We start from the raw sequence: 72,089 nt of genomic DNA, 5'->3' as shown, positions 1-72,089 counted from the left end.
TAAATCGAAATTACGTCTTTAAGATTTTGTTTTTCGCCATATTCACTGTGGTATTCTTGAAGATATTTTAACTCGAATAGGAAGAGTAATTTGAAATTACTTAAATGCTCTGTTTCATTTTTAGCCCACTCAAAGGCCAGCATTTTACAAAACGTTGATTTACCATACCCTGGATCACCTTCAATTAATATGCGAGTAGAATACTCGTCGTCATCCCTGCATGAAAATATGTCTTCTCGCTGAACGATGATTTCCGTTGTACTATCTTGCACGTCTAGTTCAGTATAGATATCTTCGAGCTTTAGTCTGCTGTCAGCTCCGTCTAACCATGGAAACGGCAGTATGTTGGATAACCTTTTGTAGGATCTTCTCAGTTTTCCTGATACTCCGTAATATCATCTGAAATATCATATAGTAAGATGGGAATGTTAGAAAAAGATGTGCATTTAGACGGTGAAAAATGACAATTTTATATAAACTCGACTTCATTTCATAACTTATTAATTTAAGAAGGGACGGAGGGTTCCTACATCGACTATTGAAGATCTACCGTTTACTTCTAAGATAACAAGCGATTACTTAAAAAAGACAACTGGCGATTACTTAGAAAATATATGCACGCTGTAAAAGGTGTTGTGTTGTTTTTTAGTAACCTATTCTCTCGAGATTAAAATCATATGATCTAGATGTTTGGTAAATAAATGAATAGACAGTTACTGTGATACAAAATATATTCCTCAAACAAATTTGAATTTTTTCGTGGATTAAACATATAAGTGTACACTGATTAAAAGTTGACTCGGTAATTTATGTCAAAAGCTGTTATTGGTATGGTTTATCGTGCCGACAGTTAGCACACGATGATGTGGTGAAACAGTATGTGAAACTTTGATGAATAGTGACTTCGGACGAAAAGCAAAAAGCTCTGAAAAACCAATATGTATTTCAAGTGTGGTCAATAATGCTTTCGATTTGTAGGATTAAGAACTTAGCCCTGATCTACAAAAGGTTACGTTTCAAATAATTTGTTAGTGTAACGCTTTAGGAAACTTTATCTGTCTAAAGTTGGTTCATACACGCATGAAAAACAACATACCTTCAACGCCATGTCTTGTTTTTGCTGAGGTCGTAGAGGTGTTGGATTTCGATTGGTCGCATTGCCCAACATGTGCTAAATCTATTGTAGGATATATTTAAAGGAAAATAGGCAAAAATATTAGGAAATTGCATTTATGAGATATCAATAAAATTTTGATTGCATTAGCAATGCAGTGACTCAAGTAGAAAAAGAAACAGACATGGTGTCATTTATAAATGAATAAACAAATTAACTTATAATTTCTTTGTATTCATTGATATTCGGTGGATAGTGGAAAAGTGAAATTCTCAAGGACAGAAAGAACTTTACATACATACATAGATACATACATACATAGATACATACATACATAGATACATACATACATAGATACATACATACATACATACATACATACATACATACATACATACATCATACATACATACATACATACATACATACATACATACATACATACATACATACATACATACATACATACATACATACATACATACATACATACATACATACATACATACATACATACATACAGCTATGTAGGCCATGTCCCCCTCATTTTTCCCTCATGACCTGAGTTCAATTAATCTAGAAAGTGCTCAAGGTTGCTATCCTTCACGACCGCATTACCTTGAATTTAATTAATATTATTCAGAACCTTCTAGAAATTCAATTTGTAGTATTTTTAGAGCCGTAATTAGCATATTAAAAGAATTTCTAGATTGTTCTTATATTTTCTTACATAACCATTTGAGTATGATAGGGGACTGCACAGCTTTGAGTCAGGCAGTTTGGATCGTGACTCTCGCGTTATACTTCAAGACTTTTGAAACTCCTGTAGTGTTAATTTCAAGATTTTCAAGAACGTCACAGTAATGCTTGATTTAATCTGTGGACTTTGTGCAACCTCAAGCCTGCAAGCCATGGACTCCATCGGTCTGTCTTACTGTCTGACACTGGAGCTTCGCCGTCCCAACTGAGATAAGTAGCCTGTAAACTTTACAGTTAGTAAACACCTATTATGCTGGTCATGAGGGCTTTAGCTCCCGTCTATTACCCCGAGGGGCCGTGTGTTACCAGAAACATATCGCTATTCCCTGAGGCCGTAGGCAGAAGTGTATAGTGATGTTGTTCTAGTAACACACGACCACGAGTAGTAATAGACGGGCGCTATAGCCCGAATAAAGACCAGGCTTTAGGTGTTTTATAACACATCACATGCTCGTGTTGTATTGTTATATAGTTTTCAATGTGTTTTGATATTTTGCACCGCAACAATCAATTGTAACAAGTTTAGTGGGCGATGTTTCCACAGCGGTTTCAGTTGTACGTGGTACCACGTTCATACAAAAAGTATTCTAAGCATACCTAGCGACATCCTTAGTTGCACTTTAATCTATCCCGGACGCACATCACGTTCTAGTCACCCGCCATTGTTGCATAGCTGCAGACGACACTACGGTCACATGACCGAGCATTGTTCCTAATTTGGTCAGAACTATTTCCCTAGGGAAATGGTATTTCAAAAAATACCCTCTGACGTCACTTTTGTCAATTCAGTGGGGACTAGACGTATCTATTTCCTCGTCACCTGACGTATTCTGGCCAATCGCGATCGTGACAAGGAATGAGCATGTGGCATGTTATAATTTTATTTAAATTTCGTAATAAATTTCGTTTAAAAGGAAACTGCTGAGTTCACCGTTTTGTTTGTTTTCTCTCACGTTACAATACATACATACATGAAAACTGATGCTTCACGGCTACGACATCCTTGCGCTTACCAGACGAAACCTTTACTATAATTATCCCGAGTCCTTGTCTGTGACAATGACTTCAAGAGCTCTCCTATGATATTATTCGATTCGAGTTTAAATGAATTCGTAAAGCTTATCTGGTATATTTCTCGTACTGGTACACGTCTTTTCAAACTGTAATTTATTTAATCAAGGTGTTATATACTCAGCTGCTTGCGTTCTCGAACGACTGTCATACATTGACGATGCAAAAATTCGGAATGGGTTTAATGATATTAAGCAATATACACTTTGTTTGTATTTTGACATTTCGTACTTTAGTGCCTATAGCATGTTAAGTTCGTCACATACAGCAATCTAAGAGTTGAGTAGAACAAAAAATTCAGAGATAAGCATAGTGAAGTAAACTGATTTGGATATGCATTGAAGGCTTTCTGCAATTTTGGATTAAGCCTTCCTAGCAACCCACGTATATTTTGTGCAAACGAGAATAAGTATGACGTCAGTCAAAAGGTAGATTACCCCATATTGATATAGGCAGTTAATAAGTTATATAGGCAGCATGAAAGAAACACGTACATTGCTGATAGAGCTGAAATGTTCGATATGAACGCTATGCAATATACAAATATGTAATCCAGAATACATCAGCAAATGTTTTACATACATTATTAAACTATGTTTTTTAGCGAGGAAATAGTGTTTATATTTGTGAAGTAGTAACTAAGTTACTCTTAAGCGCTAACTTTGCAAAGAAGAAATCAGGCTTCTAATGTCATAAGGCAATGTTAGGTCAAATATTTGGTAAATTACCTTGTCTTTTCCTCTACGATACGACAAGAGACTAACATGTTGGTCAACTTATTACCTGTGCTATTGACTTCCAAGCCATTTCTTACACGTTCCAGTTGGCAGCCATGTAACTCTTTCTCCACTCTCTCAACTTCATCGACTAATGGATGTCTTTTGATCGCTTTCAATAACTCTTTAAGGAGCACCAAGTCTGTTTTCGATATATGACCAGAATCCCTTAGCTTGATGAAAATCTCAGCTGGGCTTTTAAGATGTCCCAGTTCAAGAGTCGTCTGCTGATCACCGAGCAAAGGTTTCGTAAAGATCTTTCGTCATCTTCGGATAACTGTTCAGACAAGGAGTTGTACAACCTACGCAAAGGATTGATTCGCGACATCTTGATTGATTTTCTCAAACAAATTCATTTTACAGCCAGAAAAATCATGCTTCTGAACAGCAACACAGACGGGTTGAATTTAAAGTGCGTCACAATAATTCTGACAAAGTAAAGCCTGGACGATACCAGGTACCTGGTTTTCAGATCCTACTTGATCCTTGCACATTATTGCTGCGCAGGCTTTGAGGTGAGATAACCCAGGGTTGGATTAGATGGAACTCAAGGTTTACTTATGCCATATTGGCTTATAAAACTTCCTTATTTTGAATAGCCAAAATCACAGCTCACACAGCTAACTCTAATTTGAATAATTTATCAAATTTGCATATGGAAGCATGCTTTGAGATTACATGACTTGAGTTGACCTTTCAATACCGCAGTGTTCCGTGTCTTTCCTTCCTTTTGTGACTTTGTGGGGTAATTTTCCCCTGAAAATAGTGGTATTTCTCGTCCAAAGGAGAAATAACGTTAAAATTGCTATTCTGTGGATTTAAATAAACATGTTATAGATGCTACTCGACTGTAATTCAATACCGTAGTATGATTGAACAATAAGAGTGTCTTAAAAGATCCATAGGGACTTGTAGCTTTGTACGTAAATGATTTATTTGTTTATTTCGATTTTAAAAAATCTTTATATGCATCATTGGTGTGTAGGTTATTTTGCAACACCTTTTAAAACATAGGAACTATTTGGGCCAGATCTCTTAATCTTCCATTATAATTATCAAAATAGCGTTGTATTTGCACATATCAATTATTGCAAATAGAATCTTATAGCAACATCGTTTATGTTTTGGGGCGAAACTTATGTTATTCTGCAAAATCCTAGCCACCTAGACATGAAGTATAAAATTAATGTATAAAGCAAAATGTTTTGTGTAATGGCCTTGGCCTATACTGTCAGAACTGGATCAACTCCGAATTGTGTTTGTCAGTGATATACCAGACAAAGATGCAGATTCTATCGATGCAAATTATGTTTTACGCAAATTCAAAGATAAAAGTAATTGTATTTCTGAGATGATTATTATCACAAAGACAATACTTTTCAGCTTGAAAGGAACACTTGTAGAAACACGGATTGTTTCATTCGACGTTTTATAATAGTCTGAATATTGATTGGGGTTATTGGATGGGGTGTATTCCACAAATCCTTACAAAGTAACTTCAAATCATGTATTAAACCCTCATATCAAAGCAGTTTCTATATTCCTAAAGAGGAAACTCTTGCGATCAATATATGAAGTTTTATACCCCTTCTCAATAAAATAAATAAATAAAATAAAATATGGATTAATCAACTACAGTGCTGACGAACAACAGAAAGCTTGCAGAGTTGAATTTAAAACATTATACACAATATCCTTCTGAATGGCCTATTTCTTCTTGGAAGGAAAATTGAAACTAGCAAAAAATGTACAATATCTAATATGACTGATTCGTAGATTCATGCAAACGCATATTTCTGAATTAAAAAAAGAAAATGAAGAATGCAAAAAATGGATGCTATCGCACGATATATTTTTGATCGACATGAACTTCATTTTATGTATGACTCCAAAATTTAACAAATATCGATATTTTTGTCTGTCGGGAAAAATACTCAAGTATTCCTAGATAAGATTATACAGAACTAACAGAATGCAATTCCAATAACTATAAATAATATGACACTATTTTTTCCTTCAACAATTAATAATATATTTAAACAGCAATGTACAATCTATATGGTAGGCAGTGTTGCAGCCAGGAATTTCAAATGAGCGAACACTTGCGTCATGACAGTTGTCAATCAATTTTGTACTATTTTGTAACAATAAGTTTTATAAAACAAAATTCAAGCTTACGGGTTCGTATCGCTATGCCTGATTTTCAGGCAAGTATATGTAATTGTACCAGTATTCTTTATATGCCGCCAATCAGAGCTCAGTCAGACTAAACGCAAATAATAATGTCAAGTGAAGTGTTTTAATTTCTTAAATCATAGCTCCAAAATTACGTAAATATAAGCCTTAAAATAATCATGCAAAACAAAGGTCATCGTCAATAACAAATATTTCTTGCAGACTACACCAATTGAACACAGTCGACTCACGAGTGCGCCCGAGGTGACCCGCAGTGCGCAAAATTCCGGGACAACGGGTTCCGTTTTGGCGACATTGTCACAAGGGCGCGTCCTGGCTGCAACACTGTGATAGGAAAATATATATTTATTAAAAAAGAAAACGAAAGAGAAAAAGACAAGTGATCAGATATAGCATACACACATTTATTCGAGTCTTTGTTTGAATTTCGCCAATGAACAAAGATTTGTCTTCCGATTAACGAATTTATTTACAAAACACGTCAAAACTATGAAAGATACAACTGTAAGTACTAACACATTGAAGATGACTAATCTCACACGATGGTTTTTAAAATGAAATAGACATTTATTCATAGAAAATCTGTGGCACCACCTGTTTTTATGAAACATATTGGTACGCCGAAGATGGCGCTGTATGTTCTACACGAAAACTATGGAAACAGAAAGCTTTCAATGATATTGTAGAGTGTGAAGAAATGTGCTGTAATCGTCACATTTAGTAGTTGAGCCCTTGTTATTTAAACTTCTCATTTGAAGTGATGTCAAAAAAAGGACATTGCTGTTTCATTATAGTATATAAAAATGTAAAGGAAGTGAAATGGAAGTAAAGTGTAAACCCGATATCATTTCTGGAATACCCCTCGTTTCTGATTAATTTCAGGTGAAACATTTTCCGAAGGTTCCCTCTTTGCCATGTCCTTAATTAGGTTTTTGGTTTGTTCTCCCTGCCAAGACAGGCAACGATAGAAGACGTGATGGGCAAAAATGACTACAAGGCTAAGAATCAAGTGTTTTATTATAATATAATTTGAATACTAAAGCATTAGTATCAATTATGGTTTTGAAGAACAAAAAACAACGCAAAGCAAATAAACTAACAAACAAACGATCTCGCCAAAATAACAGAGAATGTTCGGTGAAAAGGCAAACTCTCATCACTATTTTGAAAGCAATGACAATGTTCTAAAATTTAACAAATGATAGGTGTCTTTTTAAGCAAAATCTAACTAAGACGACTTACAACAAATATACAATAGCACAACAATGATGCCTAAATTCCACGAGTAACTTATAACTGCATTACAATATTAATACTTGTGTGACTACTTTAATTTTCGTCGTTTCGACTGGAGCATATCTTTCAAGTTGTCAGTACTCGTTATTATATCTTTGATAAACTTGTTCTTGGCAGATTCAATGTCTTCTTCGTGGTTTAGAAGAACGTCATCGACTGTTTAAAATAAGTTAGAATCAAAGTAAATATTTAAACAACACAAGCGGAAGGTCAAAAGAGGTGAATGGGGTACCGGGCATACAAGTTTATATGATAAATTATGGTTAATATGCTGAATTAATTTATTTTAGTGGAAGCGAAACCCTGCATATTACTCGTACAGTCGATTAAGCATGCTTGAATTTGAAATACTTCAAAGGATGCCTGATAGTAACAAGGAATATCTAACTCTGGATCAGTCTTCTCTGTCAATATAAACACACGCTAATTTCATTGTGTTCCCGCAGCACAGCTGGTTATTCATAGTATGCCCTGAGACCATACCGACTAGTCAGATTTTAAAAAAGCTTTTACGGTAGCTATCACTGCAGTGAAGGTCTATGTCTATTGCCTTATCTTGTAGGAGACAAAATCTTACATTGACTTCTACTTACTGGTAATTAGATCGGACTTCTGGTCAACTTCAAACGTTTTTACTTTTTCGACGAGGTCATTTCGTTCCGCTACCAAAAGAAGATCCTTTAAAAGTTGTAGGTTTTCATTTGAAATTTTACAAGATTCATTTAAATAGATGAAAAGGTCACCAATATGTACTTCATCTTCCAGTACATGTTGTTGTACACTGCCCCGTAAAGCCCGTTTCATCGTTTTTACTTGGTCCCTCGATAGCATACCGCTGATTTCAATAAACAAAATGTTAAGATCGCCCAGTGAGTTTTTCTCCGCCATATCCGACATTGAAGCTTGTAAAAGAGATAATTGTAGTTCTCAAAATAGCATCATTCATGATTAACTGTTCTCGAATAACATCCTCGGTCATTATACCGCTTCATTTTTCGCGTTAGACTTGTTAATGGGTGTTAGGTAGAAAATCACCCCAGCTCACAGAAGATCGTCGAATGTGGAACGTATTTGAGTGCCTTAAAACCAGTTGATACCAGTTACATGACACGAAGGATAACAAATAATGAAGTATGTAATACAGCATAGTAAAGAGTGGGCGGAGAGTTCTTTCAGCTTGTTTCGGTCCATAATTGGAGTTACGGAAAAGCCCTACCATTCGTTGAAATAACTTCCTGGTACCAAAAAGCGAGCGGCAGGTATAATCAAGGCAGATAAAACCTCAGGTCACCTGCCCTAAGTTTTTTTTGAATCTAGCACCAGGTAGGTTACTGTCCCGAGTAAACACCCAACACGATTAATGTTATTTCCTTTTTGCACAATTACTGTAGCAGAATATGATGCTGTGGTATTACACTATGTGGTATTTTTGAGGTTAAATGTAGTCATTCTGTCATACTGTATGTAGCTATTACACTGTATGTAGTTGTCATACTGTGTGTAGGTGGAAACATTTGATATATATATTTTTCGTTCTCTTGAATCTTCTCCTAAGGGATTCCATTTACTCATTTGGCCTTATGGTATACTTGTCTGCGTTGCCAGACAATTACAAAAGGTTGTGAATTTTCGAAGCGGCTGCGTTCAGACTTCGTTATTCTTCTGATGTCGTCGTACAGTTTGAGAAGCAGGTCTCCGGCCAAAGAGGCTGATTTACACGAAGAGAAGGACTCCAACGCTGTGGCCAAGTCAAGTCGTATTCCTTGTTCTTGTAAGTGTAAAACGTTTTCTCCATACATACAAAACATATGTACGTTAATAAGACATCACATAAACTCCGCGGATGACTTAAACGAATGAAAATTATTTTCCCTTGAACTTCAGATTCAAATTACATAGGTCCATTTCTTAAACATTAGCTCATTAGCTAGCACAAAATAAGCTTACGGTAGTACGCTACCATTCTATATATGGGGAGCACCCTCTTTTTGTCCAGAAGATGAACATGTTCCTTTTAGACTACCTTACCAGGTGATGAGCGTGAATAACAGGATAAAATGGCAAAAAATCATGCTAGTGACCTTATAATATTTCTTTCGGGAGTTTTATGAATCAAAACAACCGAAATATGTTTTTGCACAGAAAAATTGACAGTTATTTTATTTTGAAAGATCAGAAGAGAATAATTAACAATTGTAGCTCTGGCATAATATCAGTAAGCTAGAGGGTCAAATCCCAGGTCTAACAAAATTCACCTTTTTTCGTCACTTTTTGCTGTTTAGTAAGAAAATTTGCGTGTTGACCCCAACTTTTTTTGCTTCTAAATCAAAGAACACTGTCTGTTTGATAGATATTGATGTACTTTTTAACATTTTGAAAATTATTTTGTGCATTTGTATGAAGTTTATATTTTTAAAAAAGACTAATTTTACAGTTAAATGATAATTTAGGGTCTAATATTTAATTTTTAAGACAAGACATCACAAATTTTAGTTGATTGTCCTAATTCAGCTGTCCTAGCGATGCAAAAATGTAGTATGCACACTCGGATCTGTTAATCGTTTGCGATAAAATAAAGATTCTGCTGGTAAGTACAAATTTCGCAAATAACAGATTTAGTGGTTTTCTGTCAATTTTTGGCATGTGTTTTTTCAAACATTTTGTATGGGTACCCCATATTTTTTTCATATCTTTGCAATGTACTCATAAAGGTTATTTCAGAAAAGTCAACTTCAAGAATGTCCCAACATTTTTTGGAATGGTAGCGTACCTCCTTAATATACAAATTACTTGCAGTACAGAAGAAATACATGCCTTACCAGCCAAGGATATGTCGAAATATATAGTATTGAACAAAAATATCATGGAAATAAAAATGATTCACTGCATGATCCCATTCTCAGAGGTCATTTAACTGTTAATCTGAATAAAAGTACAATTATCTGTCACGCGAACATCTTGCCTTGGCATATACACTTGTAACCACGCTAGTTTAATCAAGTACTTTAAAATGAATTATCAATCGCCTATAAATACCAGCTTTAGCACGTTTTGTAATGAAAAAAGTATTCATAGTTTCCTACAATGTATAGTGAATGTACACTTCGGTGAAATCCAAAACCAAGTTTCTTGCAAATGAATCTACGTGCAACCACCCTAGTCTTATAAAGTACATTAAACTGAATTATTAAATGTCTACTCTTAACATGTGCAATAATGACCATTATCCAACGTCTATATATGCACAAGTATAGCAAGTTTGATATTGTAAAATTATTCAGAGTTTTGCCATAGACTATAATGTATGGTGGATCAACATTTTCAGTGAAATTCCAAAATCAGATTTCTTATACATATAATATTCACGTGTAACCATCATATTCTAATCAAGTACAACTATGTTAATTACCCCATGTCTATATATGAACAAGTATAGCAAGGCTTTCAATTCACAGTTTTATCATAGACTCCAATGTATAGTGAACCAACATTATCAATAAATTCAAATATCAAAGTTTTGTACCCACTTGCTCTTTTACTTGCCACTGCAAGCAAAGTACATTTACATGAATCATGAATGATTTGTAAATGTACAGGTATAGATTGATTTTTATGGAAAATGTAAATAGTTTGCCCAATACATTCCCATGTATTATGATTTGATATTTTAAGACCTGCACTACATCAGCCAAATTTTTCCTTCTAATTGGTGCGCAAATATAGTGACCATCTCAAAAAAGGCAAGCAAGAAATTTCATGACCCTTCAAAAATGCTGGAGCAAAAGAAAAATTGCGACCCATCTGTAATTTCTGTCCATTCCCTTTAAGGGGGATTTCAAAATCATAGCTAGTCTGAAGGGGAGATTTGAGCGTTAACACATTTTGAGTTTGATAGGGGGGTGTTTAAAAAATCTGAAATCCAATTTTGGATTCTATCGCCCCCTCCCCTCCGAGGTGTTTGGGGGTAGAGTTTTTGAGATTTTTTGTCATCTTAAAAGGGTGCGGTCATCAATATTGGTGTAATAGGTAGGGGTTTTTCTCTGTGTCTGTGTATAAAACTTCCAGCGTGCTGTGTCTTCAGAACGAGTTTGTATGTAAAATTTTCCCATCGAGTCTTTGTATAAAACTTCTCAGCTATAGCTCTCTTCAGAACGAGTTTGTATGTAAAACTTTTCAACCACGTCTGTGTATAAAACTTCCCAGCTGTAGCTGTGCCCTCAGAACGAGACTGTATGTAAAATTTTGCTGTGTGTAGTTGTATCATCAGATCGAGGCTGATATATATAAACTTTTTGCAGCTGTGCTGTGCTGAGTAAGTTTCTTACATATAGAACCTCGTTCTGATACAGCGATATTTCATCAGAACGAGGCTATATATATACGATTTTGCATATATAAGATTTTGCAGCGCTGTCAGATACTGTAAACATCAGCAGCTGCCTCGAAAACGAGGTTTTATGTAAAATCTTCGAGCTGTATGTATGTATGTATGTATGTATGTATGTATGTATGTATGTATGTATGTATGTATGTATGTATGTATGTATTCTACATGTATGAATGAATACGCTATATGCGTGCGCGTATTTTTACTATAGGTATGATATGTATGCTTACGCAAACGTGTGGAGCAATGTATCTGTAGGCCTATGTGTGTGTATACACACGCACACACATATGTATATATATATATATATATATATATATATATATATATATATATATATATATATATATATATATATATATATATATATATATATATATATATATATAATTCCTCTCTATATATACATTTTCCATCTTTTCTATCTCTAAAAAAAGCTTGATTGTGTAAATTAATTTTTTTACATTTGGCGCCTGGTAGCCTGACAAGGAAAAACCATAAAGAGTTTTAATTTTTGATGTAACAACAATATGTGTTGGTCACCATCTCGACCAACTGAACCATATGCGTAACGGTTTACATCTAAAAACTACACGGGCGACTGAGGTTCACTTATTGGTCAATCGCTGCATAATGCCACACTGAGACACACACTGACTGTTTCCGGTTATTGTGTTCCATAACGCGAAGGCCGTGCATATAGTAGCAAAACATGAAACACTAGTAATTTGTATTCTCAATAACTGCTCACCAGGTATCAAGGTTAAAAAACTTAAAAAAAAAGAATTTATGGCCTGTCACAGGTTGGTCCCCGGACTGTTACTTCTCGCGTAAATACATCAGAATTTTTCAAATCTTCCTGTTCTGCTTTTTGTCATATTTATTGGAATTTTCACTTCCTCATTTGTTTTCACAAAATCTAAATAGATTGATGTCGGCAGTAAGTTGGGCTGTGGTCAAATTTCTAACAATTGCCCTAATTATAGCAAATGACAGGCGTAGATAAAGCCGACATTGCTTTGAATAAGTACTACATTAGTTTACTTCTAAATTAAGGAATCAAATTGTGACATTAACTTATTTTCCTTCGTCTCGTTAGTTGAACAGAATTTTCCTAAGTCTATCAGAGGCCCAATTAATTATCTACTTAGCTTTGATTTAAGTTGGGTAAGTGGAATGAGTGTGTGTACTCAAAATTCCAACGACTTGACTCGGTAATTGAATCAACTTGTTTATAGCTTAGATTTCAAACGCCAATGTTCACCTTATTTAATGGATAGCTTTGGTTGTGATTTCGAAATCGATTGCAAAATTACTAAATTTAAACAAGATGCTCATTCTTACTAAGTTAACAATATGAATGACAAATCCTGCCATCCTTCCAACAGAAAAGTTAGACTAGAATTAGTAGTTTTAATTCCGCTGACATTGTCGCCCTCATATCCACAATTCATTTTTTCGGAAAGAATGTTGACAACCAGGGTAAACACCAGTCTACTAGTAGATGTTTAAGGTTAGAACATTGTACAGCACAAACCTTACCGTTATGTTGACTTTTCGGACAGGCCAAACATTTTCCCACACCTCTTACCTCAGTAGACAATATTCACCTCTTATATCCATATATATACTTCATCTTGACAGTCTTGTGTAAAATTACTTTCCATCCCGAGTTTAACTTGTATAAATGATCCATTTAAAAACGCAAAGAAAAATTGAAATAATCATTTAATCAAGGCTTGCTTAAGTATTAATAATTCATTTTTGAGTGATATTTAAGTCATCATGTCATTCAAGGCCATACATTTTATCGGTTCTCAAGGACCGGAGTGAATTACACGGCGTATCTAGCATGGCACGATAGATGGCTTAAAACTGTAAATTATCTTTAATAGTGAAGATACAGGGCCATAGGTGCACAATAGGGAGGGGGTACTGATGACGTTATCAATTTAAATACTGATTGGAAGTTTTTAAAAAATTATAATGTAAACGTTGGTTTATTGTAAGTAAACATATTTATTAAACACTCTGGGGATTTCGAGCATTATATTGTCACCTTCTGTTGGAATATTAAAATCGTTGTCTCGGCTGAACACGATCATATTCCATGTCGGAAAAACCGTAGTACACGTAACATTTTTTTCAAGTTATTTTCGACTCAAGTTCTCTATAATCTGTTCTATTTTCACATACAACACTATATTAACATACAACATAAGCGAAATTCAATGACAATGAGCGCCTGAAACATGACAAAATAATGGGATTCTTGGACAAATGTTTGTACACCCAATCAGCAGCGTGACTTGTTACATTTGCATACACTTTGAATAATCCGGTTTTTATAGGGGAGCTTTCTTTTTTATCAAAGATTTTATTAAACTTTTAACCCTTCATATTGCAAACCACACAATCTTTACAAATTCACATCAGTTAGTTGGTTTCTGGCTTCAAAAAGGACATTTTCTAATGTCTCTAAATTCATTTACTGCAAGTAATCTCCATATTCTCCCGTAGGAGTGTTCAGGAGTATTGTTCGGTTGTGTAGTTTCCACACCAAAAATCTAGAAAATGAAGAAAATCTATATATCCAGGAAGGGCTTGAGTACAACGTTGATAATTATTTTCTCTGATACAGTTGTAATTTTTATCTGATGCCTTTATGCATTCAGTGCCAAAGTTTAAGATCTTATTTGTGTTACAGATGTGTCAATTTAATGGCTGTTTTAGATTGGGCGATGACAATTCTTAACAGTGATTGTCTTTCTTTATTGACCCCCCTTGAAAAATCTTATCTAGTGAATGCATTTTAGGTACTTATTGTTGTGAGTAAATTTTATATGTTTCTTATATTTATTATGTTGTCATGTAACCGTTCTCTGTGATTTTAACAAGATACATGCATACATGCATACATGAATGTAAATTAATAAACAAACAAATGGATAAATACATAGACAGACAAATAACTAACTAAATAAACTGTTAGATAGACAAACTAACAAAAGTATAACAATTAATAAATAGACAAACAAACAAACAAATTAATAAATAAATACAATTAAATAATCAATTATACATGCGTACATGCCAATATGAATGTAAGCGTAAACAGATAATCCAAAAATAAACAAATACATAGATAAATAAAGAAAATATAACAAATAAACAAATAGACAAACAAACAGACAAACAAATAAATAAGCGGTAATGGATAAATTAATTAGTTAATGTAATTGTAGTTAATTAATTATACATGCGTACATAAATGTAAACGTGAATAAATAAATAAACAGATACATAGATAAATAAAAAGATAGACAGACAAATCAATAATCAATAGATAAACTCAAGTAAAATTGATTACTTAATTAATTATTGTCTTACGTCAATTTTCAGGCTCTCACAGCAGTAGAAGTGCAGATTCACAAACAGCCTTGTTAGAAACATCAGAAATATGTGAAGATTGGAGAAAAATACATATCCTCCCTCATATCACAAGGCGAGGTTAGAAGACGTTAGCCATAATATTATTTACTAGGTCATTAATAGATAACGGTTTGAAATCTAGCTTGTGCGTATTTGTTTGCCTAACATAATTACTATTTTATGTGCGTGTATGTCACAGCATAGCGACACAAAAGATGCCAATATTTCTCACACACTTGGTGAAGAGAAGTACCGTGTAAAACCTGTGGAATGTAATCTAACTTCTTCGTATTTTGTCACATTTGTGAAAGCGTTCGGAGAGATATTTGCTAATTTAAATGATTAAGATCGCGGAATCAAGAGAAGTCTAGCCAGTGGTATTCAACTATAAAAATTTCAAGTAATATATCAACTATAAATAGGTTGTCATCGCGTATGTGATTGGATCCCAAACGATGTTTCTTCTACATTACACAAAACTTACAGTTCTTTTTGTATTAATGATGATACTTCCCCTTTTATATTCCCCAAGATTTGACCATTAAACAGTTTAATGAGCCAGGTTGGCAAAAATCTTCATTTGAAAACTCAGGAACGAACGACACTTCACCCTGATCTATCATCTCTCCAAAATATTACCCTGCTGGCAATATCTTTAAAACTTTTATAATTCGCGCTCAGTGACAGCGAATATGTTTTGATGATGCTGTAGCAAATCGTTTCACTTTTGAAAAAATTTTTTGTGCCTTTGAATGCATAAATGGCGTTAAGGCACCTTTAATTTGACAGACTTTGAGATGTAAAAATCTATTCTGATAGTGGCAAACTTGCGCAGCCTTGGTCCCATCCTTTGAAAAGTTTGTAATGACATTATTGACAATTATTGACATTTATTTGGTGACATATTTGTTTGTTTATTAATCATGAGCCTCAAAATCACACTGACAGGTTTCTACATTGAAATAAGGTATATCGCTGGCCGTGCGGGAAACACACGGTTTTGGCAACTGTCTTTGTATAAAATTGCACCTTTCTTTATATATTAAGTTTTTTTATTACAAATTTTCAGGAAATACGAGTTTATCAAAGTCAGATAAAAGATCGAAAGAAACGTGCGTGTGGAACGTTATTAGGGCGTCAAAATTTGGATGGCAAGAAAGTGGAAAACCAAAGAGTAGAATCGAAGAATCTATTGTTGCCGAACTTAGAAATGTTGGCGAGACACTCCTGGAACAAATGACATCAGAAAGCACTGCAATTGATGCTGATGATTCTACGCCCACACAGTGCGTAAGTAAACGGCACACACCGCTAAATTCAATAGAAAATGTCATTGTGGGAGAATTTCTTGCGGCTCATTTTTTGGCAAATCTATACAAGACCGACAAAGAAAAATTTTCAAAAAAAATCAAAGAACTATGTAAAAACTCAAAGTTTTTCTCCATCCTGATATTTAGTTGCAGTAAGCTTGGTAAAGAATTTGTTGATGATTGTTTTCATGAAGTTTTGTTACAGATAATGGCACAGGCTGATTCTGTAGAGAACATCATTTCAGCCTGTGCGAGTGCGATGCCTTATGAACTGCAAGTAGGAATTCCATTCCTGACAGAACATCATCGCGATTTATTTGGAAAGGTGCTTGCAGATTCCAATTTAAGAACAAAAATAATTAAAATCTGTTTTAATAAAGTGAGCATTGATGACGCAAAAAGTCATGATGCAGTATTTCAGTCGTTCGCTCACTTTAAGGGGGAGATCGTTGCAAATTATACTCAACATTTCTACCGCTCTGTAAGTCAAAATCAAGTGTATAGATTTATCGATCCTCTGGTTCAAATGGCTGAGTCTCGAACGAATGTGAATGTCGACCTAATTGACTTATCCATTTATGACATCAGAATGAAAAGCTCTTATGAAATCACAGATATCATGGCGACTTACGTGACAAGCTCATAGCATCTCTGGGAGTGTTATCGACCGTCGATTCTCTGAGATCAGTTTCAATCAAATACGTCGATATAGGCATGGTTTCATTTATAATTGAAAGTTTTGCTGACCACGAAAACTTAGAGAAATTGTTTATAAATGTGCACGGCAAAAACGACTTCACAGAGCGCTTTGGATAAAAACACGAGAAAAATATTACAGATCATTGCAAATTCATTATTCAAAAAGGGATGGGATTTTCAAAGCCTTGTCTTGGACGGAGAATACCTCATGAGTAGATTTTCTGCGATGAAACACAATCACTTGTCATTCAAAGAAGTAAAGCCGACTCTTGTCCGTAGAATAAAAGCCATTGATCTTCGACGAATTAATAACCTTGATGTCGATGAACTGTTAGACTTGATATATATGTTCCAAACTGAAGACTTGACTGTAGATTGCTGTAAAATTGCAGTTGAGGACTTCCTGAACTTATTAGATGGATTAAAGGATAATCATGTCAAAAGATTGTATTTGACAGATAAATCACTCAGTAAAACTATGACCATTGATCAGTTCAAACGGTTTTTTGATGCTTGTTCAGCAATGTATGCTCTATCTCACATCTACATGAGAAACTGGAGTTTTCCAGACACCAAGGTATTAACTGATAAATGGTTAAAATTGTTGACCAGACAGGGTTAAAAGAAGTGCATATTGACTCGTGCATTTCGGCGTCCAATAGTTCAATGAGAGAAAAAGTACACTCCTTATCGCAGCAATTGGCGAGGTTTCGCGAACGAAGAGTGTCGAAATAAAGTTATGGAATAATACATTAAGTTTCGGTGACGTTAAACACTTGAAAAGGCAAAACTTATTAAGGAGGAAAAAGTTCGCCCATTTGGATCTTTCTACGGCTGCACTGTCTGTGAAAGAAGCAAAGAAATATTTTGATAAATATGGATGCAAACCTGTCGGACTTCAGGTTCGAAATACCTAAAATATCGAAGATATATCATTTGACGCAATTTGGTGAAAGAATCATTATGATGGTCTATCAGGCTCGAATTCAAATGAGAAAGCTTTAAAATAAACCAGAGATGAGGTATTTACAATACAGCAGACGTATATGAGTAACATGTTGAGGTAGAACCATGATTTCAGACCGATCCAAGAGTTAGGATGTTGGTGAAGTAACCTAGGTGTCGCTCACCTGTCTCACCCCCCCCCAAAACAAATGTACTTGTGTCACGTTCTGACTTAAGGACAACTAAGCAGCAAATCGTTCTAGTCAGGAGTGGATGAGAAATACCTTATTCGATATCAAACAATAGGATTTTATTATTTTTCCTTCTTCCTTGAGCAATTTTAAGGTCAAGTATTGACCGTTTCAGTCGCTATCTGCTATATCTGCTATATCTTATAAATCCAAAACATGTTTATCTGCCCTGAACATTTCTTTTTTTGCCAATACCTTTGTTTTAGCGATATCACATCTTGTTTCTTTTTGGATTTAAAAGTATTCTTCATTCTAATTTTATTTTCTACCAAACCATTGCAAATGTTTTCACCATAAACAGTAGAGTCTGCCCCTCTGCTGTCTATACTTTGACCAACCACCCAACCTAGAGCCTGCTTGTGCTTGAAACTCGCGAATATATTTTCAGTATAATGTAAGTATCTTTTATTCACGTTTTCTTATTGTAGAGTGACGTCTGTAGTAATTTAATTTTAAAAGTTCGTTTATTCGGTATAAATTTTTTTTGTTATTTTTTGTATAATTTATTATAATTGTTGTTATAATATTTTGTTCATTTTTATTGTGTTCAAAACAATTTTTATATTCAGGAATTAATCCGATGTGCTCCAAAGAAAACCATGTGCAGTTTCTCTTCAGAAAGATGTATTGTTTAAAAGTTGTGAATGGGATTACATGATACGGTGAATCAGGTTTCTGGAAAATTATTGAATTCACCTACACATTAATGGAATGTTTTACAAATCTATACCTTTCCATGTACTGTTATTTACCTTACTAGCTTTCGGCAGTTTACCACTTCTGAGCCGAATTGTAACAATATCCTTTCAATATGAACGCAGAATATCATTTTAAAATACCTACGAAATTGTCAATATGGTTTTTTTTAGAATTTGGAATCAGCAAACTTTGCCCTGGTGTAATCAGAATTTAGCATTTTACTAACTTGCAATTTTCATATTATCTTTTTCTAATGTTCGTAAACTAACTTAGCGTGTTCGTTGCAAATGTGATTGAAATTACTGAAAAAGACTGCGTCATTTAGGTTAGTCCTGGAACTTTATTCACTTGGTACTGGGAATACTAGGAAATATCACTTATAAAGCAATTTCAAGAAATAAAGTTCTTATAATGTCCCTAAAGTATTGTCTCTCGAAGTAATAAATATTTGTGAATATAGCAGAAATAGGCAACTGTTAAGGGATATCAACTGCAATGGTACGATGCTTGGAATTAATTGAAGAATAAATGTTGGCAGCAACATATCATTTCCCAACGTTACAGCAATTGAATGCAAATGAATACAAATCTGTATGAAAAAAGGTTGACATTTTATATTTTCAAAATTCCTTAAATGCGAACAATTTTGAGCTTATCCCGTAAAATATGTTCATGGTACATCAAGTATAAACGATAATAATTTCTGTCGAGCGAGAGAATATTCATATTACTGTAAAAGATCGTTCGGAGGTACAGCAAGTGTATCATGTGAATCATTTTGGTGTACAAACACATTTTCCCTAAAAAGATCTAATGCTGCATAGAAAACGACAAATATGATTTACATTTTCACTTCAAATGATTGAAAATGGACCATGCACCTTGATTGCACCTTGATTTTTTCGTACATGTTTCTATCCAGTTTCATTTCAATAGTTCTTCCTCGTATAAGCTACAATTGTACTCAAACAGACATTTCACGAAACATATTTTCTAACCACTGTTACACTTTAAACGCCAGTATCTTTTATTTTAGAATGTGACGAGATTGTACAAAAGTAGAATTAGTAGTTAAAACGCCGAACTGTATGATAATCATTTGAGTGAAGAACGAAATAGTTGGTTTAGGAGAAGTCATAAACCTTGTTCTCGTGGGTATCCGAGATTTTGGTCGTCTGAGGGTTTGTATAAAAGGGCCCTTTTGGGCGATCCGGTACAGAAATTAACATTGAACACAGATTGGAACTAATTTGGGAAAATTGGATGAGAGTAATTATTAGGAAAATGTAACGAAATCGAAATTTTTACAGCTGAAATTTTACAAAATGATAGAATAGTGTAAAATTTGAAATATTGTTCTCATCGGACAAAACAACGAAAACACAACGATTATTGCATATCTATTTCATCGGATTCATTTTTATGAAAATAAGTTCATTTTTGTGTAAATATACTGAAGAAACGAGACAAAATGCTTAAAATTTCTCTAATTGACGAATTTTGAGTCAGGGCACTTTTGAAATGCCCCTGACATTTTCATGAATTTAAGGCTTCATAAACATAAAATTGAGTCAGGGCACATTTTAAAAGACCCTGACTGACTTAACTGTAAATCAATCGAAAAGCTTCATTTTGGCCGAGGAAAAATGACAAACTGACATTATTATTAGTCTTTCAGTAATGAAGAAACTACAGACAAACTCTCATATTTTCATCCAAATGTGAATATTGTTCATATGTTTTGAACAATATTGCATTATATACTATCATGCACTGATTCTTACTCATAAGATTTCAACAGCATCGTAAATTGTGTATAAAATTGTAAAGATGGTAAGCATATATGGTGTAAAATTAGATAAATTTCTAAAATTCTTGAGAAATTCTGCCAATCCAATTATCCCAATTTAGTTCCAATCGTGTTATTTTCGTTTACACACAACTTGCTGTATGCATGGTCATTGCTTATATCCGGATAAAATTTGTAGACAATATCATCAAATTCTCTGCTACCGTTCTCAATGCATTATCTTTTTTCTAAAGTCACAAATTATGCAAATATTAAACATAAATTATCTAAGCCATGCTAACTAAAAATTATCACTCATTAATATTTCCAAAAACAGGATTGGCACTAATTTGGATAATTTGATGGTTAAGAAATGCGTGTTTAATCTGCAAATGTAAGCTAATCTGCTTTCTTTTTCAGCTATACACTTGTTTTTATGAGTTATTCGTAATATCGCAACATTCAGCTACAGGAAACCCGACACTTTTGAGAATTTGATAAATATGAAGCTCTCATTATTTCAAATTGGTTCCAATCGTGTTAAACAGAATCTACTTACAAGATATTATTCCGATCTGAAGAGCTGTACTTTATATATCGTGACCACGGACAGATGGACAGACAAACAGGTGTCAATGCGACATTAGCTCATGTGAACTTGTGACCTAAAAAACTGAGTAACAAAGACGGAACTTGAGGTGAAGTCCCAATATAAATAGAAATGGTGAGATTTCGACGGTCATTATGCAAAGGGATAACACGCGGTGACAAGCTCAGAAAATGCCGCTTCGCCTGCTCTTTAATCACAAAATTCAAATTTTTGAACACAAGATGTTACCATAATTATGTTCTTCGTTATCGAAAAATATCGTTATTTTCCCAAATGGCCATGACTGAGTGGTAATTCTTTGCGTTGTCGGTGATCAAAGCTGGGCAAGAGACCATCCGTGGTCATTTAAAAATCACCATCAATCAAATGTTTGTGCAAAGTACAGCGTCAATCTATATCAGCTAATACTGTACATAATCTGTGTTTCTGTTCCTGTTACATAGCGTTGAATAGCGTAGTATAGCTTAGCATTGCATTTCATAGCATAGAATTGCATTAAATATCATAGCATAGCATCGTAGCTATGCATTATATAGCATATAGATACATGCATTGTCGTGACACATACAGATGTATACGCTCTACGTATAGGCATCATCGTCAAGCATCATAACATGACTACGATACTTGAAGTTCAGTAGAAGCAACGCAACATCATCGACGACAATGCTTTGCAATTAACTTTGAATTTTGTGTATGTTTGAACATTGTGATGTCGACGATCACGTTTATTTTGCATTATATTACCATGCCCTGCCGTTCGCATTTTGATTGGTCGAGCTGAACCACGTGACTGACCACAAATACACAGTAATGGTTCGTTTACATGCCCGTGAATATGAATAATAAGATTAACAACTCAAAGTATCGTAACTTTACAGCTCAAACAGAAATCTAATCAATCACAAAATAAAATGGAGCACTTGTAGGTCAAGTTGAGATACTTTTTTCTGAAAACATCTCCGGATTTGCCAATTTTTTACAGCGCGCGTGACAGTGCGTCGCGTATTGGTCAGTTTCTGTGGCCCAGTTGTCGTTGCGCTCCTGAAAATTTCGGAAATTTTGACGGTTTTCTTGGGTTCGCTGATAATATAATGGAAATAACAGACTCCGCTCTGACCATTAACGTTTATTTGTGGGCGCGGGCTCGAGGAAAGCCAAATTAACGGCTCGGCAAGCCTCGCCCGTTAATTTTTGGCTTTCCTCTCGCCCTTGCCCACAAATAAACGTTAATGGTCAGCGCGTCGACCGTTATTTCTATAATAAATACGCATGATAAAACTTAGGATGAACTCAACCATTTGATATTAATCTCCAAAACGTGATCTTACATTTGAAATTCAGTATTTGTTTAATATTACTCCTGCTGTATATACCTAAGTTTGGCTTGATTTATTTCCCTGTCGAAATGTTTCATACTTGTGTCTACTTCTCATTTTCTATTTACCAACACTTTAGGAAAGCTGACATTTTGGTTACTTTTAGTTATGAATAGAATTGCAGATAAAGTATGGATAGCACGAAGCCACAGATTTCCAAATAACGACGAATAGACCATTGGCATACTGGGCGTTTCCAGGATACAAAGTTCAATGTGTTCAATAATAACCGTATAGGATGTCAGAGTAAAAACGACAACTTCAATTTGACACTACACGGAGTCAAAGTGAGTGTTACAATATGACCTGAATAACACGGCGCAGAAATCGGAAGTCTGAAGGATAAACATTTCATTAATTGCACTTTGAAGAAAAAATATGTTGTGAGTCACACAGAGAACAAATATTGTCAATACCAGAAAATGACTAAATAATTAATTGTTTCCATTGTTTGTCCCGTCCTTAAATGGCATGGGTCAGGCGTCATATTGTCTTGCTAGGAAATATACTAGATTACGATTTCGATGGAAAATAAAAGGTTATGACACATTCATAATCTTCTTACAGACTTGAACAAAACTCGATCCCTGGGATCGAGTCCCTTACCTTTAAAACGCTGGCCCTACAATAACATTAACATGTTGTTTTGTGATAACACATCAAACGGGAAGTTACCGGACCGTGGGCGTACAATAGGGGATTACTGATGACGCAGCCATTTACGTGTACTGGGCGGGAGTTTTTGACTCCTCGATTTGACCGTATGATCACATAGATATCTTCAGGGCAATAAATACTACTATGATAAAAACCAAATAAGTTTCGTTGTCTACACGTTTTTTTTCTGTCTGCCTTTCTTTTACCTAGTATACACTCTGCTCGATTGAGACGTGGCGGACTGTGTCAGATATGCGTAGTAAAATACGTCCTCTTTCTTGCTACCGCGCATGACCTGAATCCGTTGTGCGATTATCAAACCTGATTCCCCAGAATCCATAATCCTACAGACTCGATAATCCTGCAAAATATTCAGGTCACGAGCGGAAGCAAGAGTTCACCAAAAGAGGGGACATCTTACTTCGCACGCACTTACACACACACGCACACACACACCACACCCACCACCACACACACACACCGCCACACACATACATACACACACAGACTATGCAGTCCGTCACGTCACAAGCGAGCAGAGCGTATAGGTAAGAGAAAGGCAGACAGAAAAAAAACCGTGTAGACAACGATATATTATTTAGGTTTTACCATATTACTATTTATTGTCCCTGAATATATCCCTGTGGTCTGATAAATTGAATAAAAATGATTGGCACTTCCCTGCAATATGCAAAGAGGGTCAATTGGTCGGACAGAAAATACATTTTGAAACATATGCGTTATTACAAAAAAGCACATTTTTCGGTTTATTTTTTACTCAAATTTAGTCGCTATATATTCACAGACATCATATGCAAAACACATTGACAATGAACGCCTGAAACTTAGCAGGAATTATTGGACCAGCCACGACGCGTCCGATTAGTAGCGTGGGTTTTTTTTAACATTTTCATAGATTTGTAATAATCTGGCTTTTATAGGGGAAATTTCTGTTTAAGGACTGGACCGTTTGCAAATTCATGCTACATCATCGGACCCTTTTTAATCCTTGGCGATCAATATTCCTGAGAAAACATTGTTGGTAATAGAGACCCTGGAAGATCGGAAGTAGGGAAGGAATTTAAACGGAGGCAAGATTATAAAAACAGAAAAGTTGCTATCGCAACTGCTCGTCGTTTCCCTTCGTGGAATAGCGAGCGCAGGGACTTTGGGATACAAAAATAGAGTAGCGGCTCAAAGTCTTCAAAGATGACACCATTTATTTCTTACACATAAGTGTTACATACCGCAGGTGATTTCCCGTCTATTTAAACAATCTGTAGAGTGGTTATTGACTCATCATATCATTCACGGTGGATATCATGCGTGGTCGAAACCAACTGACACTACTACGTCCATATCATCATCATTTTATGGCTTTGCTTATGATTTCATTACATTTTGGTCAACAGGCGAAAGGTAACAAGTGTATAGGTATAACGCAATTATAGAAAAGTTGACGTCAAAGTGAAATACCTCTGTAATATTCCCCTCCAAAAGTTGACGTCTAGTAGGTTAATGACATCTTACACTATGCTCAGCCGGAATGTTCTGGTGTCGCCATATTCTTAAAAATTCTGTTGATTGAACTGTTGAAATCGAAGAGTTTTGATTTAACTTTACATCGGATAAAATCAACAGAGAAAACAGACATTCACGATCCATAACAAAATAGATTCATACTGCAAAATTGCAAAATAAGACGGTATCTTGTGAGACTATTATCTACATTGCTTTAAAGGTAGCTCAAAAACGTCATATTGCTATAGCCAAGGCAAACAAAAAAAAATTAAAGGGTAAATACGGGATAACGCAGAATGATACAGGATATCCAAATACACGTTCCGTAATTGCCTGTATTACCCTGTACAGGCACTCTAAATAAACTTTAATTCATATAAATACAGTTAGCTTTTGCAAACAAATGCACTATTTTTCAGTATGCATCGTTCTTGTATTTCGTTGATGTGATGCACCTTGAATGTCTGTGTTGTCTTGCGTTTTGTGTGTGTTACTACTATATTAATTAAGGGTATTCCATGCAGTGTACTATTGTAATTAATTGGTGTGTTAAAGTAAACCAAGTGCACAGTGCGAAACCAATGATAAAACTACCGAAATTGACATTTGTCGACTGAGACTACTGCACTGTGAACATTCAAAGGTACCGGAGAAACGGTGGACAAGTTTTTAAAGAGAACAAAGTCGTAGGCTAGGCAAACCATAGTAATGCTCTCTTCGTTAATACCGCTGTCGTGGAAATCACAACGTTGTGGCAAATTATTGGACAGAGATAATGCGAAAGGCACCATGCTGAATCACTGATACAAATACAGTGTTCTATACCGGCCACTGCCATATTGGCCCAATCGTTACGGTGAGTTCAAATAATGATTTCGTAGTTCATTAAGCTCCAAGCTGAAGATCAATTTTTATCTGTGCTATAATTCAAAACTACTAATAAGGCATTATCTTTCTGACGGTTTTGGTATACTTGACCAAAATTCGGTCAATTTACGATCGTTATTCAGTGAAGGGGATATGGGTTTACAAAACTTCTCAGAAGAACGTGATCCAACCTTTTGTTTTAGCAATCCCCAGTATATAAGTGGAAAGACTAACGCCCTTCCAACTTTCAGGACTGTCGTTGAGAAAAATTACGTCACCTGTGTACTATGTTATTTTTTCAGGCAGCGCTACATTGTAAGCTAAGTCAACACCTTCTCCATGTAAACAATGTCATGAAAAGTCATTAACACGTTTCAAAGTCTGCATTCAAAATAAGGAAAAATATAGAGCTAAATAAGGTTATGACAAGTCTGCTCTTCGTCCACCAATCAGAGTTCAGGATTGCCGTTGCCGTTACTATTCAGTAGACCATTGTGGTCATAATCTTTAAGCCCCCGCTCATTATCAGATTATCTAATATAAATATTATTTACTTGATGAAATATTCAATGGAAAACAAAAAAATGACAAACTGTTGATGGGCTGTAGACACATTCGCTAATGCAAGAACCTGGGATTGAGAAGGGCCTATAAACGATTATTGCCTTTAATTTGTTGACAGGGTATGGCAACTACACCGTGTGCAACAAATTACAATTCATTCAATGCCTTAATGGCAAAACCTGATTAACTTTATCAAAGCCAGTTTATGAAAGGTGAAGCGTGCAACCTGCAAAACGGAGCATTAAAAACGACCGTAATTGTCCTTTTTTCTCCGAATCGCTCTAAACAGATAAATAAATTTGTTAGTTTGATTATGCGTCAAACACTGCTGGGCCAAGCCCCTCGTGTTACATCGCATATTCGACCAATAGAATGACTTCATCAGATGTTTTAAGGTCAAAACCTTGAACCTTGTGTCATTTGACAGTCTCACGTTTCGCAGTGTAATTAAGGAATTCGAGCACATAAACTAAAATGCATGTTCAGCTCTTTCGAAACCGAATTAACACTTAAAAAAAGATAAAGGTACGCTCTGTTTTACAGATTCAGCCCTGAAATGGTTTCGGTTACTAATCCCATGTGTCCATGTTGTTCTGAAGTAACAAAACTGATCCCTACGGATGTAGGCGTCGCTGAACCTTCATTCGCTTGTGGCTGTTTGTACGTCGGGGCAGCCCTGGCCCTGTGACACAATAAAAAGGGGAAGTAATGAACCAAAACAGCACGGTAAACACGTACCGCCGAGTTTTTACAGCATTTTCCATTCAATAACAGGTTAAGTGGATTCAATAAATCAACACAGATTGCCACAACTCCATTTCAAAATACATCACTGCTATCCTTTATACTGATCCATAATTCAGCAATCATAATTATCTTTGCTGCATCTAAAATAAAGGAGTGACGCAAAAGATTGTGTTTTCAGCGGTATACAAGTGATGATTTCCGAAAGAAGTTATCTGCTGTAGGCCACCACGGAATGTGTGACAGTAGACTTAAGACCGGCGCATATCATAAAAATCATATAAGCAATATACTTTATGAGTCTCTAGGTCAAATCTTCTGTATGACAGCATTTTCACCAAGAATGTGTTCAGTACCATTAAATGGCTGTTCAAACGTTGCATCTTAGAAGACTGGTACCACATTAAAATCAGGACCCATGAGAAAACATGCCGCCAGGAATTGTCCGGTTTCGCAGGCTCGTTTTGTATTCAAATATATGGCATAAAATCAGCATAATGAGGCGTTACTGATGACGTAGGACTATCAAGTGCGGTTTCCCTGGATTAGTGGGAGGAGAACTTCGTTAATTGGGATTAGCTGATGAACAAAAGCGGGCTCCAGATCCATGACGCTCTTTTGTACTCTTTGTATAAACACCAACTGCTACTTCAGTCAACCAGACGACGGTAAAATTGTAGTTCTTATTCCATTATTCTCTGTGACAGCGAATTCTCGAGTTCAACGTTTATGCTGTATAAGAATTAACAAAAATCGTAAACCCAACAAAAAAGAAATACAACATTAAAAAAACAAAAAAACAATTTGAAAATGATAAAACACCGTAACAGACAAAATGGCCGTCGAAATAAATAATCCATCTTCCAAAGAAAAGCTGACAACAACATGAAATTCATCAAGAACCTTCCATCGCTCAAACTAACAAACACCGAAATAATAGCACTAGGCAAAGGCCTAAAATTCATTCCGACACCAACAAAACCAAGCAGAATAAAACTGCTTCAGGATTTCAACAAATATGGTCGCAAAGTGAGACTGCGCTACATCATGAGACACAAACAATCGCAACAACACCCATTCAAGGAAAAATCAAGCTGGACTCCCCGAACAACAAAAAACACAGAACTTGAAAGCTATCTGAAGCTGCTGAACTTGCACTTCTAGAGATATCCTTTCAAACAAGGAAACAAGAAATGTCGCGTGCCCAAAGAATCGCGATAAACAAGCTTGCAAACAATATACAAATTACCATAAAAACCCTTCGACAAGGGTCGGGGTATCGTCATTGTCAACACAAAAGATTACGTACACGAATGCGAAAAGCAATTACACTCAGTATTATACTCAACTAGACAGTGACGACACAGAACAAACAGTAAACAAAGTACACGAACTGTTTAACAAAATGTACGAGAACAAAGACATCGACCATGATACTTGTAAGTATCTTGATCCAAAAAAAACAAAAATCCGTACTCTGTAGTGGTACTTATTGCCTAAAAGTTCACAAACCGCCGCAAAAAATCTAAAAGACACACTAGTCTAAACAAAATTTACAAAAGTAAAGAAACATAGAACAAACAAACCGAACCACCAAACGGACTCACAACGAGACCCAAACATTAATATACTTGCCTCGCTACTCGAAGAGCAAGACCACTAAAATGCATTAAAATAAATTTTCACAAACACAAACTAAGGAAAGAATCTACACTGCGACTGATGAGAAACCACACTCGGGTTTCGAAACGCAAGCGTCAAAGGGCCACTCTATCAACTTTGTAACACCATAGGCCCGGCTGCGTCTCGCCATAAGCTTTCCCCACACAAACAAAACATTACCGTACACACTAATCCAAACTTCCCTACAAATATCCGAAGCGAAACAAACATTTCATTAACACATTTTCGAAACGAATCAAACACAAACTCGACACAAAAAAACATTTTGGATAGTTAGGTGGGGAGCCTCTTTCACATTTTTACATACGAAAGATTTGGATTTTTTGTTTCACTCAAGGATTGACACTGATACTTGACTTCTTTTGTCACCAAAGTAAACAATCACTGTCTTGAGTGACAGCTTACGCTCTGCATATATACATAGAAAAGGAACACGTCATGGGTAATCCATGCATAAATGCATGTCAATTAATCAGGTTCCCCGTGATTTTCACGGGTTGAAGCGGTTTGAAACCGGACACATCCTGGCGGCAGTACTTGGCATGCACGCGGCCGATATGGTTGTTTGTGACAAGAGAAGTTGCGCAGCATTTATTGTAACTGGGCTCAGAAAGGGCCCTGTCGGCATTTTTTCACATGTGGATGGTTGCTGAAGTACTAGTTATATTTTGCTCCGGCCGTTAATGTGAGATAAGTCGGTAAGGCGTATGATGATTGTTTCCTGGGTTTACCAATGAGGGAATGGGAGCAATGTCAAGGTTTTTCACAAATTCATGTCGTCATCTGGCACATTTAAGCTGATGATAAAGTATCGGGAAATTCCTTGACCTTTAGACTTAGCGAACCGTATCTCAAACGTGACATCTTGTTGAATTAAGGGTTTTATGTCAGACTAAAAAGATATATTTCTTTAAGAGAAAAAGATAAGTGTTAGAAACTGACACAATAACATTTCGGATATCACAGTAAATTCACACGTTAAGTTTTAAGGGAGCCTTCAGCAATGACAGAGGATAGGCCAGGGTTTGGGGAAGGTCACTTTTGACGCTCGCGGTCAATATGGCTGTTTGTGATAAGAGAAGTTGCGCAGCATTTATTGTAACTGGTGGACAAGGGGGCTTTACGGCATTTTTTTCACACGTGAGTGGTTGGTGAAGTTATATTTTGCTTCAGCCGTTAATGTGAGATAAGTCAGTAAGGCGTATCTTGATTGTTTTCTGGGTTTATGTGACCGAAGAGGGGATGGGAGCAATGTCAAGATTTTGAAAGATTTTGCACAAATGCATGTCGTCATCTGGTAAAGCTAACGATAGTGTATCGGGAAATTCCCTGACCTTTAGACTCAGCGAACCGTATCTCAACCGTCACATCTTGTTGACTTAAAGGGTTTTATGTCAGACTAAAAATACATTTCTTTAAGAGAAAAAGGTGAGTGTTAACAAAATTTTATTTGGGGTATCACAATAAATCCGCACGTTTAGTTTTAAGGGAGCCTTCAGCAATTATAGTGGGATAGGCCGGAGAATAGGGAAGGTCACTTTTTAGAAAACTGTCCAAAGGGGAGCGTCACTTTTTATAACATATCAGGGGAGGGTCACTTGTAACAGAAGCTGATTTTACGGCCAAACCTTTGATTTTCCGTGTGATATTTCCTCTATAGGAAATCACCGACGATATACATAGATTCTTAAATATATGCAAATTATCGACAAGCTTCACAAACAAAGGGGATGCATTGGTATCCTGCATTAAACACCTTGAACAGTCCAAACTGATAGGAGACAAGATTGAAAATATATTTGACAGGTGGCAAAGTATATGTCAATTATCAAATATCTATAAACGCACAGATGTTGTTAGTTTTACGTTTTATATTGGACAAAAACTTGTTCATCGTTCTCTCATAGATTATCATGTATAGTGAATCACATTTTAATGAAATTCCTAAATCCAATTTCTTACACACATCCACTTGTAACACACCCTACTGTCATGTTTCTATAATTTGTACCGGTTACTGTAAATCTTCATTCTAGTAATTCGCCAAATTTAAACATTTCGCCTCTTGGGCTTGAAATTCCACGATTTAACGGAGGTGTAATTCTTCAAAATTGGCGGCAAATTACATTTTCAAGTCTTTTTGTTTTAAATTCAATGGAAGCGCCATTCCAGGCACCCGCGTGTCTCGTGAATTCCTATGATTATGCATGGAATGTCTCACGCAAGGTTGGACAATAGAATGACAATATTGTCGAACTTTTACCAGAACTGTAGCCGTTAACTATCGTTTTTCATATTTTCACAGCTTGGATTTAAATAATGGTGTTGTGACATGTCTCATGCATACTACGTATTAATCATTGTGAAACTAGCGTTGGCAAGTTTTCTTGTCGACAAAGTATTGTAAATTTGAGAGTCAGACTTTGGGGGGGGGGGGGGCTTGGAGTGAGCATATCTCCAGGCTCTCGGAGCCAAGAGTTGCCCCAGGCAGCCATCAGGCTGACCTGGGGAAATAAAGTTTCGAGCGCAACGTTAATTTCTGTGTCGCCTGATCTATATATTTACTCTATCTACGCGTACTGTGGTCTGAAGTTCCCCTTAATCCTGATTCAGAACAGCATGAACTTTTCCTTTCCAATTTGATACTACTTTAGTCAAGTACATTAATATCAATAATCAAGAGGACATAAATACACAGATTAACATAACTTTGTATTGGAAAAAAATATTCATAGTTTCCTCACAGACTACCATGTATGGTAAATCACATTTCGGTGATCATATTGTTGTGTGTGAAAATGTCTATAGCTTGCCTGACAGACTGCCTTGTATCATGATTTGATATTCTTGAATGAAACACAATAACAGTCACATCTTGCCGCCTAATAGATGCGCCAAGTACGACCCTCCCGCAAATCCATGACCCTAAAATGCTTGCCTGAAAACTACGACCCTCCCTTACAAAACACAAGCCCTCCCCCTGTGATTTCTGTCCGTAACTTTAATAACAAATGTTATGAAAATTGGCTTATAAAGTTTCAGTTATTCCTTAGGAAATACTGCAGTATTTGGGGAGGTTCAAGTTTTAAAATGTCGGAAAAGAGGGGAGGGTCACATTTTAGACACCAGGATAGGGGTCACATTTTACAGTAGAGTTGCGCACGGAGTTCCACTGACCCCCATTGTAATTAATTTAGGTTTCTAAGATCGTTGCCTTCTAAAAAACATCTCTGAAGGGTATTCAATGAAGGCAAACATGAACGGGGAGGCTCCCTCGAGGACAGCAGGGAAAGTAGTGTTAAGGAGAGGGATATAATAATCTAATCCGTGACAAATTAAGATTTCCTTGAGGTCAATGGTCGGGAGATAGTTTAATGGAAAAATTAAGAGAAGGAACTCATTTTGCTTTGATGCAGCTTTTTTACTTTACAAGCTGTTTAACAATTGAATTGTTGAGGCATCATCCGATGAGAGCACTGCCTCTAAAGCAGCAACAACGATAGTATCACCATCCACCTCGAACACAAATGACGTACAAACCACTAAATCTGCAGCTGATAAAGCAACTACATAGGCCTCAAATGCAACTGTACCGACACAGGTCGCAGAAAACGCAAATTCGAATTTCACTGCAAACAACACTGTTACAAACATAACTGTAGCACTTGATACAGCTGAAACACCAACAATTTGGGATCGTCGTCGTAGAGGGCGCAATCGCAAAGTCTTTGAACTATCATTATCTTGATACTCATTTTATGAGGTCATTTGATTAGGATTGTTCGAACGTAAAATATGTTGAAAACTTAAAGACTTATAACTGATTAAACATATTTAAATACTCATTCACATTGAGCTAAATAAGGTTATGACAAGTCTGCTCTTCGTCCACCAATCAGAGTTCAGGATTGCCATTGCCGTTACTATTCAGTAGACCATTGTGGTCATAATCTTTAAGCCCCCGCTCATTATCAGATTTATCTAATATAAATATTATTTACTTGATGAAATATCCAATGGAAAACAAAAAAATGACAAACTGTTGATGGGCTGTAGACACATTCGCTAATGCAAGAACCTGGGATTGAGAAGGGCCTATAAACGATTATTGCCTTTAATTTGTTGACAGGGTATGGCAACTACACCGTGTGCAACAAATTACAATTCATTCAATGCCTTAATGGCAAAACCTGATTAACTTTATCAAAGCCAGTTTATGAAAGGTGAAGCGTGCAACCTGCAAAACGGAGCATTAAAAACGACCGTAATTGTCCTTTTTTCTCCGAATCGCTCTAAACAGATAAAATAAATTTGTTAGTTTGATTATGCGTCAAACACTGCTGGGCCAAGCCCCTCGTGTTACATCGCATATTCGACCAATAGAATGACTTCATCAGATGTTTTAAGGTCAAAACCTTGACCCTTGTGTCATTTGACAGTTTCACTTCTCGCAGTGTAATTAAGGAATTCGAGCACATAAACTAAAATGCATGTTCAGCTCTTTCGAAACCGAATTAACACTTAAAAAAGATAAAGGTACGCTCTGTTTTACAGATTCAGCCCTGAAATGGTTTCTAATTACGGTTACTAATCCCATGTGTCCATGTTGTTCTGAAGTAACAAAACTGATCCCTACGGATGTGAGGCGTCGCTGAACCTTCATTCGCTTGTGGCTGTTTGTACGTCGGGGCAGCCCTGGCCCTGTGACACAATAAAAAGGGGAAGTAATGAACCAAAACAGCACGGTAAACACGTACCGCCAAGTTTCACAACAGTTTCCACTCAATAACAGGTTCAGTGGACTCAATAAATCAACACAGATTGCCAGACCTCCATTTCAAAATACATGACTGCTATCTTTTATACTGATCCATAATTCAGCGCTCATAATTATCTTTGCTGCATCTAAAACAAAAGGAGTGAGGCAAAAGAATGTGTTTTCGGCGGTATACAAATGATGATTTCCGAAAGAAGTTATCTGCTGTTGCATTGGCCACCACGAAATGTGTGACTATAGACTTAAGACCTACGCATATAATATACATCATATAAGCAATATACTTTATGAGTCTCTTGTTCAAATCTTCTGTATGACAGCATTTTCACTAAGAATGTGCTTAGTACCAGCAAATGGCTGTTCAAAAGTTTCATCTTAGAAGACTGGTACCACATTAAAATCAGGACCCACGCGGTCAATATGGCTGTTTGTGACAAGAGAAGTTGCGCAGCATTTATTGTAACTGGGCGGAGAAAGGGCCTTGTCGGCATTTTTTCACATGTGGGTGGTTGTTGAAGTCATATTTTGCTCCAGCCGTTAATGTGAGATAAGTAGGTAAGGCGTAGGGTGATTGTTTCCTGGGTTTACCAATGAGGGAATGGGAGTAATGTCAAGGTTTTGCACAAATTCTTGTCGTCATCTGGCACATATAATCTGATCATAAAGTATCGGGAAATTCCTTGACCTTTAGACTTAGCGAACCATATCTCAAATGTGACGTCTTGTTGACTTAAGGATTTTATGTCACACTAAAAAGATATATTTCTCTCAGAGAAAAAGGTATGTGTTAAGAAACTGACACAATGACATTTGGAATATTACAGTGAATTCACACGTTAAGTTTTAAGGGAGCCTTCAGCAATTACAGGGGATAGGCCAGTGGTTTGGGGAAGGTCACTTTTGACGCTCGCGGTCAATATGGCTGTTTGTGATAAGAGAAGTTGCGCAGCATATATTGTAATTGGTGGAGAGGGGGGCTTTACGGCATTTTTGCCACACGTGAGTGGTTGGTGAAGCTATATTTTGTTTCAGCCGTTAATGTGAAATAAGTCGGTAAGGCGTATCTTGATTGTTTTCTGGGTTTATGTGACCGAAGAGGGGATGGGAGCAATGTCAAGATTTGAAAAATTTTGCACAAATGCATGTCGTCATCTGGCAAAGCTAACGATAGTGTATCGGGAAATTCCCTGACCTTTAGACTTAGCGAAGCGACGGTATCTCAACGGTCACATCTTGTTGACTTAAAGGGTTTTATGTCAGACTAAAAAATATATTTCTTTAAGAGAAAAAGGTAAGTGTTAAGAAACTGACAAAATGACATTTGGGATATCACAATAAATCCACACGTTAAGTTTCAAGGGGGGCTTCAGCAATTATAGGGGGAAAGGCCGGAGAATAGGGAAGGTCACTTTTTAGAAAACTGTCCAAGGGGGAGCGTCACTTTTTATAAACGTATCAGGGGCCAAACCTTTGATTTTCCATGTGATATTTCCTCAATAGGAAATCACCGACGAAATACATTGATTCTTAAATATATGCAAATTATCGAGAAGCTTCACAAACAAAGGGGATGCATTGGTATCCTACATTAAACACCTTGAACAGTCCAAACTGATAGGAGACAAGATTGAAAAATATATTTGACAGGGGCAAAGTATATGTCAATTATTAAATATCTATAAACGCACAGATGTTGTTAGTTTTACGTTTTATTGGACAAAAACTTGTTCATCGTTCTCTCATAGACTATCATGTATAGTGAATCACATTTTAATGAAATTCCTAAATCCAATTTCTTACACACATCCACTTGTAACACACCCTACTGTCATGTTTCTATAATTTGTACCGGTTACTGTAAATCTTCATTCTAGTAATTCGCCAAATTTAAACATTTCGCCTCTTGGGCTTGAAATTCCACGATTTAACGGAGGTGTAATTCTTCAAAATGGCGGCAAATTACATTTTCAAGTCTTTTTTGTTTAAATTCAATGGCAGCGCCATTCCAGGCACCCGCGTGTCTCGTGAATTCCTATGATTATGCATGGAATGTCTCACGCAAGGTTGGACAATAGAAAGACAATATTGTCGAACTTTTATCAGAACTGTAGCCGTTAACTATCGTTTTACATATTTTCACAGCTTGGATTTAAAATAATGGTGTTGTGACATGTCTCATGCATACTACGTATTAATCATTGTGAAACTAGCGTTGGCAAGTTTTCTTGTCGACAAAGTATTGTAAATTTGAGAGTCAGACTTTGGGGGGCCTTGGAGTGAGCATATCTCCAGGCTCTCGGAGCCAAGAGTTGCCCCAGGCAGCCATCAGGCTGACCTGGGCAAATAAAGTTTCGAGCGCAACGTTAATTTCTGTGTCACCTGATCTACATATTTACTCTATCTACACGTACTGTGGTCTGAAGTTCCCCTTAATCCTGATTCAGAACAGCATGAACTTTTCCTTTCCAATTTGATACTACTTTAGTCAAGTACATTAATATCAATAATCAAGAGGACATAAATACACAGATTAACGTAACTTTGTATTGGAAAAAAATATTCATAGTTTCCTCACTGACTACCATGTATGGTGAATCAACATTTCGGTGATCATATTGTTGTGTCGGGAAAATGTCTATAGCTTGCCTGATAGACTACCTTGTATCATGATTTGATATTCTTGAATGAAACACAATAACAGTCACATCTTGCCGCCTAATAGATGCGCCAAGTACGACCCTCCCGCAAATCCATGACCCTTCAAAAATGTTTGCCTGAAAACTACGACCCTCCCTTCAAAAACACAAGCCCTCCCCCTGTGATTTCTGTCCGTAACTTAAAATACAAATGTTATGTAAATTAGCTTATAAAGTTTCAGTTATTCCTCAGGAAATACTGCAGTATTTAGGGAGGTTCAAGTTTTATAATGTCGGAAAAGAGGGGAAGGTCACATTTTGGACACGAGGAAGGGGTCACATTTTACAGTAGAGTTGCGCACGGAGTTCCACTGACCCCCCTTGTAATTAATTTAGGCTTTCTAAGATCTTTGCTTTCTAAAAAAAACATCTCTGAATGGTATTCAATGAAGGCAAACATGAACGGGGAGGCTCCCTCGAGGACAGCAGCGAAGGTAGTGTTAAGGAGAGGGATATAATAATCTAATCCGTGACAAATTAAGATTTCCTTGAGGTCAATGGTCGGGAGATAGTTTAATGGAAAAAATTAAGAGAAGGAACTCATTTTGCTTTGATGCAGCTTTTTTACTTTACAAGCTGTTTAACAATTGAATTGTTGAGGCATCATCCGATGAGAGCACTGCCTCCAAATCAGCAACAACGATAGCATCACCATCCACCTCGAACACAAATGACGTACAAACCACTAAATCTGCAGCTGATAAAACAACTACATTGGCCTCAAATGCAACTGTACCCACACAGGTCGCAGAAAACGCAAATTCGAATTTCACTGCAAACAGCACTGTTACAAACATAACTGTAGCACTTGATACAGCTGAAACACCAACAATTTGGGATCGTCGTCGTAGAGGGCGCAATCGCAAACTCTTTGAACTATCATTATCTTCATACTCATTTATAGAGGTCATTTGATTAGGATTGTTCGAACGTAAAATATGTTGAAAACTTAAAGACTTATAACTGATTAAACATATTTAAATACTCATTCACATTGACGTCCGAAGTTTGCTCAACACATTGTGATCCCGAAATATGTACATCACAAATTAAAACTTTTCTATAAAATAATGAACAAAACATGATGAAGTAACACAAACACACACGAGAAAAGCATAACTGTTCAGTGACTGAAATGTTAATGACAACTGTATTTGATTTTGATACAAGTTAGCATTAACTTATTAGACTCTATCTCTCCCGCAATTTACACTAGATTCAGAAGAGTGTCACAACTCCACTTATGTCATGTCGTCAAACAAGAAACTTAACACACACCTTTGGTTTGATGGATGAAGAGTACTTCCAATTACTGTTTGTAGACAGTATGCGTAAGCGTGCAAACATTCTGCAAGTAACGAAAAGGTCATTGAAATGTATATCACAATGCGTGGATGTGTACAAATTAGTACGCGATTCCTGACTTTTTTATTTCTGTGTCAGTTTCTGTTCAGTATTGGTCACTGTGGTACACTTAATAAGCAGCATTATGTTTTTAAGTCTTCCCTTTCAAGGCAATTATATTTCATTATTCTGCCCCTCCTGAGGTGTTTGTGCACGTAGTCTTAATTGAATGGTTTCCTTTCTTCCACCACGCATTAAGAGATTGGGTGCTTTTATGAAAAAAGCGTTTCTTTCATTGACTGTGTGACTCGGCTGCTTTACAATTCCCCGTTCTCGATCGCACCAGATAATTACTCGGAGCTGAATGTTGCGGCCATTAAGGTCGTTCTAACTAATAGTAACCCTATGTCAACAGGTGTCTTGCATGCGACGTAACGACCGCACTATTACTGAATGTTGATGTAGAACTTATTCATTCTGAGCTACCCTTACTATTTCCTTGGCCTTTTTAAATAACAAGATCTACTAAATGAATATATTATAGGATCGAATGTACTATTTCTGCGAGTTGTTACTTTGAACCCTCCAAATTTTCATGTCAGCAACGATCGCATTATTACTGTTGAGGTAGTACATATTCATTCTGAGCAACCCTTACTATTTTCTGGGCTTTCTTAAATAACAAGATCTACGAAAGGACTATGTTATACGACAAAAAATACTATTTCTGCAAGTTGCTACTTTGAAACCCTCCAAATTTTCATGTCAGCATTATCGGAACGCAATGCGAGGGCGGTGTTTATTTTGCTTGTTAATTTGTTTTACTTGCAAGCTGTAAGTGTGGTTCAGGAATATTCAAAAGCGGCGAGTGACCAAGCTTTGTACACAACTTGCAATGCGAGATATTTTCCTAACTTTGTGAACAAAGTTTTAATTCTAGGATCGTGTCACTCATTAATGGACGTTTAGAGTTAGGCATCATACGGGCATTTAAGCAGTACCGTCCGAAAGGCAAGTTTGTGCCCTGAACGTCCCATAGGAAGAATATCAAACAAATGATTTCAAATTCGAGTTAATAGCAAGGAAGGCGGATTTGGTCAATCTCAACAAAGTTTTTATTCACTTACTGATTTACTAGTTACGTTGCCACGTAGGAAACGTAAATTGACATGTTCATCAGGGTTTGCAATTCCTAACATTTTTTCGTTGAGATAGAGATACTTCTGACGTCATCTATTTCAGCGCTGACCGCAGAGGGACAGAAGGAACTTCAAGACTTGACATTGCGTGATCATATCAGCCAGGTAGGTCATATCGATGCTGCGATAGCGTTATCCAAGGATACTAGGCAATCATAATATGTAAAAGGTACATTCCACTTTATCTAAACGTGTGTATGAATTCACACACATTTCATTGTCATGTAATCGTGAGGCATAGATACACTGTTGAGGTTGGAACGGCGCTCATTAATTTGTGAGGTATGAACAGCCAATGATAAATTACAAGCTAACAAGACCTATTATGAAGAGAAAGGTCCCCAAACCCCGATCACATAAAATTGATATTATTACAGTATTGCCTGAACAATATGACATATTGAAAATATCTAGCTGAGAAAAAATAATGCTAATTGTTTTCATCAATCTGATCTTAGAGAGTAAAGGTCTACGTGGCAATATTACATTGGAACAGATTCTGACAAATAATGATCTTTCTTTCTGAGAATTCAAATATACAAATTCTTACTTCAGCTATTTTCCAATGCCTTAAAAAATTCTGATACTGAGAAATCAGTGCAAGTAAGTCAATGAAGAACAAGAAATCTGTAAACAAACAAACAAACAAACAAACAAACGAACGAACAAACAGGACCATAATAGAATATGGCATAGCGTAAGGTAGGGCGATACAGGATCCCTTGTATAAGGATGGGAAGATTATCATATCATATCATATCATATCATATCATATCATATCATATCATATTATATCATATCATATCATATCGGATCAGATCAGATCAGATCAGATCTTTGTATAACGCATCCTCTTTCATATTATTCACTATAGTACAATATAATACAATAGAAAATATTACAACAGAAGAGCCTTTATTATCCATTTTTGAAGATGTACTTCACATACTCAAACCAAAAGACAACGAATCACAAATTCTGTTCTAATATCTGAAAAAGTACGTCGTCAAAAAACGACGTAAATTTATTGCCGACATGAGAAAAGACACTACTGCTGATGTAGTCCACTGCTGTCATGAAGAACGAACGAATTTACGCTTGGCTATCCGTCTGTTGCTTTGTCTATTTGTACGATAGAGTTGCTTTTTCGGCAACACCACAAATAACGGTCATTCTGTTCGATCACTGACTGGCACACTATCTTGTTTTATCTGATGAAGTCACTTTGCCGAACATGTCAATGTACGTTATTGGTCCAAGGGTGTTTCAATGTGTGTGTTGGCGCTACGCCAGTAGGTAAAGGTTTGCCTACCACAACCTTACTGATATCTAGTCAATAATACTGGTGTCACCTTTGCTCCAAAGGCCGAAGTTTTCTTTTATTTAAATGAGAACAAGCTAGAGGCTATATTTGATAGATCTCATCTAATGAACTTGTGTAAGCACGTAATTTCTAATGTTTAACCTTTGTACCCTCCCTGTATACATAAATTGGACTCGTAGTGCAAAGTAGGTGGTGAATAAGGTTCAAGCATGGGTCATTCGATCATCGTCCATTGTGATCCTTTTAAACATGTCTTTTGGCTTACCTGTGGTCATCAAACTTTTCGTTAACCAGTTCACCCCGATTCCCTGTAAGCAGGTTCACACTGGGCATTGATAGCATTTGGATAGGCTGACTTATGGCGGTGAGAGGTTGTGGCTAATTATTCCCTATACAGTTGGATATATAAGCGATGGATACGGTGATTGAATTAAAGTTTACAGCATCACATTATCGAAAGTGAGATATCATGGTGCTATGTACATCAACGTTCTCGACAAGCAATGTATAATTATTGATAATGTATGTTCAATCCTATTTCAATCCATATTCAGTGTTGTTACCGACAGTGAAACGGTATTTAACGCAATACTGCTAAATTAATTACTAAATCTATGGGATAAACATATTTTGACATTTCCTTGTTAATCAGGTTGTTTTTGTTGTATAAAGAATGGCTTCTCCCGTTGAGTGTTCTAATCAACGTTACCTTATGTACATGTGAATGGCTTCGGCGATATGGCCCTTCTGTTAGCACTGATATCCCCTTGTACCGCGTTCTGACATACTTGGCGTACTTTTTGCACGTACCAAATCGTCGTTTGCATTTGATCTCATCTAAAACGTGACTTCCAGTATGCGATTTATAAAACATGACACTATCCAATTCTGACACTCCGAATTTGAAATCTTGGAATGCGTGTATCTCATAACCCCTTTGTCCAATAGACGTTCATGTTTACATAAGTTCACATCCATTCGTTTATGCCACTATCATTGTTAATCATTCTTTGAGATTTGACCTAATTTTCCATATTTCAACATGTTAGGTCTTGCTCTTACAAAAGAATACCACTTTTTGTAATTAGCTCTTATTGTGCACAGTCTGTCAGTTCAGGGGTATAGATATATGCTATCTGTACTCTCATTTGCAGTGAACAGACTATTTTGTGTGGAATTCAAAGATCATACCGTTCTACACATATGCACTTCTAACCACTCTAATTTAGTGAAGTATATTCAAACCAACAAGCAAGCATATATTGATGCAAAGATATAACTAATTTTGTATTCATTCGGAAAAAATCATTGTTAGCTTTCCCAAGAGACACCCTGTGTAAAATGTCAATATCATATATGTTGCGCACACATACAATTATAATCACCCTAACATAGTCAAGTACGTTCAAATCAATAATGTAGCAGATTTAAATGCACAAATTAAGCTAATCTTGTAAGGTGGAAAATTCTTATTTTGAATGATATTATATAGAAATGTCTTGTAAAAAGTATTCACTTTCAATCATAGTTCTCTAGTCAAGTATAATTACCTTTGAAGTTAGATATGGAATTCGTCGAGCGTCATACGTGTACTTTTAGCCTCATTTGCTCTTGCTTTGAATGCGGGCGAATGCATATATATACATCGCATATCATATACTGTAACACTGTATATATTATATGGATAATTAGATGAATGTACACACACCAGAAGAGTGTAATCAGTGCAATTTATTATGTACACATTTAGCTATTAAACCTACTAGATATAAAAATTCACATATTGTGGTATAGCTATTATAATTCGTTTTATTGTAACGTTTCTAAAATCTTTAAACAAAGAGAAAATTTCACATAATGAATCCCAGGCTTAATTTGCAAAACAAGGCACTCTCTATCTGGAGGTTTGTATAATATTTACCATTTCCTATTCCCTCCTCAACTACCCTCATATAACTGAAGGCTCCGTAAATACGCATGATAGCACAGGCAAGATCGTGTCTGCCCGTTGCTCATGACGGCAAAATTGATTACATCTCAACAACATCACATTCATTAACACAAATCGTGATCTTGTCTTTGCATTATTACTTAATCATAATCTATGTTAAGTGAGATATATTGCTAATTTGTAATTACCTTCTATATGCAAAATTGGATGGAATACTTAGTGTATTTCGAACGGGATGTGATAATATATCTTTGTTTTTAGCACTTTTCTCAGAGTATAAGTTGTAATGCATTCACAGCTACATGAACTGGACTTTTGTAGTTGTTCAGCGACAAAGAAAAACACGGTGATTCTTTCGCTGTAATTTGTTTATGGTCATACAATCAGGATGATAACCTTAAAAACTATGTTCTTACACATGGGCTATGTTATCAATTTAATTGGCTAGAGCGTGCAAAAATTAGATTGATTATTGCGTTCTGAAGAGCATATGATAATCTTTTTCGGTTTTTAACACCTTTATGTCAGAGTATTCGTTATAATGCAACCACAGCGGGATGAACCAAGCCAGTCGCATGTACCAGGGCAGCAATCATACACATCTCTAAGTCAGCAATTGCAGGGGACAATAAGGAATGATACAAGACCAGGCTTTGCCAAACGAACCATCACTGGACTTAGTTTGTGTCAACTTCTTCTAGGTGGTATTGCCGTGGCTTTGGGAATAACAGCAATATTTATTGGATGTTTTGATTCAACCATCGCTTGTGGAATATGGTGTGGCGCATTCGTAAGTGATGCATTTTTATCTTAATTTCATGTAAAGAAAAAATACCGCTTCACGGCGATTCTTGACGCCACACAATCTTGTAATGCTTGGCTTTCCTATAGATAATTTTGACTCAATTTTAAACTTGCTGAGAATATTAAATTTCCGTCTTGTCGTTAGCAAACAAATACTCTCCCTTGGAGCAAAGAGAGAATAGATGTACTTCCACTGGCGAATGTCTGTCAATATCGGAACCGTGCTTCTATGAAATAAGAAAACTTTGCATGGTGATTCTATTTCTATTCCTAATTATGAAAGAACTATTCAAAAGTTTAGGAAAACAATATAAGTTATGTTAAAATAGAAATGCTTTTCTGAAAACTTCAATTAAAGAACCAAACAAACAGGTTACTTACCATTAAGGAAAATAATATAAATATAATTATGTTTAATACTTGTTTCCGATATGCACATGCGTATTATATGACGGTAATTGAGTCATTATAGGCGATGCAAATACTGTACTTTCCTTTCCTGTATTGAATATTATCATAGGGCGTGTATTGAATACTCTGATTCACGTACCTTTAAATTGTTTTGCAACTCACATATATGACCATGGAGCAAAGATGGAGATCTGCAATGCGCTAGAAACATTTTCGGGGAAATTAAATACAATAAGATAAATAAATTATCGAGCTTAATTTTTGTACTCCTCTAATTTTAAGGGGAACGTAAGGAGTAGGAATGAGTTTGGTAATGTTCTTATTAATAGTGGCTCATCAATCCCTTAATTTTCCAGTTCTTGGTCAGCGGTGTATTTGGACTTTTCGCTGCATTGACAAAGGCTAATGGATTGGTGAGTATCCTAATAATAGAAATGCTTCCCTGAAACATTAATAAAACAACCAAACAAATACTAGGTTTACTTACCATTAAGGCTAGTTGATTAAATTTTATGAAATCCATCATTACAGTACTTAATTTTCCAATTTACAGCACATTTCTTTGTTTCCGGTCAGCCCCCTTAAAATCTGGTGTTTGGTGTCTAGTTTAATGATGTTAAATGAAAACGTTGTGCCTGTTATCGGCCAGGTGACGGATAATGGAAAGATGATAATCAATACATTCTTTCATAAATTCGGTTTTAATCAATCTGTGCGGTCGGTCGAGTCCGCTAACTCTAACTTTTAGAATGCGTGAATTAAACGAAATTCACTCTGGATCAAAATCTATACATGTATATACGAAAACCCTCCTCAATTTGCAATGGCAATGTAAAACAATACTTTGTCAGCTACTTATGTCGTGTATTATAATGATTTAGCCAAGAAGGAATAATTTTCAAAAACTGACATCCGTTTATTCATCATTGCAGATTATAGCGTCAATGATTCTTTCGGCAGTGTCAGCATCTCTGTTTGCGCCTGTACTTTTGCTCATGAGCGTATTTATGATATACGAGGATCATTACTGGTACTTCCCTGATGTAAGTATTTACACAAACCGAGGTGACATGACACACCTACATATATGGGGGGGGGGTAGTGATAACCCTGCTGCACATTAACAAGTCTTGAAAAGTGGCCTCTATATGAGACAACAGTGGAAATTATCCCGAGGCATTTTAATTTTCTCTAGTTCTTGACTTTACTTGTGACTTGGAGCTAGAAATGACGTCTGATAAATTATCATAATTGATGCCTTTCTCATTAACATCGAAATGAAAAATGAAAGAGAGAAAAAGGCTTTACTTCATCACAAGTAAAGTAATGGAGATGGTGACAATTAAAACCAGACTAGAAATCAAATAAAGACAAGTAAAAGTATGTCTTATCAGAAGTATCTTAATTGAAATAGCTCTAGCGAGTGGGCATGCCTTTAACGCTTTGCGATTCCAAATGCGCCCGATTTGATATGCCACCGTGACAGTAAGTGGAATCAACATAGCGTTCGATACACGTCACACCGAACACAGGGTAACTTTATTCGTAATGCTACTTTCTGTACATCTTTTGTTGTAACACGTGGGGACTTTTTGAAAGATTTCAACGACTACCAATTCTAGTAAATTATGGCAATTAATTTTGACGGCCATTAGATGCGCGTGTCTGTCGATGGGAAACAATGCAAGTTATAATTCACAGTTTGTGAAGTTACACTATCATATTTCAGCAACGCACTGTCGAGTGTATTCATATCAAAACATTTGTAAACATGAGTACAGTAGCATTATGTGGAGTTTATTTGTCATGACGTTTCTTATACTTAAAAATTCTCCTGTACCTATAGTTGTACTAACTTAAAATGTGTAGCTTTCTTTCCAAAGATTTAAGAATTAAAAAATAAAAAGTTCTTAGTCAGTTTTTTGTATATCTTATCAAACGTTCCCTCTTGTGTTGATGATATCTAATATTGAATAGTTTTTTTTTTCATGATCATATTCGGTTACTACCTCACACGGCAAATGAACTATTACTAATGACTTTAATACTCTCTTACACTACATAGATCGGTCAAGTTGTCTTAGACTCTTTCTTGATGATTGTAGCCGTCGCAGAAAACGTCATTGCTGTAATCTCATCAGCTTTCTGTTGTAGAGCTGTCTTTCATAACCAACTTCTTAGCGTAAGTTATTTTTCAATATTAACGGAAATATAGAATCTCTTGTGACATCACTACACATCCACTTTGTACAGACTGAGATTAAGCTGTTTGCTCCCGCATTTCATTTTATTGAGAATGACCTACTGGTCTCTTGGTGCCTGTTTCAGTATATCAAACATTAAATCTGTTTTTAAATGGCATCCCTAAATTCCTGGTCCTTGCACAGACGTTTTTGACATTGGCTATTTGGATGGCATTAATCCTTCGCTCGCCCTCTGAAAGTTATATTAACTTGTTCAGTCTATTTTGACATACGGCTAACGAAAAAATGCGACGGTCCTCAGACCCCCTTTTATGGCATTAATACTCACTACTTGCACAATGCTAGTCTTTCTACGAATGCGCAGTTTTTCTTTCTTACATGAGCCAATGGAAGCCCCATTTGTCTTTGTGTTTATCATACGTGCACAAGTTTGTTTTTTTTTTTTCCGAGCGGGTAATACCAAACGTCGTCCGGATCCAGTGTATATTTTATTCAACGTTTTTAGTTACATTTATGTTATACCTTTTTGTGCAAAATTTTACCGAACTTCCTTAAATCCATGCTTTCATCTTGAAATTCAAACGTTATTTGGCCTACATACTTCTCGCAAGTATTGATTTATGATCTTTTATGTACATATATTCAAATGATTTTCTCTGATTTTGATAAAGATTCCTGGTAATGTTAAAACTATTGCACAGCCACTCCACCACGTATTGTGATTATTTTGTCTGTGTGTACGCGGATGTGTGATAGTGAGTGTACGAGCGTGAGTGCTTCATGAACTCTACAACGTGTGGAGCGGTCGTAGTCAGAAAAATGTAACAACTTAGCCCGGTTATTGAACCACGCTTTTTTTAGAGTGGGGATTTGGCCGAGCGGTTCTGTCTGTTGCTTCTTCGCTAGTTGACTGGATGCCGTATGTTGTGAGTTTTCACTCGATTGAAAACACCATATTGTAATATTTTGATTGCTTATCCTAAACCAAATCTAAGTAATCGATCCTGGACTGTCTCTAGTTGCTATACTAATTTGAAATAATATTATTCCTTTATAGTTGTTGAATCGTACGTTTCCCTATGGTGTTCCCAATGAGAGACGGAATATTCAACAGGAAGATCCCATGGAAAGAATGGGGCTAATTAATAATCCATGGGTCGTGTCGTCTAGCATCCAGCATGAACAGCAAAGAACAGGTGAGGCTACATAGTAAAGATTAGAAAGTAACTCACGTTATTTGGATATAGAACTTGATGATTATACCAATGGAACATCTAGATCTTATCTTGGAAGCGCGCACAACGATGTACAAAACAACGACAAATTTCTCTACAAAAATGATCATGACTGTTGACAAGATTTTATTTTTCTTTTTTGTGTTGTGATTTGTTTGCTCAAAGAGTTTTGACAAATTTAATGCACTTTGCTAACAGGTCATATCGGATCAACACGAGGTGCGGTCTGTACCAATGCACCTTGCGCCATTCCCTATTACCAGGAGGTCCCAGGATACCAACAAAGGACAGGCTGTACCTATTTGCACCGGCCCCAGCAGATGTTTCACTATCAACAACAGCCTTCGTTTGGACAACCGCAACATGTACACCAACCACTGTCGCAGCCACAAATCAATCAACAGCAGCATACTGAATCAGGCAAATTACAGAGACCCGGGCCACTGCAGCAGCAATCGCAAGTGCTGCTCACTCCACAGTCCCAGGTCCAGCAACACCAACAGTACCAAGGAAATGACATCACCAACGTAGAGGGCGCAGGCGTAAATTCTGACGGCAACGAAGCTGCCTCTGCCGCTCCAGCTGAGTACTGTGTCAACGATGATATGACATCTCCTTTAGTGAGAACGAAGCTTAGACACAACATTTCTCGTGCTCTGAATCTTGATCAATAAATGTTTCTACTGTGTTCATGTGGCTTTAAATATGGCTGATCTAGACAATGCAGATTCTCGGATCAGTGCATCTAACGTGTTATGATCCACATGACAATCAATTTGGTCATTGAAGTCAACATAGAAAATGAACAGAAAATAGAAACGCAAGAAAATGTACTCAGACTCTTATAATGTTACAATTAACACGATTGGAACTAATTTAGGATAATTGGATGGTGAAGTAATGTCGATATAATCTGTAAATGTAAGGTCATCTGAAGTTCTTTTTTAAGTTACACTCTTGTTTTTATGAGCAATTTGTAATATTGCGACATTTAGCTATATGGCACCTAACACTTTTGAGAAATTTGAAAAATATGAAAATCCAATTATCCCAAATTAGTTCCAATCGTGTTCAATTTTAAGTGATTTAAAACTTGAAAGCAATAGTCACTTTAAATTTAGTTCTCATGGTATTCCTTTGCAGAAGTTCCAAGCTTGCTCATAGCGTTATTGCTAAACAGTGGCTTCTATATCCATAAATGTGAGGTAATTTACACTACTCTAATCTTTAACTTCGCACGGCGATTTTTGAGTTTTTTAAACAATGAGAAAGAGTAATGATAGTGTTAACTTAAGAGAACTTAGAAGGCGCCTCTGGGACAGACATTATTACTCTCCAACGTTTTCAATTCGGCTTCGATTAACCACTTGTGGGGATTATTTTTAGGCTTTGATAGTAAGTCAAGTTTTCACCGGCTTAGTTTTGTTTAACTCATGATTTTTATTTGCTGACCATGGGTCAGCTGCTTCTGTAAAACCAAAGAGTTGAACGGTGACCCCGATTTTTATTCTTGCATTAAAAGAGAATGGTTGAAAGTTTGCCTGAAGAAAATTTGAGTGAAAGTTTAAGTCTGTGTACTGAAACTGCTAAGACTCTCATATTCTTATGGGTAATATTATCCAATGATAACACTCTAAGGGTTTAAGCAAAGCACTAAATAGATATTGCTTCGACTTAGCAGATCATTCCACAACAGCATTTATATCCTCATGTTAAATTCACCCCTTTTTCATGTCGTTGATGAAGAAGTGGAACCACTCTTCACCAGTTACTTTCCTCAAATTTATTTTCATGGTTGTTTGACACGATTATCTCGCACTAATGTCACCGATGCTATTTCATGTCGTTAACATTCAACAATGAAGGGATTGTTTTAATTGTTTTAACAAATGCAGTGTATTTTTGCGATACAAGTAGCTTCAAATATGAGACTTGTACGAAACAAACTTTATAATAACTTTTTAAAGAAAGTGTCAGTACTACACAAATTCGTTATAACTGCGTGGCTGTCTGGCGTCATTTGCTTATCGGGTGTCGCGCTTTTGGTCACGTGAGGCGATATCAGTTTAAAATTGCCCACATTCTCAAAATTCATGAACTTCGCTTTAATTACCTATGAAGTACCTGTTAGACCTTGAACTCGAGATATGGAATATTGATCTCTCTCCACGGAAGCCTACTCTCAGACGACAGCCTATAAATACTTGAATTACTGAGTAGAACATGTCATTAGATGTTTAATCTATTTGTTAAGCATTTGCTGTCATGTCAACTCTCAAAGAATATAGCGATGCCATCATCATTTGCAACTATAATATTGTTGACATAGAAACAGCGTCGGGTTTAGAATCACGTGAACTGTGTTAATTACTGAGCGAGATCTATTTATGGAATAATGAAATGGGCTTTGAGATTTTTTTTTGAAAAAACGTTTCGTCATTTATTTTTAGAACTTGAGACAATACGTTTACAGATGTGGTATTGCATACATGCAGTTGACTTTGGATAAGCTATAAAATTAAGACAATACTCTGCAGTACACTCACATTAACTCACCGGATAATTTATAGGTTACTTTCAGGAGCTTAAGTCAGCTTAAATTGAGCAATGGATTGTTTATATAAATGAGATCGAAAAATATGTTTGCTAGCTGCCTTTTTAGAATATGCCGTATTCTTTATCACATGACACTCTCGGCCTTCAATCAGGCATACCTGTTACAGTTATTAAAATATTTATGAAATCCAACTTTAGCAAACTTTAAGAAGAATGAAAAAAGAAATTAAAATCTGATTTTGTATCTTTTCCTCTTGTTATAGACTGGTATAGCAAACCTTATATAAGTCACATGTTTAATGGATTGAGAAATGTGACGACGCTTATCCAATGATCTGACACAGTGTAATGTTTTTATCTGTAGCATTCAACTTATAATGATGATAGTCTTTAAAAAAAAATAAAAATTGTGACTGTAACTAATTAAATTCTTCGCATTGAAAGAAACAAATCTCATGATTAATTTTTCATTGCACAGAGAGAGAGAGAGAGAGAGAGAGAGAGAGAGAGAGAGAGAAGAGAGGGACAGAGAGACAGACTGACACAGAGAGCCAGAGCTAAACCTTGAAAACACTTCACAATCATCCAAATCAACAGACTTTGACGAGATGTTGTTATTTAGTTATTTAGATTTTAACTTCTAAGTTCTTTTTATACGAGTGTGTTTCGATAACTGGTATCGTTTACTCCGAATAGGAGAAAATACAAGCGAAAAGAAGAATACTGGTTGGTTTGTTATTAAAATTAGTGCACATGCACTCAGTTTTGTTAACAACATAAAGAGGTATCCTGTAGCTGCGATGCGGAAGCAATTACGTCAGTGTTACAACAATGTATGTACCTTTACGTAATCTCATTTGAAGATGCCACCATAGCAAAGTTCAAAACTTTTGAAATTGTCCTACAAATTTGTTTCTATTTTTGAAAAAAAAGATGACTTTAAATAATTATTACCTCAATACCCGTCCACCGTGACATATTTAGTTGTGTCGTTTTCTTTGAATTGGCTCGTCATTGCCCTCGAATGTTTCTAGGCACGTCCACCTGCACGAATATCACGTTGCACAAAGTGCCACGACCTGCTTCGCAAAGCTCGTTAATTATCAACTTTTACAGAATAAACGACGTTTTCCGTCCACACACGCAAGCTCTCCCTTCTCTTCCTCCCTCCAATCCATCCATAAATATATGATACAAAAATATATGCATAATACGTACATTCAAACAATCCTTCTGTGTAAGTGTCATCTGTTAACATGTTTCGGTAACATACATGATAATTGAGGTTACAATTCGTTTTCAGGGCTACAACTCTGTACCTCCTTATCAACGGTCTCTGAAATGTCACCGGCGACACCAGACGCGGCTATGCTGACATCGATACAAGTTGGGCTGTCCGCAGTGTTCGTTGGCAGTCCGTCCATTTGAACAGAGGCTACCTGTGTAGAGTTTTGCCGTTTACAGCAGTATAATTTCCACAATTTCTCTTGATGGCGCGTTTTAGGTCTCTGTTTCCATACGAGTACACAATAGGGTTAATCAAGGCGGACAGGTAAGCAAAAATGCTCAGGTGGAGATGAAGGTGATATGTGCGAGCGATTCCATCTTCATCCAAGTTATCCCAGTGAAATGCTATTTTGCGTATCTCACAGACGATAGCAAAGGGCAGCCAAAATATGTAGGTGATTATGACCAACACGAATAAAGTTTTCGTTATTCGAAAGTTTTTTGCGCTGGTTGCGATTAATGTTCGGTTCAATCTGGTCAGCGGAGACCGTTGTTGCTTCTATTCTCTTCATTTGTCGGTTAGCAGCGGCCAGAGTGATGCAGAAAATCACGGAGACGAAGGTCAAGGTTGGAATAATCACTACGAATATTACAACCATGCTGTATTCGACCGTTGTGATGAGAACCGGTTCGCAACGAATCAATTCAGTTTCGTCGTCGATGTTGTTCCAGCCCATAGCTGGCGCAAAACCGTAGAGAACGGCAAAGATCCACTGAGTGGCGATGATTATGGCCGTGAACTTGCCAGTGACGATTGATTGGTATCTCAGAGGCCATTTAATCGCCACGCAACGGTCTACTGTCAAACCTTGTGATGGAAAAAAGACGCAGAAAACCATTAGAACAGACCGTTGTTTCGCTAGGCATTATGGAACAAGAATTTGATGTGAGTATCTGTGAGTCACATAGGCCTCTGACATTTCTTCAAACATTTTCTTCGTCACGGTTTTGTTAAAAAGTGTGAGGTTATTTTAACACGATTGGAATTAATTTGAGATAATTGGATGATGAAGTAATGTCGGTTTAATCTACAAATGTAAGCTCACCTGGTTTTCTTTCTGAGTAATGTAATATTGCAACATTCAGCTATAGGGCACCTGGTATGACACTTTTGAGAAATTTGTAAGATATGAAGATCCAATTATCCCAAATTAGTTCCAATCGTGTTAAATGCATCCAATCAAGCGCTGTCTATCAGCTTTGAATGACAGAGAAGTGGCAATTAATGTGTTGTGACGTTGCAAGAATGTTTCTTTGCTAAGATCAATGAATTTCATTGAGCTTAAGCACCTTGGAGCGGGTTAATAAGCTAAGGTTGTTGAGCCTGATTGGTCATTTCCAGTTGGAATTCGAAATATAGATTAAAGTTACAAGCAGCGTTGACGGGGCCTGAGTAAGTGAGATCATAAGAGAACCAATTTCAATAAAACTAAGTGTCTGTAGCATAGTAACAGGTCGCATGATGTTTTGCTAAAAAAAAACAAAAGGAAAAAATACGAGCTTCACCGATTGCTGTTGATGAGATATCTGACACTGGGTCAAAGGTTATCAAAGGAAAAAAGTAGGTATCATATATGTCCTCGTCCTTGTTGTTCATCTAAAGCAAATCTATGAGTGCTGTTGGATAGCATTGCACTATATATGTTATAACTAATGAGGCAACTGAATAAAAATTAATGAGGTTGCGTAATGATCATTGTCATACAATTTAGGTGGGAAACTTGTGCCACTTATATATTAATACAAAAGCTGCAACTGTTTTGGATGATACGACACCTGAGGGTAGGTTAAGTAGCACAAAAGGTCATTCCAAAATTTAGGAATATATAAAGTAACAAACATGTCCATGTGCAAGAAAAACAACTTCTGGCGCTACCGGTTAGCCTAGAACACGATTGGAACTAATTTGGATAATTGGATGGTGAAGTTACGTCGATTTAATCTGAAATGTAAGCTCATCTATTTTTTTTTAAGATACACACTGTTTTTATGAGTTGTTTGTAATATAGCAACATTCAGCAATGGGGCACCTAAAACTTTGAGAAATTTGAAAAATATGAAGATCCAATTATCCCAAATTAGTTCCGATCGTGTTCTAGATGTAGGTATACCCATGATTGGTGTGGTAAGTAGCCGTGTAAGAGAAAACCTCAAACGTGCCTCATTCAACTTAACACTAAAATTGTGCCCTTTAAGTTGCGAGGCAAACGAAAGTAGGTCACAGGTCATCCTAAAATTTGGGAATATGTTTTGGTTCCATGTAGCTGGTTAATGATTTAAGCCTGCTGACACTAACCCGTTTGGAAGTTGGCATCTCAATTATTAAATATTAAATACTTTGGCGCCAAAATGTTTGTACGTCTTTCACGTGACTCCTCAGCTGTACATTGTCATATATACATAGCTTCATTTTGCAAACTAACACACTTGTCCTCATGGTGGGTTTCTATGAAAGATAAATATCTATGATAAATATCTTAGGATTGAAGGCACAGATAACATGAAAGACAGATTGAGCACAATGCTGACTTCAATAACTGACATTATACAGAATATTCTTTGAAATTGTTGGATATGTTGTCAGTGAAGTTACGTTTCGAGCTGTTGTCATCGCCACCATCATGAAGACCAAGTATCTTAAGATATCTGTGCATCTACTAATCTATATTAACGTGATAATACAGAGCTGCATAATTGACATCAGACCCATAACATAATGGAAAGGGGTATAGCTTACCTATTAGGTTTACGATGGATGCGATACCCACTGAGTTTGATAAAGACAGGCCGATCATACAGAACACTTTAGACGTCGAAATGTGTGGATCAAAAATGCAAATAATATCAAATGGAATGATCACGGCTCCGATGAACAGATCTGCCACAGACAGACTACAGAAGAACCAGTTAGTCGGAATACGCAACGACTTCAACGAAACCGCGGTTCCAGTAACTATGAAATTTACCGGAACGATAAAAAAAGCCAAGATGATATAGATGACGCTAGCAACTTTCTCCAGCATTGAGTTTTCTCTGCCATCCAGCGATGAGTCGAAATGGGCTTCCATTTTCCGTCATTTTCTTGTTGGAAATGTGTTACCATAAAACCTGCTTCAATGTGTATCCACGTGCAAGTAATCCATATCCCCTTGTTTAATCATTGCCTTCAATATTGATTTGCTTGTCACATGAGGGTTGCCTTCTCCACATCAACATCGGAATGAAGAGAGCTCGTTTTGCTAGTTGGCTCAGTAAATAAAACAATCCAGGAACTATATCAACTACTTTAATACGAGTCCCGTCTGCTTCATGATAATACATACCTCGATATAGGTTCTTGATAAGCTTAAGTTTTCTCTTAATAGGATGATTTAAAGCATTCTCTTTTATACATGATCAAGAATATCGGGACAAAATGCACAACAGATGCAAAATAGACCGATAGCTGAATTTTAAAACTGCACGTCAGAAATGTCTATTGGGTGCATTCCACCTCAAAATGGAGGTGGAGTAGTACGGTGTCAGTCTCATATAGCGCCACCACTGCAGGGACAGTGACAGAAGACCCCAATAGAGATGACGCATCCCTTTTCTCTAAGACAAGTCCACATATTGTTTGACAACTATGTTCATAGCCAACAGCAATTGTGAATCATAAGTGGCTAAATAACTGTATTTGCATTGCAGCAAATCGGAAATAATTCATATCGGCTTTTCTATGTCATCGCCGTGAGGATTCGCTAATAAGAAACATAAACAGGATTAAGAGATGGACTGTTATGTGAAAAGATTAAAGCTACAAATGAATTTACGATGACGCAAAAACAGTTCTACTTATAAAACTGTGTCATTTACAAGTTCATGCCGTCAGTTTCTCTGTCCGATTTAACACCTTTGTCATAATAGTATGACATGTGTGATCTTTGATAAAGGAAATAAACCTTAAATGACATAGCCAAATACATAAATTCATTATGGTCATGCACAAAACAAGCTGGTGATTCAAAACAGGTAATTTATCTGTGTTCTAGTACAGCGGTACATCGACATGACGAGAAATGAATTGCTATTGATGGACATATTGCAAAAACATGTTTCTAGAATTCATTGCATGTGATAAGACATCGAAGCATAAGCAATGATAATGGTGCCTAACGATACAGAAATGTCAATTTCAACAGGAAAGCACGGCTGAGTAATGTTACATTTCTCCAATTGCTAATTCACCATTAGATACCATTGATGTTTGCGTTACCAAGAGATCTGATCTGATCCACTGTTCCATAGTTCCAAAGTTTTACCAAGTTGAAACAAGAGCTTGCATAATTCAATTTTAATTATAATTATATTAAACAGAATAAACAAAACTGTGCCACTAAACCTAGAAATTACAAATATTTATTTTGCTGACAGATCTTATGATTTTGTCCAATGTGAGCCCGGTCCTGTTTAATTCACTCTGCGAGAGTTAAATAGGACATGCACAGAAATGGAACGAAAAAAATTTGCAGAGTAAGAGTGCATGTGTTATTTAGTCCGTCATAATTGACGAAAATCCATTTTGACGACAACAGTTCCATGTAGAAAAATCGCCACGCCATTTTATCCAAACAAGGAAATGTCTCCGCTTGGACCGTTATGATGGCTGAATCACATTGGTATGTTTGTGATGTACGTCTCCTTAGCAACCTGAGAGATTGGAGGAGCTTAAATCATCGTATTTAGTGTTCAATTCGCACAATCCTTAGTCGTATTTTAGAATGAAGCCTTGATAAGGTCTTGTAGACGTCATCATAGAAAAAAACACAAAATCCAAAACAAAGGACATATGACAAGTCTGGCACGTAAAGTTCACTGAAATGAATTTATTACGATTAATCTAAGAAATAAATACCAAAGAATCTTTGATGTGTATTAATATTGAACATTTTAATAGCCACTAATGAGTCTATCGTTTGTGAATTAAAATCATTAATGCACAAGTGGACAGTTTTCTCATCATTGTCATAGCTTTGGCATCGATGATCAGGAATGCTCAAGTTATGACACAGTGTCTCCGTTTTCTCTGAGTCGATATTTGGTTCTCTGTCTCTGTCTGTCTGAATGTCTGTCTGTCTGTCTGTCTATCTACATTTTCTCCCCACCCACCACTCCAACACAGCGTCATCATACCTACTTGCATATTCTGCAAGCTTTGTTAATCATTCTTACCAAGAACCTGTCATAATTTTAATAGATATTTAAACCAGAGTATGCTGATGTTTATAAATCTGTCGTCATTCCATGGATACAGGATGAAAAGTGTCGTTGTAGTTATTCGTCATTCTGCCAAGGGTGGCCAGAAATTGAGAATGCAAACGCACGACTCAGAGTTAATACAGGACCAAACCTGCTATGAAACTAGTTAATGTATGAAAGCCATCGAAACTTGAAGCATGCAAGCAACAGATAGATAACCAGTACGTATGATTGTGCCTTTTACGTAATGATGTACATTTCGTTATAATGAAAGCAGCATAATCATTTTCCTTCAAGAATTGACTCAGAGAAAACAATTGGGGTTTCATTTAGGATTAGCGAGAAATAAAAAATACTGACATTTGAAATTGAAAACGGCTACCATTTTTTGTTTACTCTGAGAAAGACATTGATCGATTGATTTTCCTAAAAAGAGAAAATATGGATAGCAGTGAAGATCACAAAAAATATCCGTCGTAAGTTGATGTCTTTTAGATAAAACAATCATCCACATAGACCAACAGCCAGAAGACAGTCGTAAATTCCATACACAAACTTTAATCAACGACTATTATGCAAATGGGCTGTTATATGATACAAGGATGGCTGTATTGTACAGATTACCACAGGATGGCTAAGGGACTGTATGACGTCACATGTCAAAGGTCAGTCCGGAACCTTTCATTTTCTTGTAATAGAGCTCCTGGAATGCAGCATTTTCAGCCACAGTAAAGTGGCTCTCCCAATCTCCGACGACACCTACAGTTCAAAAGAAACAACCTTTTGTTTTACCACAAGTTCAGTTTAACATCCCCTCCCTAATTGGCAATTCCGAGACGATGCATGGTCAAAATTGATGGCAAATAACTGGCTGTTAAGATTATGCAACAATGCATGGAACTATATGGACGCATCAAATAATGGTGATAGTATTTCCTTAGCTTATGGATTTGCAAACAAATGATCAAGTTTCTAAAATGCCATTACCTTTTCTTATGAATGCACCTCTCCTCAGGTCAAATACGCCAGTGTGTAGAGACATGTTGACGGTTGGGTTTTTCTTCATATTTTCAAAACTACAGTGTTCGAGAATTTTTGTCGTCTCCTCTGCTGATAAGTCCTTCTCCAAAAACGATGACAACGTCTTCACTGCAGCTCGGGAATTCTTGTGAGAAAATATACAAAATCGTGGATTTATCATGTATTATATACGTCTATACGTCAGTAACATGTGGCGTTTCATCGTACAGTAAATTTTGGAAGCAGTGGACCTGAAGAACCACACAATTGACGCAGATTCCAATAACTTTTGGCGCTATGAGACGCTATTTATCTTTTGACCTCACGGTATTGTCATGAAAACACTGGGAAAGAGAAAAAAGGATTCACTCTTTTCATGGCACATAGTGACCTATGATAAGTAAAAAAGCGTTGAATTTAGCTGATATTATTCTGCTAAACTATAATTTCATCACAGTGCACTGCAATGCGCGCGCTGAAACTTCGCGTAGAGGACGCGCCGAACACGTTCTTTGTCTGCACCCTCCTATGCAGTGTATGACAGGTCATTCTGAAAAAGCTGTACTCCAGACCTATCTTCCAATATGCGACTATTTGCAAAATAACGGCATTTATTTACTCGTACACCGTACGACTTGATGGTCCTCGACGCTACGTGTTTCGGACAATACCTCCGTTGTCCTAAATTGGTGAGCCTCGATCGAAGTGTGACATCATTGCATCTTAGCGAAAAGAAGTATGACGCCTTCTATAGTTTACAGTATATTTTTACAGGGGTTAAATTAAAATAATACCATTTCATATTCTGGACACAAAGACACTACTTACTCTTTCCATGTCTTCATATTTCAAGAAGCAAATGTTTTTCTCATCTTTGTGCTTCCACATCCTAACACGTGATCGAACCAATCGCCATACGGCACTGAGTAAGAAGAACACTGAGGCGATTAGTTAAGGGCTCATAACTTTGCAGATTTTAGTCTTTATCGACACCATTATGTGAGTCAGGGAAGTAATAGATTGTATCAGTGTATTGTATGCACACTGACTAGACACGAAGAGACAGGTGTAAGTATAATGGTAGTTCTGCATTATCCGGGCTAAGTTTTATTTTCGTGAATGTTATATCACAGCAGAACCAAATTTCATTTTTTACATATAGCGAGTTAAGTAAGAGAAGCAGCAGGCAAAGAATTCAATAATGAGCTATATACATTATATCTGTTAGTGGCCAATATTTTCGATACGTGCCACTGTTTAAATCTACACGAATTCCCATTTCCAAAGTACAAAAATATGACAATAACGGATTTCATTTTCAGGCTGGAAACGTGCATAGTATCTAAAACCACTGCGATGATAACAAGCTAAACTTACATTGTTTGTCAACGCACGCTTTGTAGAATTCTGACCAAGACTTGTCGTAGTAACCATGAAACCAATTGTTCATATGAAAGTAGTAATATGATACATAGGTGTCTTTCGGATTCCTCAGAACATATACTGTACAATCTGAAAGATACAACATATAGATAGTGTTTCTCAACGGACTATTGCAAAGTCGCGCCGTACAATAGGCCCAGTAAATCCCAATGTTTATACCGATTATGTAATGGCTGAAGAAGTGTTATAAGCAGTGGAAATGACAACCTATATTTTGTTGGTGTCAATTATTGATGAGACCACTTCATCTGCGCCGACCAAGCGGCGTTTCTTGTACAGGGACTAAACTAGGCTGACAACATCAAGTCAGATATACCAACTGACCATCTCTTTGGCGCACTCAACAAAGGTAAAAAGACAAGATTTCATAACGGTGCCAGATTTTGGAATCGTGCGCACTATCAACAAACTAACGACTCCTCCGGCATTACCTTGCTTAGCGCCTACACGTTCCACACGGTAGTGACATTGGTACCAGTGAGAAAACTGTGAAATCAAAGTTCATTTGAATATTGAAGACATTCAAAACATTGCACTACCTTACACTTCTTTTTCAGAGGTTTTTCTGGAAAGAAATTACACGGCAAATGGGACTTGATTAGGCGTGGTGACGTCAATGAGTTCAAATACTTCATTCCGTCTGATGCCATGAGAGTCGCTCGATAATTTCTCATTGTTTTCTGCGCACCTTTCGGCAGCAGCCAAAATATCAGTCGATAGATAATCAGAAAGAAGAATTTCATCCTGTAATAAAAGGGAACGAAAATCAGCAAACAACTATGACATCCCATAGTTCGACTGAATGTGAACAATATTTTGACTAGTTGTCGTTTAAAACAAGTTGTAAATATTCCTACGAGGGTCAATGCAACCTTGGATCTCATATTCACCAACCTTAGCCATTTGTATAATCCCCCCTTTTCTGTTGGTCCATTGGGTTCTTCAGACCATTCAATGGTGGCGATGAAATCTTGTCAAATTTTGAAAATTCCGATAAAAAGGTAAATATCCGACCCATGAAAGATTCAAGTAAAAGGGAATTTGCGCAATGGATCATTAATAATGATTGGTCTGATGTTTTACAAAAGCCTTCTTGTGAGGAAAAATTTAATTCGTTTGCAACCTCTGTTTCCACAGCAATTGATAAATTTTTCCCCCCAAAGCCCCTGCGTTTTTCCAGTTCTGATAAACCATTCATAACTGCCTCGATTAAGTATATGATAAGATGCCGCCAGAAGGCTTTTAGAAACCAAACGTCGACATTGTATAGATACTGGAGAAATAAGGTAAATCGGGCAATTCACACAAACAGACAGAATTACTTTGCTGAGAAGATTAAGTCTGCATCTGCAAATAGTAAACAGTGGTGGAATGAAGTTAACAGGATATGTGGTCGTAGGAGAAATGGTACCATCCCAGAAATTGAGGTTAGCGGCGAATGTTTAAGTGGTGTTAATCTAGCCAATGCTATCAACAATCATTTTGTTAATATAACAAAGGACTATGTTCCCTTAAACTATGATGAGCTTATTCGTAATCTCCCAAATAGTAATTCCCTTCCGATTGTTACATACAATGGTATTGTCAACTTTTTAAAATCATTACCCTGTGCCAAAGCTAGTGGCCCTGACCAAATTTCAAATAAATTGTTGAAGGAATTTGCACATGAATTTGCTGTTCCCCTTGTTGATATCTTTAATTATTCCTTTCAAGAAGGTCAAGTTCCATCAAAACTTAAGGAGGCCATTGTAATTCCTCTAGCTAAAAACAACCACCCTGCTTCCTTTGATGATTTTCGGCCGATTTCTCTTACCAACAGTGTGGCCAAGGTAATGGAGAGTTTGATTGAAAAATGGATCAAACAGGAAGTAAAGGATAAGATAAAAAAACGCAATTTGCAGGTGCTAAGAAATCGTCCTCAACAACTGCCTTGATAGATATGATACAGACTTGGCTCGAGCAACTGGAAAGTCAAGAAATATGGTTAGAATTTGTTACCTTGATTTCAGTAAAGCCTTCGATAAGATTGACCACACATACTTCTTCACAAATTATCAAAATTCGGTATAAATAGTAACATAATTAAATGGACAGCACATTTCTTGTATAATAGATCTCAAAGGGTGAAGATTGGTGATAGCTTTTCTTCCTGGCAAACAATACGTGCAGGTGTTCCACAGGGAACAAAATTGGGCCCAATTCTATTTATGCTCATGATTAATGACATTCCTGATTGTATTGGGGGATCAAACTTTATATTCATGGATGACACCACGGTGTCAGAATGTGTTCATTCCAGTACTCCTACTAATTCGCAGATGCAGACAACATTATCACACATTGACCAGTGGGCTTCAGTTAATAATATGAAACTAAACCCAAAAAATGTAAAGAAATGAGGCTATTTTTGGTAAGGTACCTCCTCCTTTTCCGCCATTGTTACTAGGCAACAGTGTCTTAGAAATCAAAGAGAATTTTAAATCTCTTGGGTTAATCATAAATAACAAACTAAAATGGGATAACCATGTTGATGATATGGTCAAAAAATCCTCACAAAGGTTGCACATTCTCCGTGTTTTGTGCAGATTTGGGGCTACAGCTCATGAGCTTAAACAAATTTATATCTCATTGGTTAGATCAACCTTAGAATATGCCTGTACTGTTTGGCAAGGTGGTCTCACTGAAAAGAATAGATCAACGATTGAAAGAATCCAGAAGAGAGCACTACGAATTATTTATCCATTTTTGTCTTACAGTGAATCACTTTCTCTATTACAGCTAGACACACTCGAAACTAGACGTCAGAAAATTTGTAAAAAGTTTGCTGAGGAAATCATAAAACCAGACCATAAACTAAATTATCATATTCCCCCTAAATCAGGTCACGGATATTCGACAAGGAACAAAAGCTTGGTTAACTTTAAATCCGCACAAAACGTAAAGAATCAAGCCCAGTAGTCTACTGCATTAAACTACTCCAGAGTTCATGATTCTCTGTCCTGTGTTGAGCTGTTGTGAATGTTGGTTTTGTCAAATATCTGTTGTGTCTATTTTGATGTCTTGTCGTCGTTGTTGTTTTTTAATTTTTCAAATTCCTTTAGGGGTTTTTGGTGCTCGTTTTTGAAATTACCAGTTGATGTCTTGCTTCCTTAGGAGGTCTTTTTCTTGTAGTTTTTTTAGTGATGTACTGTAAATTTTTTATTGACTGTTTTGTAAACTCATTTTATTTGACCATTTTGGGTCACAATTTGAGTATTAATAAACCATAATTATTATTATCCCCACAGACACACAAATACATGAACAACTTTATATCCCGACAGTGTACAAGCATTTAGTTTTCTCTGTTTGCGTGCATATATCCCACACAGCTAGGATAAATGCCCGGCACATTCACTGCCATACACATGCTACAATGATAGATGAATTTCCATGTATCAGGTTTTCACAGGTCATGCAGTCAATGATATGAGAACGTACTATATCATCAACTGTACTACATTGCTGTGGGAGTCTTTTATGACAACAGGATAGCCTTACAGCTTGCTGGCTTTATGGTACTCATTAGGTACTTTATTGTAAAAGTTGTGAACTTGTATGAAAATTGCAGGCAGGCAGACAGACTGTACTGAAAGGGACATGAGCTGTATTATTATCCTATTTTTCAGTATTGTGCCTATGTATATCAACTACCCTGTATAACCTTATCTGTATGTCATGCTGAAATTTCCAGTATTCTTGTTGTCAACACAGCTCGTATGTCAAGTGAATTCTAAGCAAACGATGTATTGTCAATTTATAGAGCACAGAATGTCACACACTTCATGCAACAAACTTGATTCACTGACTTCAACGTCTGAATATCATTGGCAATTTTGTCTTAAAATTGATTTTTCCGATGGAAAATTTTCTGGGTCTTAATCTCCACACCCTAAAACTAAAAGGATTAAGTTTTTTATCTGACATTGAACTGTTGATGTCGTTCCTTATTATTCTTCTTTTTAAGAGCATTCTACCTGCCTGATGAGCAAGTTTAACTTACATCAGTGATCTGGCACTACCCTTAACTTTATTGCTACTGATACACCCTCTAGTTTACTAAGTAGCTATAGTACACTCACTGCTCATCTGATGGACTTAGTGTTGAACATTTTAATGTTGCTTGATAGATTTCAAACAGAATTATCTTAATGAAGTGTTTGATCATTTGTACATGTCACATAATTTGTAAAGAAGCTCCCATTGTTGATCGAAATAATGGTAAACCAGATTACTGATCCATCAATAACACTTTCCGCTGGGTTTCAGGTACTTTTGTCAAGTTCATTACCAGTCACACAGCAGGGAGTCTAAGTTGGCATGCCACTTTACCAGTTTGTGCTGTTGGTGGAGATAGGAAAGTACATCTCTGGATGACAGAAATATGAACTCTGTCAGTGACAGATGAGTACAGACAACTATTTGACTAGCAAGAAACCAAGCCATTCTGAAGGTCCTTGAACTTGTACATTTAAATATTATCGTTAGAAAATAGAACCAAGCATTTTGAGAAAAAATGACTCAGTTCCTATAAACTGACTGTTGGTCGACACATTTTCATCGAGAAACAGTTAACTTCGAGGTAATTTATTTGTCATCCAAGTTTCACAGGCAGATACATGATACCATTTATTTTATCAGCTAATGATGTAAAATGCCCATGTTCTGTCTGAGTGTGTATCCTTCAGATCAAAGAGAAAAAGGACTCTGCCTCAGATTTTCTTGGAAAGACACCAGTACAGGTATGATGATGGAAAGTTTGTTTTCAGGTTTTATGCAAGCTAGTGAAAAGCTCTGATAATTTTATAGAACATTAAATGAGTATGTGATGTGCATCTACCAGGTATACATCATTGGTCTGAAGAAGACATACTGGTATTGCTGCATTATGTGTTTGCTGTTTTTGTTAAAACCACAGGACTAATATCATTGACTAAGCATTGTACAATAGAAAAGTGAAGTATTGTGGGATCATGTGTTGTTTAACAAAACACCAAAATCTGCGAATAAAGAATGGTAATGCTGAAGATAATTTCTTCAAAGTCTCTTGGCCTTCAAATCCTACCACTGTTCCACATATCTATTACAACCATTGGTTTGAAGCAGTTCTCAAAATAGGAGACTCAAACTACTTTTAGGTTAGTTTGGCATATCCAATAGGTAATTAAATCCTTACCCAGGCAAGGATTTTGGAAAATCTAATGCAATCTCCAAATAGATGCCGGTCCAATTCATGATGATCAATTCACTAACAATACATTCATGGAAGTATTTATGATGTGAACCAATGGAATAGGTAACAGCAAGTACGATAGGAATGAAGAAAAATGGTTTGATGAGCAAGTGTGTAACCTACATGTATGAGCCGACACTGAACTTTACTTCTATAGCTACTGGTACAAATTCATTAAAACCATCACGTTGTCTGCGTAGATTATTTCATAACTAGGTCTTTAACTCAGTACATGACTCAAACATAAAAACAGTGCTTAAAAATATGATGTTCAATTCCATTCGAAAAAAAACCGAACAAACATTTCACTCTTGTACTTATTTGAAATCTCCGGTTTAATCAAAAGCATCTTTTTATTTCATGCATCGTAACCATGGCTCATTCATGTGATAACGAATGCTGCACATTTAGTTTCACTGGTATTTTAAACAATTTAAAACTAAGTACTCATTTATAAAAAAAGTTCCGGCTTTCCATAATCTGACGTGTATGATTTAAAAAAAGTCCGGTTTTTCTATACCATAATACAATCGTTAAAACTTGTACCAGCGCACTAATACATTACGGTTTGAAATCTATGTATTTCAAGCTTATTTGGTTACCGCTACTCCCGATACCGCTCGCTACGTAGCGGAGACCTCGGGGAAAAAAGATTGTGCCCCGAATCCTGCATTGTATACGCACTTGTGCACATGGTTTTGTACCGCCATCGAGTCATCGATCTTTTGGTGCACTGAGTGTGTGGGATATCGCGTCCTTTTATTAAAGAGTAGAACCATTGTGACTGTTATTGCTTCTGGTGTAAGTATGATAATTTATTCATTCACCAGAAGTTTGTTCTAAAATATTGGAAAGCATTTTGAAACGACGTACATTTTAACGACTGTTTTTTCCCACATCGTACCTTATTCGTCTAGACGCTGCCAGATTTTTTTTCAAAATAGTCATTCGGCGTGTAAACGCTCTTCTCGTACTCTTCACATTCCGCCCGGGTCTGCAACGTTTTTTTTTTCTCATCTTGTTATATTAACGTCTCTGCCTGAAAAATTATGAAGATAAGGTGTCTTTGTACATGGTATGTATTTGAGAGATGTGAAGATTTAGACTTGTGAAATCATCAATAGTAGAGGTGCAAGAAGTGTGACGGTACCAGGAACCAGGACGAAGATTTTCTTGTCTGAAATTGATTACTTTTGATGCTGTGAGTAAAAATTAGCCTGACACTGTCAGAAAAGCTACGCTACATGCCAACTTGTGTCACAATAAACGTTTTCTGTCCCTCACAATATGTCTCATGCAGTTACTTTTCCATGACAAACAAATGAATTTTTTTCAATTATTTTCAGCCAAGCGCATTTGAATGATTTGATATTGAAATATTGGTGCATATTTTAAGTACTGTGGGTTTTGGTGGGCGCGACAGTTGATTAAAAGAAACCCTTAATAAGGTGACAATAAGTTTAAAATATTTTGGATATCAAACAGTAATGAACCTTTCCGTCGTATAAGTATCCGGTAGAACAAAACCAAGCAGCCACTCTTTAACTGATTTTGTTGCCTCACTATCGATTTAGGAGTGAACCAAGAAGTTTTCTAGCGGAAAAGTCGTCTCGGTTTTGACATGGCCAAGGACAATGGTATTGTTGAATTACCACTAACATTACAATCATTCGATGACATTAATATTATTTATATTTCTGATTTCCACCAAACTATGGAATCTGAAATGTCAAAAATAAAAGAGAACGAAAATATTTTTAGATCCTCGCACCTATATACGCAGAGCAAAGCTTTAAAGCCTTCTTCTGGAATTGTCAAATCCCCCTGAATTCCTCTAGCACTTCCCAATCACCGTTTTTTGCGAATGCAGAACCAATACACATTGCAAGCTGGTCTTATGACCCGTTTGTGAACCCTTGTCCTTGGTCATGTCAAAACCGAGACGACTTTTCCGCTAGAAAACTTCTTGGTTCACTCCTAAATCAATAGTGGGGCAACAAAATCAGTCAAAGAGTGGCTGCTTGGTTTTGTTCTACCGGATACTTATACGACAGAAAGGTTCATTACTGTTTGATATCCAAAATATTTTAAACTTATTGTCACCTTATTAAGGGTTTCTTTCAACTAACTGTCGCGCCCACCAAAACCAACAGTACTTAAAATATGCACCAATATTTCAATATTAAATCATTCAAATGCGCTTGGCTGAAAATAATTGAAAAAAATTCATTTGTTTGTCATGGAAAAGTAACTGCATGAGACATATTGTGAGGGACAGAAAACGTTTTATTGTGACACAAGTTGGCATGTAGCGTAGCTTTTCTGACAGTGTCAGGCTAATTTTTACTCACAGCATCAAAAGTAATCAATTTCAGACAAGAAAATCTTCGTCCTGGTTCCTGGTACCGTCACACTTCTTGCACCTCTACTATTGATGACTTCACAAGTCTAAATCTTCACATCTCTCAAATACATACCATGTACAAGACAACCTTATCTTCATAATTTTTCAGGCAGAGACGTTAATATAACAAGATGAGAAAAAAACGTTGCAGACCCGGGCGGAATGTGAAGAGTACGAGAAGAGCGTTTACACGCCGAATGACTATTTTGAAAAAAAATCTGGCAGCGTCTAGACGAATAAGGTACGATGTGGGAAAAAACAGCGTTAAAATGTACGTCGTTTCAAAGGCAACAGAAAAAATGCTTTCCAATATTTTAGAACAAACTTCTGGTGAATGAATAAATTATCATACTTACACCAGAAGCAATAACAGTCACAATGGTTCTACTCTTTAATAAAAAGGACGCGATATCCCACACCTCAGTGCACCAAAAGATCGATGACTCGATGGCGGTACAAACCATGTGCACAAGTGCGTATACAATGCAGGATTCGGGGCAAGATCTTTTTCCCCCCGAGGTGTCGGCTACGTAGCAAGCGGTATCAGGAGTAGCGGTAACCAAATAATCTTGAAATACATAGATTTCAAACCGTAATGTATTAGTGCGCTGGTACAAGTTTTAACGATTGTGTTATGGTATAGAAAAACCGGACTTTTTTTAAAGCATACACGTCAGATTATGGAAAGCCCGGAACTTTTCTATAAATGAGTACTTAGTTTTAAATTGTCTAAAAAACAGTGAAACTAAATGTGCAGCATTCGTTATCACATGAATGAGCCATGGTTACGACGCATGAAATAAAAAGATGCTTTTGATTAAACCGGAGATTTCAAATAAGTACAAGAGTGAAATGTTTGTTCGTTTTTTTTTCGAATGGAATTGAACATCATATTTTTAAGCACTGTTTTTATGTTTGAGTCATGTACTGAGTTAAAGACCTAGTTATGAAATAATCTACGCAGACAACGTGATGGTTTTAATGAATTTGTACCAGTAGCTATAGAAGTAAAGTTCAGTGTCGGCTCATACATGTAGGTTACACACTTGCTCATCAAACCATTTCTTCTTTCTTCATTCTTCGTACTTGCTGTTACCTATTCCATTGGTTCACATCATAAATACTTCCATGAATGTATTGTTAGTGAATTGATCATCATGAATTGGACCGGCATCTATTTGGAGATTGCATTAGATTTTCCAAAATCCTTGCCTGGGTAAGGATTTAATTACCTATTGGATATGCCAAACTAACCTAAAAGTAGTTTGAGTCTCCTATTTTGAGAACTGCTTCAAACCAATGGTTGTAATAGATATGTGGAACAGTGGTAGGATTTGAAGGCCAAGAGACTTTGAAGAAATTATCTTCAGCATTACCATTCTTTATTCGCAGATTTTGGTGTTTTGTAAAACAACACATGATCCCACAATACTTCACTTTTCTATTGTACAATGCTTAGTCAATGATATTAGTCCTGTGGTTTTAACAAACAGCAAACACATAATGCAGCAATACCAGTATGTCTTCTTCAGACCAATGATGTATACCTGGTAGATGCACATCACATACTCATTAATGTTCTATAAAATTATCAGAGCTTTTCACTAGCTTGCATAAAACCTGAAAACAAACTTTCCGTCATCATACCTGTACTGGTGTCTTCCCAAGAAATCTGAGGCAGAGTCCTTTTTCTCTTTGATCTGAAGGATACACACTCAGACAGAACATGAGCATTTTACATCATTAGCTGATAAAATAAATGGTATCATGTATCTGCCTGTGAAACTTAGATGACAAATAAATTACCTCGAAGTTAACTGTTTCTCGATGAAAATGTGTCGACCAACAGTCAGTTTATAGGAACTGAGTCATTTTTCTCAAAATGCTTGGTTCTATTTTCTAACGATAATATTTAAATGTACAAGTTCAAGGACCTTCAGAATGGCTTGGTTTCTTGCTAGTCAAATAGTTGTCTGTACTCATCTGTCACTGACAGAGTTCATATTTCTGTCATCCAGAGATGTACTTTCCTATCTCCACCAACAGCACAAACTGGTAAAGTGGCATGCCAACTTAGACCCCTGCTGTGTGACTGGTAATGAACTTGACAAAGGTACCTGAAACCCAGCGGAAAGTGTTATTGATGTATCAGTAATCTGGTTTACCATTATTTCGATCAACAATGGGAGCTTCTTTACAAATTATGTGACATGTACAAATGATCAAACACTTCATTAAGATAATTCTGTTTGAAATCTATCAAGCAACATTAAAATGTTCAACACTAAGTCCATCAGATGAGCAGTGAGTGTACTATAGCTACTTAGTAAACTAGAGGGTGTATCAGTAGCAATAAAAGTTAAGGGTAGTGCCAGATCACTGATGTAAGTTAAACTTGCTCATCAGGCAGGTAGAATGCTCTTAAAAAGAAGAATAATAAGGAACGACATCAACAGTTCAATGTCAGATAAAAAACTTAATCCTTTTAGTTTTAGGGTGTGGAGATTAAGACCCAGAAAATTTTCCATCGGAAAAATCAATTTTAAGACAAAATTGCCAATGATATTCAGACGTTGAAGTCAGTGAATCAAGTTTTGTTGCATGAAGTGTGTGACATTCTGTGCTCTATAAATTGACAATACATCGTTTGCTTAGAATTCACTTGACATACGAGCTGTGTTGACAACAAGAATACTGGAAATTTCAGCATGACATACAGATAAGGTTATACAGGGTAGTTGATATACATAGGCACAATACTGAAAAATAGGATAATAATTACAGCTCATGTCCCTTTCAGTACAGTCTGTCTGCCTGCCTGCAATTTTTCATACAAGTTCACAACTTTTACAATAAAGTACCTAATGAGTACCATAAAGCCAGCAAGCTGTAAGGCTATCCTGTTGTCATAAAAGACTCCCACAGCAATGTAGTACAGTTGATGATATAGTACGTTCTCATATCATTGACTGCATGACCTGTGAAAACCTGATACATGGAAATTCATCTATCATTGTAGCATGTGTATGGCAGTGAATGTGCCGGGCATTTATCCTAGCTGTGTGGAATATATGCACGCAAACAGAGAAACTAAATGCTTGTACACTGTCGGGATATAAAGTTGTTCATGTATTTGTGTGTCTGTGGGGATGTCTGGTGTACAGTGTGTGTCTGTCTGTCATGTTTGAGAAATGTCTGCATTATTTTTGATACCATTATTGTTGTATGGCTGTATTTTCTTGTTACCACTTAGTACTGAGACATTTATGTGACAAAAAAATGCATTCATAATGTTTATGAAATGTTTCACTATTGTTTCTTTTATAAGGAGGAAGACAGATGCTGGGGCAGAAGATATACTTGTGCTTCAAATATTTGTTATCGATCGTATTTTACAAAATAAATAACATTGAGTGAATTGCTACAATAACAAACATTGACAAAAGCTGTGACACAAAATACTTTGTTTCCAACGCTATTATCATTACATCAATACAAAATGCATCATTTAGAAAGGCAGGCAGTTGTCAATCTACAAGACTTGAGTGCCAATAATACATCTGAAAGTAGAGCTATTTTTTCACAATTACATCATAATATATCCAAAACAGTGGGAAATATCTGTTATTGTTCAGACAATTATGTTAGTCCTAAAGTACATTATCTACAGAGTAAGAAGTATAATGGTCCTACGTCATCATGGGTAGTTTTTCATCAAGGTAGCATGCAATTTTCTCCCGATTCACGAGGTAGACAATGTATTTGTAATGCAGTGATTTCACTTTATTACCAAAACAACAAATTGGCTGCTTGTCCACAGGATCTCGATAATATTTTACAGCTAGGTGATTCTTGTACACAGAAATTGTTCAAAAATTAAACAAAACAAAAATTTTGTACTCTGATTTTAATGTAATGTAATGTAAGTGTAAATGTAAATGTACAGTCTGTAAAATACATGGTGACAAACGGTCCACGTCGATAACATGACACGTTGTTTAAAGTCACTGGTATTCACGACAGATTTTGTGTTTTGATTGTGTTATGTTTGTGTGTCTGTAATTATTTGAACTATCTTTTATATAATTGTTTATTTTGTACATTATTTTTTATTCTGCTACTTAATTTCCATGCATCCTGAAATCATCACAGAGAAAAAGTGAGAGGATTCTTAGTTCAACACTCTTATATATGTATGTCCCAGTCATACATATAGATTAGTGTTGAGCCTAAGAATCCTTTCACTTCTTCCATTTCACTGATGCTTGCGGGATGCAATACACTTTGTACCTGAAGTTATTTGGTGTTATTATATTTGTTTCATGTTTATTTATGTAGATATCACTGTTCTTTTCTGTACATTATTTTTGTTGACATTAATTTTCCATTGATAATCTTTGTGTTTTGTGTTCTCTCATTGAGTATCTTCATAGAACTCCCTATACTACGTTTCACCCAACCACCTTAACAATTCCAACAAAGTTTCGCGTTCAGCTTACCTTTCAAGGGCCTTGGACATGGAACACCATTATCAGAGAAACACTACAAAACAAGCTCCTTTAAACTGAACAATGTCTTCCGTCCCATTATTGGTCCATTCAGACAGGTTTTTACAGTGAATTCATTATAAACTTTGTACTCCATTATACTATAGGAAGTACATTGCTTTTCCCATAATTCCAGCTTCACTGTATTGTCATAAAACTGGTGATGTCCCAGTTGAGGGCTTTTCGATTTGATGGGACTGTGGCGTCCTTGCATTCACATTGTATTCACATTAGGTTAGTTTCACTTATTTACTTCCCTTATTTTCGAAATATGTATACTTGTCTTCCTTTTGTCAAAATATCAATGAATAACACGAGTTGGCAATTCTGTGCAGCTTGCAAATGATATTGAGAGGGTGCCCTCACTGATTCTACCTGATAAATGAACTCTTGCATGATCATCAAATTCCCTTTGTCGAGCAAGAGTGTCCTCACCGACCATTTCAACCTTTCTTTTGCAATTTCCTCAGCAATATTTCACAAAACTCTGTCCGTTCATCCGGTCCACTCAATGCACTGAGGAGCGACAGCGACATTGACGCTATTTTTTTCATTGCTATCGTACTTGTTGTAACCTAGTCCACTGTGATTAACCTTGAAAATACTTCTGTGAATGTGTATCATGAGTGCATTGATCATCATGCATTGGACCGGCATCTATATTGAGATTACATGGGCGTTTATCAAAAGCCTGGCCAGCATAAGGATTGAAGTACCTAGTGGATACTCCAAACTCAGTATTTTGGTCACCTTTTTTTATAACTGCTTTAAAACAAAGGTTACAAATGGAGATCGGTGCCCAACTCTAGGAATAGTACATAGATCAAGAATGGGAAGCTACTGTTCAAATTGTATGACATATACAAATGGTCACACTGCATGAAAACCCAATAATTCAGATAAATTCACATTAATGAGTTGCCTGTATTATAGTATAATACACGTGAATTCACATGAATCCACATGAATACAGGCTTGCTGAATACAAAAAATGGATTCTTGACTGTATTCATCTGTATATGCACTTTTTAGCTAAAATACAGACAATAATCCATGCTAATACAGTAAGTATTATAGGGTTTTTATGCAGTGTCACACACTTCATGAAGATAATTCCGTTTGAAATCTATCAATGATAAAATGTTCAACACTAAGTCTATCAGATAGATGGTAAGTGTACTATAGACTTAAATCACAAGCACAACAAACTGTCAATATTCTGTACCGGTGCACCTATGGCAAGAGAAGAGTAAAAATTTGATGACAAGTAATATCAGAGTGAGACTTGAGAGGACACCAATCGGTATGTATTAGGGAGACAGTGCTGTGACAAAGAAGGTCCGATCAAACCAAACACTCAACGCAGTCACTATTATAGGAAGATCAAAATATGTGCATAGAATAGTCAAGTTAGCTGGAGTAAATTTTCTAGATGGCCTAATTATGAAAAAAAGCAAATTATTATTAACGTGCTGGCGAGGCCCAACAAAACTGAATACAATGTTACACTTGTGACTTTTGGTAGTTTTATATCATAGCAAGTTTCGTCAACTTTCGTCAAGTCAATCCAGATATACCGGTATATCCCTGATTAGGAAAGTTCATTAAATATGCAAAATAGGAATTGG

At 36.4% G+C, this 72,089-nt stretch overlaps 1 protein-coding gene across 1 annotated transcript; it reads left to right on the top strand.

Moving 5' to 3' along the window:
- The first annotated feature begins 29,019 nt into the window (after window positions 1–29,019).
- Window positions 29,020–47,368, top strand: LOC139128297 (uncharacterized). Its single transcript, XM_070694098.1, has 7 exons — window positions 29,020–29,447; window positions 42,569–42,830; window positions 43,612–43,668; window positions 44,188–44,298; window positions 45,321–45,437; window positions 46,517–46,655; window positions 46,893–47,368. The coding sequence occupies exons 2-7, from the start codon at window positions 42,582–42,584 to the stop codon at window positions 47,366–47,368; spliced, it is 1,149 nt and encodes a 382-aa protein (XP_070550199.1). The 5' UTR covers window positions 29,020–29,447; window positions 42,569–42,581.
- Window positions 47,369–72,089: the final 24,721 nt, after the last annotated feature.

Source organism: Ptychodera flava, unplaced genomic scaffold (assembly GCF_041260155.1).
Source record: "Ptychodera flava strain L36383 unplaced genomic scaffold, AS_Pfla_20210202 Scaffold_48__1_contigs__length_985763_pilon, whole genome shotgun sequence".
Lineage (NCBI taxonomy): Eukaryota > Metazoa > Hemichordata > Enteropneusta > Ptychoderidae > Ptychodera > Ptychodera flava.
This window is presented reverse-complemented; position numbering and strand designations above follow the sequence as displayed.

Coding starts and splice junctions, on each gene's coding strand:
- LOC139128297 (XM_070694098.1), top strand. CDS start 42,582: ATGCAACCACAGCGGGATGAACCAAGCCAGTCGCATGTACCAGGGCAG. Junction 42,831..43,611: donor GAATATGGTGTGGCGCATTC/GTAAGTGATGCA, acceptor TTAATTTTCCAG/TTCTTGGTCAGCGGTGTATT. Junction 45,438..46,516: donor TTCATAACCAACTTCTTAGC/GTAAGTTATTTT, acceptor ATTCCTTTATAG/TTGTTGAATCGTACGTTTCC.